The sequence below is a fragment of the Vicia villosa genome, unplaced genomic scaffold (assembly GCF_029867415.1).
Source record: "Vicia villosa cultivar HV-30 ecotype Madison, WI unplaced genomic scaffold, Vvil1.0 ctg.003106F_1_1, whole genome shotgun sequence".
NCBI classification, from domain to species: Eukaryota; Viridiplantae; Streptophyta; class Magnoliopsida; order Fabales; family Fabaceae; genus Vicia; species Vicia villosa.
In genome coordinates, this window is record NW_026706114.1 from 47,829 (window position 1) to 119,917 (window position 72,089).

General features: G+C 36.3%; 1 protein-coding gene and 1 non-coding gene across 2 annotated transcripts; both read left to right on the forward strand.

Moving 5' to 3' along the window:
* Positions 1-26,016: 26,016 nt before the first annotated feature.
* Positions 26,017-26,123, forward strand: LOC131640410 (small nucleolar RNA R71). Its single transcript, XR_009295248.1, has one exon. It is a non-coding gene; the product is annotated as a small nucleolar RNA R71 (small nucleolar RNA).
* Positions 26,124-32,413: 6,290 nt separating this feature from the next.
* LOC131640408 (endoglucanase 8-like) lies at positions 32,414-35,607 on the forward strand. The gene is made up of 7 exons (XM_058910803.1): positions 32,414-32,560; positions 33,446-33,853; positions 34,022-34,114; positions 34,190-34,342; positions 34,782-34,890; positions 35,028-35,191; positions 35,281-35,607. Exons 1-7 carry the CDS (start codon positions 32,414-32,416, stop codon positions 35,605-35,607), a joined length of 1,401 nt encoding a protein of 466 aa, XP_058766786.1.
* The last annotated feature ends 36,482 nt before the right edge of the window (positions 35,608-72,089 follow it).

Consider the following 72,089-nt stretch of genomic DNA (forward strand, 5'->3'; position numbering starts at 1 on the left):
AAGGAAAATTTCGCTTTTATTTTGAAAAAGAAAAGTGAAGTAAATTCATTTAAAACTTATTTTTTCTTTTTTTTGTTTCAAAAGTGAATAACACAATTAAAGCGTCATTTTGAAACTGAAAGAAATTAAAGATTGCAAACAAATGGGCACAAGGCTCAAATTTATTTAATAGGATGGTAATCAGCTAAAGGCGTGATTCCATAGAGTATTTACAAAAGTTGGAAATGGCAATTATGCGGAAAAGGCTACATTGAAAGCAATAACCACTATTCCCTTACAACTTTGAGTTACAACTGTGCTTGTCGCTTCAGATTGGCGATGATTTGATTGAAGATCCTTTGATGAGAAAGACTCCTCAGGTGACGAAGTATGGACTGATGCAGTTACTTTGTCATGAATCCCTAATTTTTGCCTAGATTGCCCTTTCAGGTTTTCAATCTACCAGGATGAATTTTTTATGTTTATTGTCTCTAATTTTTGCCTGGACCGCCCTTTCGGGTTTTCAGTCCACCGAGACGCTCATTTTTGGCTAAGTCGCCCTTTGCGGGTTTTCAACTTACCGAGCTGTTCTTTTGTATTTTTTTAGACAAAGTATTTCTTGACTACATCAGCATTCACAGGATGCGGGAGTTCATCACCATCCATGGTTGCAAGAGTCATGGCGCCGCCGGAAAATGTTCTTTTGACAACATACGGGCCTTCGTAATTAGGAGACCATTTGCCCCTAGAATCTGGTTGAAAAGACAAGATCTTTTTAAGCACGAGGTCGCCTTCTTGAAATTCACGAGGTCGAACCTTTTTGTTGAAGGCTTGTTTCATCCTTGCTTGGTATAACTGTCCATGGCATAGAGCAGTCATACGTTTTTCTTCGATTAAGTTCAACTGATCGTATCTGCTTTGACACCATTCGGCCTCTGATAACTTAGTCTCCATGAGGACTCTCATTGATGGGATTTCAACTTCTACGGGGAGCACAACTTCCATGCCGTATACTAGAGAAAAGGGAGTTGCCCCTGTTGAAGTACGCACTAAAGTACGGTACCCATGTAAAGCAAATGGCAGCATTTCATGCCAGTCTTTGTAAGTGACGACCATTTTCTGGACGATCTTCTTAATGTTCTTGTTAGCAGCTTCAACTGCGCCGTTCATTTTTGGTCTGTAAGGAGAAGAGTTATGATGCTCAATCTTGAATTCCTCACATAATTCTTTCATCATCTTGTTGTTCAAGTTCGAACCATTGTCAGTAATGATCTTGCTGGGAACACCATATCGGCAAATGATGTTATTCTTGATAAACCTCACAACCACTTGTCTTGTAACATTTGCATAAGATGCTGCTTCGACCCATTTGGTGAAGTAATCAATTGCCACTAAGATGAAACGATGACCGTTTGAAGCTTTCGGTTCGATCATTCCAATCATGTCGATACCCCACATGGAAAAAGGCCACGGAGATGAGAGAACGTTGAGTAGAGTCGGTGGCACATGGATCTTATCTGCGTAGATCTGGCACTTGTGACATCTCTTCACGTGTTTACAACAGTCTGATTCCATTGTCAACCAATAGTATCCTGCTCTTAAGATCTTTTTGGACATCGCATGCCCGTTTGAATGAGTTCCAAAGGACCCTTCATGCACTTCATGCATTAACATGTCTGCTTCGTGTCTGTCCACGCATCTGAGCAAAACCATGTCGAAATTTCTTTTGTATAGCACATCTCCGTTCAGGAAGAAACTGCCAGAAAGCCTCCTTAGAGTTTTCTTATCTTTGTTTGATGCCCCAAGTGGGTACTCTTGAGTTTGATGGAAGCGTTTGATGTCGTGAAACCACGGTTTATCATCGATGACTGCTTCGGTTGCAAACACATAAGCGGGCCTTTCAAGGCGCGTGATTCTGACTGTAGGCATATCATTCCAATGATTGACTTTGAACATGGAAGATAGAGTAGCCAAGGCGTCTGCCATTCGATTCTGATCTCGAGGTATATGATGCAATTCAACCTTGTTGAAGAAAGTCAACAGACGTCTTGCATAATCTCTGTAAGGAATCAAGCCAGGGTGGTAAGTTTCCCACTTGTCTTTGATTTGGTTGATCACAAGGGTTGAATCTCTATATATGTCGAGGATCTTGATCCTTAAATCAATGGCTTCTTCGAGACCCATGATACAAGCTTCATATTCTGCGATGTTGTTGGTGCAATCAAATAGCAATCTGGCGGAGAATGGGATATGAGTACCCTTGGGAGTGATGATGATTGCCCCAATTCCATTGCCAAAAGCGTTTACTGCTCCATCAAAAATTAGGCCCCATCTTGATCTAGGCTCAGGACCTTCTTCAGGTAATGGTTCGTCACAATCTTTCATTTTCAAGTACAAGACATCTTCATCAGGAAAGTCAAACTTGAGAGATTGATATTCATTAATTGGTTGATGCGCCAAATGATCGGCGAGAATGCTTCCTTTGACTGCTTTTTGAGCACGGTATTCAATGTCATATTCGGATAACAGCATTTTCCATCGGGCAATCCTTCCTGTTAAGGCAGGCTTTTCAAAGACGTACTTGATCGGATCCATTTTGGAGATTAACCAAGTAGTATTGCTGATCATGTATTGGCGGAGACGTTTTGAAGCCCAAGCCAAAGCACAACATGTTTTTTCGAGCATGGAGTAACGAGACTCACAGTCTGTGAATTTCTTACTCAAGTAATAGATGGCATGCTCCTTCTTACCGGTTTCATCTTGCTGTCCAAGCATACAACCCATGGATTCTTCCAACACAGTAAGGTACATGATTAATGGTCTTCCTTCAACTGGAGGAATCAATATTGGTGGTTCTAACAGGTACTCCTTGATACTGTCAAACGCTTTCTGGCAATCTTCAGTCCATACAACCCCTTGATCTTTGCGGAGAAGCTTGAAAATTGGCCCACAAGTAGCAGTCATTTGAGAGATAAATCTGGAGATATAGTTCAATCGTCCGAGAAATCCTCTTACTTGCTTTTCAGTTTTTGGTGCAGGCATCTCTTGAATAGCTCTGACTTTGTCGGGATCTACTTCAATACCTCTTTGGCTGACAATGAAACCCAAGAGTTTTCCAGATCTAACCCCAAAAGTACATTTGTTAGGATTCAAGCGAAGCTGATATTTCCTTAGTCGTTGAAACAACTTCAAAAGGTATTCAATATGTTCTTCTTCTGTGCTGGACTTGGCTATCATGTCGTCCACATAAACTTCAATTTCTTTATGCATCATGTCATGAAAGAGAGTAGTCATTGCCCTTTGGTAAGTTGCACCTGCATTCTTTAATCCAAACGGCATCACTTTGTAGCAAAAGGTACCCCATGGGGTGATGAAAGATGTCTTCTCCATGTCTTCAGGAGCCATCTTGATCTGATTATAACCAGAGAACCTGTCCATGAAGGAAAGGACGTTGAACTTAGCGGTGTTATCAACCAACATGTCAATATGTGGTAACGGAAAGTCATCTTTTGGACTGGCTTTGTTCAAGTCACGGTAGTCAACACACATTCTGACTTTGCCATCTTTCTTTGGAACTGGCACTATGTTAGCCAACCATTGAGGATATTCTGAGGTGACAAGAAAACCTGCGTCGAGCTGTTTTTGAACTTCTACTTTGATCTTGTTAGCCATATCAGGGTGAGTCCTTGTGCTATAACAAGGACCCTCGATTAGCCTCCTCTTGGGCTTTGTACAAGGACCCACAGGCTTCTTAAAAGCATTTCCAGCTTCCTCTTGAGCTTGTATACAAGGACCCATCAGGTTTCTTATAAACATTGGAACAGGTCTTTAGTCACCTTTTAGCCTACCCTGGTGAGTTTTCTTCCAATTTAAACCAGACTTTAAACAAGCTAAGTTTGTCTCAATTTTGCATTGAGTACACCTTTTGGAATGAGAGACATGGACAGTCTCTGTCACCCTTATCTCTATCAATCTTCCTTAGCAGAGTCTAGGATCCATGTTTACTTCTCCTCAGCATGTGTCAGCCTTCATCTTGGGCTTTAAACAAGAAGTCTCCACTAGATAATCTTTCTGCCAATCATTTTCAATAAAAACCCCTGGAAAGGGTTAGCCTCCAAAACCAATTAACCATTTCAATAAAACCCCTGGAAAGGGTTAGCCTCCAAAATCATTCTTTCATTTTTATAAAACCCCTGGAAAGGGTTAGCCTCCAAAATCATTCTTTCATTTTTATAAAATCCCTGGAAAGGGTTAGCCTCCAAAGTCAATTAATAAATGTCAAAAATAAAGATTCATTTCTCTTAGGAGATAATTTCCCCAAAAAAGTCAAAACCCCTGGAAAGGGTCAGCCTCCAAAAACATGATAAAGTCAGTCTTTTAACAGACAAATTCACCAGCTGAGTCAAAATCCCTGGAAAGGGTTAGCTTCCAAAGAAAAACAGTCTTTTAATAAATAAAATCTCCTCAATAGAGTCAAAACCAACAAAAACAGTTAGCCTCAACCTTGGGCTTCATACAAGGCACCCAAACAATAAAACTCCCCTGTCAAGAGTCAGCCTCAACCTTGGGCATTGTACAAGGCAGATAATAGAGTCTCCCCAGTGAGTTCTTCATCATTCAGTAGCCACAACCTTGGGCTTTGTACAAGGCAGATAAACCATATTTTCATGTGTCAAAGATTCCTAACACCTAGGATCTTTTCCCCATAGAGTCATCCATACTCAGTTTATTTAAGAGTCTGCCACAACCTTGGGCTTTGTACAAGGCAGAAAATAATGTTTTCCCTAGCTAGAGTCAGCCACAACCTTGGGCTTTGTACAAGGCACATAAGATAGTCTCAAAAATTCAATTATCCTCAGCAATCAGCCACAACCTTGGGCTTTGTACAAGGCACACAAATAGAGTCTCCCTAAGTAGAGTCAGCCTCAATTCTGGGCTTTGTACAGAACACCAAAAATACCCTGTAATTAATCCCCAATGGAGTCATCTCCCAGAGTCAATAATAATTAATAAATCAATCAAAAAGCCTCAAGCTTGGGCCTCATACAAGCCAGCTAAAGTCAAATCTTTTATACAGTAGATAGACATAGCTTATCTCTATAGAGAGATATTTTTACTACTCTACCACATTCAAACAAACAAACATTTCAATTTCAATTTTAATCCAGTCTCCCATTTAGGATTTTGAAAGGCATGAGCTGGCAGTAAAACCCAGACATGTGGTAACTTTCCCTAATTTGGATGAGCATCTTTCTTTCATTTAAGAGGCATTTGACTGGTATACTTGCACATACACAAGTAAGGTCCCCCTCTTGAATGAAATGAATCCAGTTATTCTGTCACTCTTTTAAATGTTTGTGGTAGAATAGTACGAATACCTCTCTGTAAAGATGATTTCGTGCCTCTTTACTGTAAACAGAGATTTAATTCCAAGCTTCAACCTTGAGCTTTAAGCAAGGCACCAAAAACAAGTAATTTCCCTAGTTAGTTCCCCGAACTACATTAAGCTCTGACTTCCACTAGGGATATGTAGGCATGAGGTTCACAAGGAATCTCAGCGAGCTAATAAAATACCAAAAATAGTCAGTTTGTCAGTTTGTCTGTCTGTCTTTCTTTATTCAATTCAATTCTCTCTCCTAATACAAAGGAGAAACTTTCCCAATCATTAGCAGCAAACACAATCACAATGACACAGAGAAGGTTCCTGTAGAGTACTACAGATATGTAGGTGTTTAAACACTTCCCTATGTATAACCGACCCCCCGGACTCTAGAATTTCTAGTCTAGGTGAAATCCCCACACTTAGCAAACTCCTAGGGTTTAGTTGAGATCTTTTTTTCCCTTTCCTACTCGTAGGACCAATAAGAAAGTTCGTGTGATATCGTAGGAAGAACTGAAACAAAATTCATCCCACCACAGGCGCATTCTCCTTCCAAATTTCGCGTGAAGGGTTTAGCGTGCCGTCCTCCCAAGTGAAACGGGGAGGTAAAGAAAACGACCACCACACTGGGGATTTTTAGGGTTTCCCAAATGTGATCCCTGATTTCAGTCCCTGATAGTTCAAAACCCTGATCTGAGGATTTGTCTGATCAATCTTTGTGTAGGAGATGTCTTGAGCTAATGGATTAGGTCAAAATGATGTACTTGGGGTCTTGAGGTCTTGTCCCAAGTCATTGGGTCAAATCCTGAGCAAAAGTCAAGAGTATGCTATCTTCAGTCAAAACCCTAATCTGGTTGGTTCAGAGCCTTTGAGCTTGTTGAAATGAATCTCTGAGGACCAAATGTTGATTGTTGATGAAGATGATTCATTTGAGATGAAGGGAGAACAAAACCCTAGTTGATTGTTGCTTGTACTGATGAGTGATTTCTTGATTAAATCCCTGCTGAGTCACAAGTAGCAAACACAAACTATGCAATTTGTTAGAGATGCAAATGATGCATATGCAATGATATGAGGTGGTATCTTAGGTCAAAAATTGGGGTATGACAGATGCCCCTATTTAAGTTTCTTCAACCTGAGACATGAAGATTGAAAATCTTCGTTTTGATAGGGTGGAAGAGACTTAAATATCAGAAGACGCAAATTTTGGACCTAAGATACCAAAATTGCGAATGATACGAGGATATCTTTACTGAGGGAATATCAAAACTGACTCCGCTGGGGAAAAGAGGTTGGGAAGGATGTCTCAATCCATTTTAGGAAGAGAATCCGTTTTTTCCTTTTTTTCGGGAAAGCAAGTGTATGCTTCACCGGGGAATGATAGCTTTGTAAGAAAAGCTTACCTATCGACATTACCGACTATCAGCACAGGGATAGACTTGTTTAATAATGCGAAGGTGAAAGGTATGAAACTGTATTACCGACTATCAGCATGGTGATAGACTTGACAAGGTAAAAGAGTTTCAAAGGTTCGGTTAATATTACCGACTATCAGCATGGTGATAGACATGTTTAATAATATAACCAGAACAAAAAGTTACCGACTACCAGCCTCGTGATAGTGGTTTTGAAGACATGATCAATTATCAGCCAAGTGACAAAATGATCCTGGAGACTTTGCTAGGGGAATTACTGGTTATTCAGCCTTGTGAACAGTAATAAGGCCCTAATTGTCAAATGGTCTTCATGATTGATTTCCTTGAGAGGAAAAAACTTTTGAAAGAGACATAAGCTGCTCAGATGACGAGGCTATTGCTTATTGTCTATTTTTTCACGACTCTGTTTGAGGAATCGGAATTTGAATTTTTGGTAAAGACAAGGCTCTATCCATGAATGAACTTGGAAAGAAACAGTCAAACAAGACTTTGTACCCATGAGGAATGAACTCAAATGGGGATTTTCTCCTTTGTTTTGAGAGGAGAAAACTAAAGCAACCTTCTTCCACGAGGAATGATCTCAGTGGGGAACTGGAGAAAGAAGATGTTCTTTCTACTTATGGGTGACAACCTACTGGAGAGATGACACGCCCATATCTGCTTTTTTTTTTTTTTTCTCTTTTCTTTTTTTTCTACTTTTTTGGGATAGATATATCCTGAAAAATGCAAGAATGCATAAATGATGCAAATATGTATGAATGATGAATGTCATGAATGTAGCATGCATACTGACAGACAATGAAGTATATACTGGAGAAGGACCGACGTCACAATACAACCAGATACTTGGCAAATGTTCTTCAACACGGTGTAGATAACACAGGTGATGAATGGTGTTGCGTGCTTTAAACTTCTCTGGGGAAGATAAGCATTTTTCCTTATTGAGATGGAAGAACCTTTTCACTAGAGATAGAAAATCTTCGTTACTGGGGATAAAAGGCCTTCTTCACTGGGGATAGAAGAGCTTCTTCACTGGGGATAGAAGAGCTTCTTCACTGGGGATAGAAGAGCTTCTTTACCTCGAGGGATAATTGCTTCAAGAATTCTTTTCTGGGACAAGAATACCGTTGTTTCAACAATTTTTCAGGGAGAATCCTTTTGTTCATCCTATGGAGACGACTGCTGATGTTCCTTCCGTTGTTCACAACTCAAAGGAAAATTTCGCTTTTATTTTGAAAAAGAAAAGTGAAGTAAATTCATTTAAAACTTATTTTTTTCTTTTTTTTTGTTTCAAAAGTGAATAACACAATTAAAGCGTCATTTTGAAACTGAAAGAAATTAAAGATTGCAAACAAATGGGCACAAGGCTCAAATTTATTTAATAGGATGGTAATCAGCTAAAGGCGTGATTCCATAGAGTATTTACAAAAGTTGGAAATGGCAATTATGCGGAAAAGGCTACATTGAAAGCAATAACCACTATTCCCTTACAACTTTGAGTTACAACTGTGCTTGTCGCTTCAGATTGGCGATGATTTGATTGAAGATCCTTTGATGAGAAAGACTCCTCAGGTGACGAAGTATGGACTGATGCAGTTACTTTGTCATGAATCCCTAATTTTTGCCTAGATTGCCCTTTCAGGTTTTCAATCTACCAGGATGAATTTTTTCTGTTTATTGTCTCTAATTTTTGCCTGGACCGCCCTTTCGGGTTTTCAGTCCACCGAGACGCTCATTTTTGGCTAAGTCGCCCTTTGCGGGTTTTCAACTTACCGAGCTGTTCTTTTGTATTTTTTTAGACAAAGTATTTCTTGACTGCATCAGCATTCACAGGATGCGGGAGTTCATCACCATCCATGGTTGCAAGAGTCATGGCGCCGCCGGAAAATGTTCTTTTGACAACATACGGGCCTTCGTAATTAGGAGACCATTTGCCCCTAGAATCTGGTTGAAAAGACAAGATCTTTTTAAGCACGAGGTCGCCTTCTTGAAATTCACGAGGTCGAACCTTTTTGTTGAAGGCTTGTTTCATCCTTGCTTGGTATAACTGTCCATGGCATAGAGCAGTCATACGTTTTTCTTCGATTAAGTTCAACTGATCGTATCTGCTTTGACACCATTCGGCCTCTGATAACTTAGTCTCCATGAGGACTCTCATTGATGGGATTTCAACTTCTACGGGGAGCACAGCTTCCATGCCGTATACTAGAGAAAAGGGAGTTGCCCCTGTTGAAGTACGCACTGAAGTACGGTACCCATGTAAAGCAAATGGCAGCATTTCATGCCAGTCTTTGTAAGTGACGACCATTTTCTGGACGATCTTCTTAATGTTCTTGTTAGCAGCTTCAACTGCGCCGTTCATTTTTGGTCTGTAAGGAGAAGAGTTATGATGCTCAATCTTGAATTCCTCACATAATTCTTTCATCATCTTGTTGTTCAAGTTCGAACCATTGTCAGTAATGATCTTGCTGGGAACACCATATCGGCAAATGATGTTATTCTTGATAAACCTCACAACCACTTGTCTTGTAACATTTGCATAAGATGCTGCTTCGACCCATTTGGTGAAGTAATCAATTGCCACTAAGATGAAACGATGACCGTTTGAAGCTTTCGGTTCGATCATTCCAATCATGTCGATACCCCACATGGAAAAAGGCCACGGAGATGAGAGAATGTTGAGTAGAGTCGGTGGCACATGGATCTTATCTGCGTAGATCTGGCACTTGTGACATCTCTTCACGTGTTTACAACAGTCTGATTCCATTGTCAACCAATAGTATCCTGCTCTTAAGATCTTTTTGGACATCGCATGCCCGTTTGAATGAGTTCCAAAGGACCCTTCATGCACTTCATGCATTAACATGTCTGCTTCGTGTCTGTCCACGCATCTGAGCAAAACCATGTCGAAATTTCTTTTGTATAGCACATCTCCGTTCAGGAAGAAACTGCCAGAAAGCCTCCTTAGAGTTTTCTTATCTTTGTTTGATGCCCCAAGTGGGTACTCTTGAGTTTGATGGAAGCGTTTGATGTCGTGAAACCACGGTTTATCATCGATGACTGCTTCGGTTGCAAACACATAAGCGGGCCTTTCAAGGCGCGTGATTCTGACTGTAGGCATATCATTCCAATGATTGACTTTGAACATGGAAGATAGAGTAGCCAAGGCGTCTGCCATTCGATTCTGATCTCGAGGTATATGATGCAATTCAACCTTGTTGAAGAAAGTCAACAGACGTCTTGCATAATCTCTGTAAGGAATCAAGCCAGGGTGGTAAGTTTCCCACTTGTCTTTGATTTGGTTGATCACAAGGGCTGAATCTCCATATATGTCGAGGATCTTGATCCTTAAATCAATGGCTTCTTCGAGACCCATGATACAAGCTTCATATTCTGCGATGTTGTTGGTGCAATCAAATAGCAATCTGGCGGAGAATGGGATATGAGTACCCTTGGGAGTGATGATGATTTCCCCAATTCCATTGCCAAAAGCGTTTACTGCTCCATCAAAAATTAGGCCCCATCTTGATCCAGGCTCAGGACCTTCTTCAGGTAATGGTTCGTCACAATCTTTCATTTTCAAGTACAAGACATCTTCATCAGGAAAGTCAAACTTGAGAGATTGATATTCATTAATTGGTTGATGCGCCAAATGATCGGCGAGAATGCTTCCTTTGACTGCTTTTTGAGCACGGTATTCAATGTCATATTCGGATAACAGCATTTGCCATCGGGCAATCCTTCCTGTTAAGGCAGGCTTTTCAAAGACGTACTTGATCGGATCCATTTTGGAGATTAACCAAGTAGTATTGCTGATCATGTATTGGCGGAGACGTTTTGAAGCCCAAGCCAAAGCACAACATGTTTTTTCGAGCATGGAGTAACGAGACTCACAGTCTGTGAATTTCTTACTCAAGTAATAGATGGCATGCTCCTTCTTACCGGTTTCATCTTGCTGTCCAAGCATACAACCCATGGATTCTTCCAACACAGTAAGGTACATGATTAATGGTCTTCCTTCAACTGGAGGAATCAATATTGGTGGTTCTAATAGGTACTCCTTGATACTGTCAAACGCTTTCTGGCAATCTTCAGTCCATACAACCCCTTGATCTTTGCGGAGAAGCTTGAAAATTGGCCCACAAGTAGCAGTCATTTGAGAGATAAATCTGGAGATATAGTTCAATCGTCCGAGAAATCCTCTTACTTGCTTTTCAGTTTTTGGTGCAGGCATCTCTTGAATAGCTCTGACTTTGTCGGGATCTACTTCAATACCTCTTTGGCTGACAATGAAACCCAAGAGTTTTCCAGATCTAACCCCAAAAGTACATTTGTTAGGATTCAAGCGAAGCTGATATTTCCTTAGTCGTTGAAACAACTTCAAAAGGTATTCAATATGTTCTTCTTCTGTGCTGGACTTGGCTATCATGTCGTCCACATAAACTTCAATTTCTTTATGCATCATGTCATGAAAGAGAGTAGTCATTGCCCTTTGGTAAGTTGCACCTGCATTCTTTAATCCAAACGGCATCACTTTGTAGCAAAAGGTACCCCATGGGGTGATGAAAGATGTCTTCTCCATGTCTTCAGGAGCCATCTTGATCTGATTATAACCAGAGAACCCGTCCATGAAGGAAAAGACGTTGAACTTAGCGGTGTTATCAACCAACATGTCAATATGTGGTAACGGAAAGTCATCTTTTGGACTGGCTTTGTTCAAGTCACGGTAGTCAACACACATTTTGACTTTGCCATCTTTCTTTGGAACTGGCACTATGTTAGCCAACCATTGAGGATATTCTGAGGTGACAAGAAAACCTGCGTCGAGCTGTTTTTGAACTTCTACTTTGATCTTGTTAGCCATATCAGGGTGAGTCCTTCGCAATTTCTGCTTAACTGGCGGACATTCTGGCTTCAATGGCAAGTAATGCTGAACAATATTGGTATCCAACCCAGGCATGTCTTGGTAGGACCAGGCAAACACGTCAACATATTCTTTGAGAAGGTCTGTCAACTTACTCTTGATATCAGCATCAAGCAGCGATCCAATGGTCACTTCTTTTTTGTCTTCTTCAGAACCCAAGTTGATCTTTTCTAATGGCTCTTTGTGAGGCAGAATGGCTCTTTCCTCGTGCTTAAGTAATCGAGAGATCTCGTCCGGAATCTCTTCTTCTTCCTCTTCTTCGGCTTCGAACACAGGAAACTCAAAGTTGGGAGAGGGCATAGGGTTATTGCATTCAATGGGTTTATCAATAGTAAATCTGCACATGTGATTTATATTTATTTCAGAAAATTTATGAATGCAAGAGTGTATGCAGATTTTTTTGAAAAGTTTTTTTTATTATTTTTTTTTATTTTGGTTTTTTAGGATTATCATTTCCAGAAAAAAGCAAAAATAAAACATATAATGTAGGGAATTCAAAATGACACTTTATTTATGATTCATTTTTGAAACAAAGCCCTAAACACAAACTCATTTGTCTTGGGCAGGACAAAGAGGGAAACTTTTAAAACAAAGCCCTATACACAAAGTTATTTGGGCGGAACATTTAAAAGCAAAGCCCTATAAAACATCTCTCTGCTTTGGGCTAGGCAGGAGGTCAAAATAACAGCGAGGTGATTACTTTGAGCGGCGAACAACATTCGGAACGTCGACAGCTTTCCAGTAGCAACGAACTCCTCTGTGTATTATGTATTCAGGAAAAATCTCCTCAGAATTATCTTCAGTTTTGACATTGACCGCTGGTCGGGCAGGATTTGAAGGTCCTGGTTTGTCAACCTTGTTCTTTGTAGAATTGAAACGGTCTTCTTCTACTTCTTGAAGAGCATAAGACGAGTCACAATCTTCAGAATTTTCAGGATGTAATTCCCAGTCCTCAGGATGAAGAGACTCATTGTCAGCGACACTTTCCGAGTCAGTTGCGGGACCATCTTCCCCTTCATCTTCAAAAATGGCATTTATGTGATAATAACCATCTTCAGGATTATGAACCTTGGCAGATGCATTGAAGTTGAAATTTTCAGTAATTTCAGGCTGCTGAGGAAATTGACAAGGCTGATAAGCCTCTTCTGGTTGACTATTATATTCAAAGGAATCTCCCCATCCAGTTGGTTGGATATCTTCCATGGAAATCTTTGAACTTTCAGGTGCAGTGTATTTCACCATATAATCAAATTTTCCACTTGGTTGTCCCAAGGTATCCCATATTTCTGCAGGAATAGGCTCATTTTCTTTAGACTTCTCTGAAGGAGGATGAAATGGTGCATACTGTTCTTCCTGAGATATATATCCTGAGTCATTGAGATAACATTTCCATTCTTCTTCAGAATCAGGTAGACCTTCTTCGATACATTCTTCGATAAGGACATTAACCTCCTGAGGAATTGGGTTAAGGAATCCTCCACTAATGAATGTCTCTTTGATCGGACGAAGGGTTTCATCCTTCTTGGTGCAGTTTGAGAATGTTGGTGAACATCCGAGACCTGCTCTGGTTTCATTCTTGGTAGGGATCACAACTTGCCCCCAGCCAGTGGTAGTTCCATCTTTTACTACTTTCACTGCCTCTTTGTAAGAAGAGATTGATGCTTTCTTTTTGGAAGATTCGTCTTCTAAAGAGAGACATTGGAATTGTGTTCCTTCCATATCATCAGAACTAATGAAAGAGAAATTGGATAAATGGCTCACCATTAAGGCTTGTTCTCCACTTATTGTTACCAATTTTCCATTTGTTACAAATTTTAACTTTTGGTGGAGCGTAGAAGTTACTGCCCCTGCTTCATGGATCCATGGTCGTCCTAACAGACAGCTATAAGCAGCTTGAATGTCCATGACCTGGAAAGTGATTTGATATATTTGTGGACCAATTTTCATGGGAAGGTTGACTTCGCCGATAACAGATTTTCGCGATCCATCAAATGCTTTGACAACTACACCACTGAACTTCATAGGCATTCCTTGGTAAGATAACCTAGCAAGAGTCGTCTTTGGCATCACATTCAAGGAAGATCCGGTGTCTACCAGCACATTGGACAAAGAGTCTGACTGACAGTTCATAGAAATGTGCAAAGCGAGATTGTGATTTCTACCCTCCTCGGAGAGTTCTTCATCACAGAAGCTTAAATTGTTACAAGCTGTTATGTTGGCTATTATCCCATCAAAGTGGTCAACAGTCACATCATGATCTACAAAAGCCTGATCCAAAACTCTCATCAGGGCTTCCCTGTGGGCTTCTGAATTCAACAGCAATGAAAGTATTGAGATTTTTGAAGGAGTCTGCATAAGCTGATCCACAATCTTGTATTCACTTCTTTTGATAAGTTTCAAAATTTCATCAAAGTCAGGATTGACATTGGTTCCACTGGATTGACCAACATCAATGCTTGTATTACTGACAGGAATTTCCACAGGATTCCCCACTGGTGTATTGATAGGATTTTTCTCGGCTGCAGGAGCAACAGGCTGCTTTGGAGGTAGTGGAGTATACACACGTCCACTTCTTGTTACTCGACTCACATCAGCGATGTTCACAACAGATGAAAGAGTAGGTAAAGGAACTTCTTGTCCATCCTTTATCATTGTTGCATTGTAGTTGTATGGAACTGCCTTGTCAGAGTCATAAGGAACAGGTCCAGGTAGACAAATGATCAAAGGAGCAATAGGAACCTTCGGCTTGTTGTAAGTAACTTCCATACGCTCAGGCATGTTGAAATGAGGAACGATGATGTTAACTTTAGGCATTTCCGAGTTGATATCTGAGACTAAAAGCTCATGCGGATAACATCCTATCATGTTAACTTCATTTTCATCCCTATTTCGGTAGATCTGAATAGTACCATTATCCAACAGTACTTGGAGATCTCTTCTCACAATCGAACATCCGTGAGGATCTACACAACATATGCTACATGAACCGTATTGATGCTGGCGAAAACTCGGCCCTCGACAGAGAGTGGCGTGCATTTGTACCAAATCGGCTCTTGAGAAATTGATATTAAAGATTCGGTACGGACCAGGACATCCATACACCATGTTTACAACATGCCCTCCATGATTGGGCAGCGGATTTGCTTGCACATTAGGATTCAAATTTCTGAAAGAGAGGAGATTAGATCTAACCAACCTCTGAACTTCATATTTCAAAGCTATGCAATGCTCAAGATCATGGCCAGGTGCTCCTTGATGATAAGGGCATGAGACCTCAGCTTTCTACCACCATGGGAGTTTCTCAGGTACTGGTGGTGGTGCTTTAGTTTGAACAAGACCTCTTTCAATCAAAGCAGGGTACAATTCTGTGTAGGTCATTGGAATCGGATCAAACTGTGGAGCTCTTTGCACACGATTCTGATTACTGTTAAGCTGCTGTGCCTGTTGTCGAGGCTGTTGTTGCTGAAACTGAGGAGTGAATCCCGGATTTGGTGTTGTGTTAACGACTGGTGTGATAGAAGCAACCTGTCGCTGACGATTGACATTTCCTCTTGGCCTCCCTTGGGATACCATGTCAACACTTTGTTCCTTCTTCTTTGGGAAACCACTTCCGAGCTTTTTGGTTCCACTTGAAGATCCACCTTCTTTAGTCAGACGTCCGGTTCGGACTCCTTCTTCTAGACGCATCCCCATGTTTACCATTTCGGTGAAATCACTTGGAGCAATAGCAATCATGCGTTCATAATAAAACGGACTGAGAGTATTCAAGAAGATCTTTGTCATCTCTTTCTCTTTTAATGGTGGATTAATCTGAGCAGCAGTTTCTCTCAATCGTTGGGCATATTCTTTAAAAGCTTCATGATCTTTCTGAGCCATGGATCGGAGCTGATCTCTGTCCGGAGCCATATCCGAGTTGTATTTGTATTGTCGGACAAAGGCCTCACCTAGGTCGTTGAAAGTCCGAATATTGGTGCTATCCAAACCTGTGTACCACTTCAGTGCGGCACCAGTCAAACTGTCTTGAAAGTAATGGATAAGCAACTGATGATTATCTGTATAAGTAGACATCTTCCTGGCATACATCACAAGATGGCTTTGTGGACAAGAACTACCTTTGTACTTCTCAAAGTCAAGGACCTTGAATTTAGCAGGTATTTGTACACTGGGAACCAAACATAGCTCCTGGGCATTCTTTCCAAACAAATCTTTTCCACGGATAGCTTTAACTTCCAGCTGCATCTTGTTAAACTGCTCTTGGAGATCTCCCACAAGATTACGCTGATTTGTGCTATCACCTTGATCATGATAAATCTCATTGCCATCATAAGGAACAGTGTGAACCGTAGGGGTCGGAACTGTCATAGTGGGTTGAGAAAGTGCCATAGTGACTTGAGAAAAAGTTACCCCCTGATTTGGAGTGAACTGTGAACTTTGTGCAGCAGGCGCTTCAGTTGTGGATGTTTGAACCCCAGAAACATTATGGCGGAATCCTGTACCAAAACTGAAAGGCGGGCCCCAACCTTCTGGCATGGAGAAAGATGGAATGCTGAAAGCGACTGTAGGAACTGGAGTAGTGACCTCAGATGTCACTCTTGCTTGACTGTTGGGTGGCGGCGGTTGATTCTGTGCGGCCATTACGGAGTCAACCAGAGTAGTGAGACTTTCCAATTTTTCCTGAAGAGTGGTCACTGTACCACGAAGCTCAATATTCTCTTGTTCAGAACTTTCCATTATTCTTCTTCTGCTTGAACGAGTATTGTATCTGTGATCTGATTGCGAGCGCGGTCGAGAAACTTTGAGACGCGACAGCTTGACGATCTAATGGAGAAAGATCCAAAAGATAAGACTCTATACAACAGACTCGATATGCAGAATGATGTATGCAAAAAAAAGTTTATGATTTTTTCCAAATATTTTAAAGATTATTTCCTTGCAAACATTGGAACACAAACTATTCTTTTATTGAATAAATGGGAAATGTTACAACATTGGAGCGTAGCTCCTTACAAAAGCAAATGATAAATAAAAAGCTAAACAATCCTAAGCATCTTCATCAGACGAAGAACCAAATGCATTGTGCAGCTTGAGCTTCATGATTTCTTTCCCATAATAAGCTTTCAACTTGGCCTTTTCGGTCCTCAGCTTGTCAATCACATTCTTCCAGTCGTCAGGAGTTGGAGCGTTGCTTGTTGAACCTTCAAGATTTCTCTTGCTTTCTTTGATGTACCTTTTGATTGCAGCGTATTTATGACGAATCTTCTCATCTTTGCTCATGAGCCATCCATCTTGACGGTAAAGAGTTTCTTCGTGATCTTTCACTCGTTTCTTCAACCTTCTGTTTTCCACATCGGTCTTACGAAACTTTTCTTCCCAGGCATCTTTCTCTATCCTCATCTTGGCTAAAGTGTCTTGGTATTCCTCCATAGTGGGAATGTTGGGCAATTGAGATACTGCAGGGAACATGGGTTTTTCATAAACATAAGGCATTTGAAACTCCTTTGCTCTTCTCTTTACCCAGCAGGTATAGGTGTCCACGGCAATGCAATTTCTCGCTTCGCCTTTTTCTTTCCATCGGACGTCGTACCAAGCTCTTACCATTCTTGTTTTCAACCTTTGAGGATCATCCCCTTCTTTGTAAAAGTAGCATTCCACTGCGAGACCAAAGGGTTTAGTTGAATTTGCATACCCGAGTTGTCGTCGGGCTAAAATCGGATTGTAGTTAATTCCTCCTTGTGTACCAATGAGGGGTACGTTGGCGAACTCTCCACAACTTTCAATGGTTTATGTACCACTGTGAGCCAAGGTATACCAACGGATATCATTATTAGTAAGAGACATAAGTCTTCGAGGCCAACGCAAGCCTTCTCGGTTTTCTGTGAAAATAGGAGACTCAGGTAAGTGTGAAACAATCCATTGGAACAACAGAGGTGCACAACAAACAATGATTCCACCGCCTTGGCGATTCCTATGATGAACAGAGAAATACATGTCACCAAGCAAAGTCGGAACAGGATTTCCAATCAGAAAGACCTTTATGGCATTGATATCAACAAAGTCGTTGACGTTGGGAAACAGAACTAACCCATAGATGAGCAGGGCTAGTACAGCTTCAAAAGCTATCATGCTACTAGTTTCGATGAAATCAAAGGCTTTCTTTATTAGGAAGTGTGAAGTTAGACCCGGGAGGTTTCCTTTGGTAGTCCAATTACTCTCTACTTCAGATTTCTTCAAGTGGATACTTGCTGCAACGACGTGTGACTTAGGAATGGCTTCCAAACCATTGTAGGGTATTTTGTCAAACACAGGAATACCCAAAAGATTGGCATATTCTTCCAAGGTCGGTACCAACTGGTAGTCTGGAAAGGTAAAACAACGGTAGACGGGATCATAGAACTGAACCAGAGTTTTGAGAAGTCCTTCATCAACATGAGTATTCAGGATAGGCAAAAGCTTTCCATAACTTTCCCTAAAATCCGAAGGATCTTGTACAAAAGATGATAACTCTATCAGTTTTCCCACATCAGGCGCTTTGAAACCATATTTCTTGGTATGCCTCTTTACCTCTGCCATAACTTAATCCTAATGTTTGCAAAGAAAATTTCTCTAAATCTTTGGAAAAATCATGTTTTTATGGAAAAAAGATGGTTTTTTTTTAATGAATGTATGAATGCGTGGATGCATGAATGCCACATATTCAAACATGGTAAAACAGACATGGTAATACGAACATGGTAACGCAAACATGGTACACAAACATGGTAACACAAACATGGTACACATAGGTTCAAAGGTCCAGCGTCACGAGCATGAGGTCAGAGAACCAAAAATGGGATAGTTCTAGTTAATCACCTGTACAACATGTTCTACTGATACGTTAGAGTCTACATTTTTCTTTCGGATATTACCGGCTTTCCACAATTCATCTCATGAGCCAGTAATATTCTCAAGAAAAACTCGTCTGAGTGTGGTTCTCCGCATGACAGCTATCCAAGTCTTCACCTGGATCGTTTCTGCACCACGTCCTAATAAGGCCAGGATGGGTTGGGGTTCTACGGCCAACTAAGCTTCTACAGTTCAATGCAGCAATAATGTTTTCGCTACGAAACATGCTAAACATATATTACCAACAAGGAACCTCCACTGAGCGGAAGGATTCTCACGTACGCCTGTACATGACTATACCCTCCACCTAATTTCTTATGTGTACTTAATCCGGGTTAGGATTTGTCCATAATGTATCACTTGTAACAGAACCACACAAGTAACAGAACCAAAGAATCACACATGTAACAAAAATTAAAATAAAAACAATAATTAGAAATAACCCTTCCTTTGGAAACAATAAAAAGATGGTCCCCAGTGAAGTCGCCATTTTTCTATCGCGGGCGAAAAATCGTTTATCCTTTTTTTTCGGGATGAGACACCTGATGCCTTCTTTGGGCTCGAGTGCTAAAAAAAAATGATTTTTCTTTTGTTCTGACCAAACTTTTTATTATTTCCAAAGGAGGAAAAGGAAAAAAGCTGCAATAACCTAAAAAGTGGGGGAGAGATCTTGGGTAAGAGGGTTGGTTATACGAAGGGAAGGTATTAGCACCCAACGTATCTATAGTACTCTATAGGATTCTTTATTGTTTTTCATTCTATGTTATGGTGGAGGTTCTGTTGTGAAATAGGTGGGACCTAAGGTGTTTGTTTGATTATGCTCGCAAAGATCATCGCGATCCTCTGCATACATATCCCTTAGAGGGAATCAGAGCATCTGTAGCTCGGGTCTACGGGTGCTAAGGTTTGAATGGTTGGAGAAGTTTTGCTCGCCAAGGATACGACCTTGTGCCTACGTATTCTCAAAGGGATGTTGAGAAAGTCAGAGCAATCGTAGTTCCCACTTATGCTAGTGGAAGCAAAGGAAAAGAGACAAATGTCATCTAAATGTTCGATGTATCTAATCTATATCATCACATACATCTGTTTTTTTTGTTTGAAAATCTTTTCATTATAAGCCCGGGGCCATGCCACTTATGGTGCTTAGAATGATAAAGATGCTTTTTAGCCAGCCTTGTGGCAAAAACTTTCAATGAAGTCAGCCTTGTGACAAAAAGTTTTGATTAATCAGCCAGCCTTGTGGCAAAAGTTTCAATGAAGTCAGCCTTGTGACAAAAACTTTGATTAATCAGCCAGTATGGTGGCAAAAAGGTTTGATTGATTGGCCAGCCTTGTGGCAAAAAAGAGTTTGATTGATTAGCCAGACTTGTGGCAAAAAAGTTAAGTTGATTGATTGATTATTTGATTGTTTGTGATGATATAGAAGAGATATTCCTATCATAGAGATGAAAAATGTCTAATCTCCTAGGGTATTTTGATTTGGATATTGGGGATGCTTATAAGAAGCCCGTGGGTCCTTGTACGAAGCCCAAGAGGAGGCTATCCGAGGGTCCTTGCATTGTAAGCCCAAGAGGAGGCTATGGGAGGGACAATCCAGGGTCCTTGCATTGTAAGCCCAAGAGGAGGCTATGGGAGGGACACTCGTTTGTACAAAGCCCAAGGGGAGGCATGGTATAGTTGGTTTGAGCTCTTAGAGCGATTTCACCGGGAAACCATACTCTATGTCCTAACCTAAACTAGGGAGATTCTTTGCACGAAGCCCAATAGGAGGCTATGGGGAACCTAGTGTTGTACTAATTTGAACAAGCACACATATCACACATATGAACAAACATGAACAAGTATGAACAAACATGAACAGGCATGAACAAGTTATGAATAAGCATATATATGAGAAAGTGTGTGTATATAATGGAGTTTATGAACGAAATATACCTGTAAGCATGGTCCATTTGTATACACAGGGGTTCGGGACTTATACTCGATGAAAGGTCCACTTGAATTTATTCAAAGCTATGTAAACAGGTATTTACAAAGGGGCTTGGGACTTATACCTACATGGAGGCCCATGGTATTTTATGAAACATGGTTGATTGTTTTATTTACAGACGCGTCGTTTGAAAAAACCGTTTGTAAGTTGTTTTGGAAGAAGTTTTCTTTTTTGTACAAAGAAAAAGGGTATGAAAGGGGCTTGGGACTTATACCTACATGGAGGCCCATGGTATATTTGAAAAGTTTTGAATAATTTGAAGTTTTGTTGTTTTGAAAATGATTTGAAAATTGTTTGAAAAGGTTTTGTTTTTGAAGAAGTTTTATTGTTAAAAAAACTGTACAAAAGAAAAAAGAAATGGGACTTACACTCTCTAATATTCGAGAGGCCCCACTTCATTTTGAAAATCGATTGATTAATCAAAAAGGATTTAAAAAAAGAAGTGGTTTATCGTTTTGAAAAAGAATCGCGATCGCTCGTCTCAAAACGATTTGAATTTGAAAGAAAACAACTTAATTAAGTTAAAACAAGTTTTAATACTCAATTAAGACCTAAATGATTAGGGTTTGATCACAAAAAAAATTTACAAGTGATTAGGTTAAAAATTAAATGAAAAACAATATTTAAAGTATTTAAAAACACTTAAAAATGTATCATTTTAAACCTAATTAAAAGCATATTAAATAAATCTTTTTTTGTGATTTTTTTTGATATTGTTAAAATATGTATATTAAATAAAAGGTGTGTAAAAAATGAAGAAAAAATAAGTTGATTTGATTAGTTAAATAATTAGTTAAAGTTGTTAAGAAAATTGAAGAAAAATAGTGTTAAAAAAAAGGTTTTGGTCCCTAAGGGTGTTGAACCCACGACCCTATGCTCACCACTCAAAAGCATAACCAACTGGACCACGCGCGTGGTCTGATTAACAAAGGCAAAAGATTTGATTATATTTCAAACTCAACATTTAAATTTCCTTCGCAAAAAATGGCGCCAAGAACACCATCCCCATTTGAATTTGAAAATCTTCAAAACTGAACCAAATTGATCAAGTGAAGGGTGTATCTCACTCGTTTTTTCCATAAGGAACATGATGGTGCCATTTAATTTCATTTATTTTTGCTCTAAGATGGTTAATTTTCTGATGAACACGAAGAACCCTAATATGAAAAATCATTGTGAAATCGTGTATGTGCAAGTTATGATGCAATTGATTGAGGGTTAATGATCCTCATAGGTGCAGAAACAAGATGGCATGTTCATATTTCATTTATGATGCATGGAGAATAGAGTTTGAAGTTCAAGTAGCTTACCTTCAAAAACGGCCAAACTGGGAATCGAATTCTGAGTTAGAGGTGTTGCAGCTGCTTTGTAATGATCTGGATAGCTTCAATGATGATTATGGAACATGTCTGGATGCTTGGAACCACCTGGATTCATCTGAGCATGACCACGGTACCCGATCTGCAGAAGTTTCAAGAGTGAATCGAATTTGATGATGGAGATGTTACAGGTCATATGTGAGTGTTTGGATCATTCATATGAAGTATATGGAAGGTGTTAGAAGTGATAGTTTGGACAGAAATGATCTGGAATGGAAATTGGCATGATAAGGTTCATTATATGCAAACATGGAGGTTGAAGAGTGATTCTGAGTTTTATGTGTTTTTGGGGTGTGTGAATGATTCAAACATATCCCAAATGATGCTTATGAGATGTTAGAACCATCACTTTGGTCATAACTCAAAGGGTTTGGAGGTTGAGTTTTCTACCTCTTTGAAAACTATGAAACTTGCAATTCAAGAAAGAAGAGAGAAAACCTATAATTGTGAGGTTTTGGTGTGATTTGAAGAGTGGAAATGATCTCTATTTATAGGCCATGGATTCTGAATTCAGAGCTTTGCAACTTGCTTCAAAGTTTGATGATTTGGCTTAAGGGATAGAAAGGAATCTTTTACATTAAATGCATATGGTTAAAGTTACTAAACCATGGTTAAATTCCAAGCTTCCTATCCTCTTCCATTCTGATCTTCAAATCAGAAAATATCATTCAATTATTGCTTCTATGCATCATTACTTGGATTATAGGTCATGTAGTCTTGAAACTTAGTGAAAAATGGTGAAAATTCAAGTGAAAATGATCACTAATGTCAAAATTCAAAACCATGGCTACACTCCATATTTTTTCATGCTCTTGGACATTTTGGAAAGCTCATGTTACACACTTCAAAACCCTAGTTGGAAGTTTCTTCAAGACCTTTAAGGAAATGGGTGAAAAAGATCCATGAACTTTGAAGAAAATGAAGTTTTAAGTGAAATTTTCCAAAGATGCCAACTTTGAAGCACCATATCTCTTAAATGGTTGATCTTATGGAAAAAAATTATATGTGTCAAAGTTGTTTATTGGATCAAAATCTACAACTTTCATGTTGGAAGTTTTTTTCAGTTTGTAGGTGAAAATTTGAGAAATTCCCTTCCAAAGTTTGGAAAAAACCATGCAAAACACTTAGAAAATTTTCTAAGTATGGAAAGTCAAACTTTTGACTTTTTGATTCTTGATTGATTTTCTTGATTTTTCTTGATCAAATGACTTCATATATCATATATTGATGATTTTCAACTTCAAAAGTCATGGTTGACCAAAATTCCCAAAAGTCAAAGGTGTTCTTGTACAGTTGACTTTTTCAGACGAATCGCGTTTCTGGAGATTTCAAATGAAACAGGCTATCCTCACCAAATGAATGGTATGAATGGATCATATTGAGGCATTAGAGGATATTGAATCATAGTTTGAGTTGTGACATCTTGTCCTGATTAAAAAGTCAGTTGTTCAGATGAATTAGGTCAAAAACCCTAATTGTCGACCAGATGAAATTGATGACTGTAGGTCTTGAATTGAGATGTAATTTCCATTGGATGTTGTCATAGGGATTATTTGAAGATGATTGAAACTTTTGATTGACTTCCTGGGGATTTTTAGGGTTTCCCAAATGTGATCCCTGATTTCAGTCCCTGATAGTTCAAAACCCTGATCTGAGGATTTGTCTGATCAATCTTTGTGTAGGAGATGTCTTGAGCTAATGGATTAGGTCAAAATGATGTACTTGGGGTCTTGAGGTCTTGTCCCAAGTCATTGGGTCAAATCCTGAGCAAAAGTCAAGAGTATGCTATCTTCAGTCAAAACCCTAATTTGGTTGGTTCAGAGCCTTTGAGCTTGTTAAAATGAATCTCAGAGGACCAAATGTTGATTGTTAATGAAGATGATTCATTTGAGATGAAGGGAGAACAAAACCCTAGTTGATTGTTGCTTGTACTGATGAGTGATTTCTTGATTAAATCCCTGCTGAGTCACAAGTAGCAAACACAAACTATGCAATTTGTTAGAGATGCAAATGATGCATATGCAATGATATGAGGTGGTATCTTAGGTCAAAAATTGGGGTATGACAGACATCGAGTAATTTTTCGATTTTGGTTCCTTCTAATCCAGCGTTGACGATGACAGGTCGTTTAAGTTCTTCGTCTAGGAATTCATACCTCAGGTCACTTGGTAATGTTTTAAGTTCTACAACAGGTTTTTTGGTTTAGGTATAGGATCAGGGGTTAAATCTAGACATTCACTTAGTTGGTTATCTTGATATTCCCCATGCCAGTTATCATCTTCAAGAATAGGCGGTATAGGAATTCTAAGGATTTCAGTATCCTCTGGTGGATCTGGCTTTATTTCCTTTATGCATTCGTCAGTGATGTCCATGGAACAACAGGTATCGTCTATTGCAGGTGCTTTCAAGAAGTGAGACAGAATAAATTCAATCTTCTCTTCTCTTACTTCGAAGGTTAGTTTTCCACGTTTAACATCAATGATTGCACCAGCGGTTACTAAGAATGGTCTACCTAATATGACTGGGATGTTAGAGTCCTCTTGGATGTCCATGATGATGAAATCAGTCGGGATATAGAATTGTCCTACTCGTACGGGTATATTTTCTAACATACCTACGGGGTACTTGACTGAGCGGTCAACTAATTGAAGAGACATCCTTGTAGGTTTTAGGTCACCTAAGTTAATATTTTTACAGATTGAAAGCGGCATTAGACTAACACTAGGTCCTAAATCACATAAAGCTTTGTCTATAATAGTCTTTCCCATTACACAGGGTATGGAGAAACTCCCAGGATCTTTTAGTTTGGGAGGCATGTTATTTTGGATGATGGCGCTACATTTTGCGGTAAGCATAACGGTTTCATTGTCCTCGAGTTTCTTCTTATTAGAGAGAATTTCTTTTAGGAACTTAACATAAGAAGGCATCTGAGTTATAGCTTCTGTGAAAGGTATAGTTATGTTTAGTTGTTTCAGAAGTTCTACAAATTTCTTAAATTGTGCTTGAGTTTTAAATTTGACTAATATCTGAGGATATGGAATTGGTGGCTTATATGGAGGTGGAGGTACATAAGGTTTCTCTTTTTCAGACTCCACTTCGATTTGGTTTTCACCCGTCTTAGCAGGTTGGTCATCAGTTGGTGTTGTCTTAGGTTCCTTTGGCTCTTGCTGTGACATGGGTGTATTTTGGGTTCTATGATTAGTTGGTCCTTCATAGTTTGTTCCACTTCACAATGTAATAGCGTTCGCATGTCCTTTCGGGTTGGGTTGTGGTTGAGTAGGAAATGTGCCAGCTGGGGAAGCAGTAGGCGCTTGTTGTTGAGCTACTTGAGATATTTGCGTTTTGAGCATTTTGTTATGCGTAGTTAAAGCGTCTACTTTGTTCGCTAATTGTTTTAGTTGCTCACTATTGTGAATGTTTTGATTTAGGAAGTCTTTGTTAGTTTGCTGTTGGGAAGCTATAAAGTTTTCCATCATGATTTCTAGGTTCGACTTCCTAGGGGCATTTGGAGCAGTTACGGGTGCTTTTTGGTATCCAGGTGGAACGACAGGTGCTTGTCCAGGTGCGTACAACGCATTGTTGTTTTTATACGAAAAGTTAGGATGATTTTTTCATCCAGGGTTGTACGTGTTTGAGTAAGGGTTTCCCTGAGCGTAATTCACTTGATCAACTGGAACACCTGTCAGCAGTTGACATTTAGCAATGACATGTCCAGTTAATCCTCATATCTCGCAATTAGGAGTTACAGCATCCGCGGTGGCCGCAGGAGTTATGGTCAGGTTCTCGGTCTTTTAGGTCAAAGCATCCACTTTGGCATTTACGCGGTCTTTACCACTGACTTCGTACATTCCTCCTTTTGTCTGAGATTTTTCTACAGCAGTTCGCTCTCCTCCCCATTGGTAATGGTTTTGCGCCATATTCTCAATAAGGTTGTAGGCTTCATCACGAGGTTTGTCCATTAGAGCTCCGCCAGCAGCGGCATCTATAGTCATTTGGTGTTATATAAAATACCACCATAAAAGGTATGGATGATCAACCATGGCTCAAGTCCATGATGCGGACAAAGTCTAAGCATATCTTTGTATCGCTCCCAGGCTTCGGAAAGAGATTCACTGTCTTTTTGGGTAAATCCGTTGATTTGACCTCTGAGCATCGCAGTCTTACTAGGTGGGAAGTATCTTGCTAAGAAAATTCTTTTCAATTCTTCCCATGTAGTTATCGAGTTAGATGGTAAAGATTGGAGCTACGCTCTGGCTCTATCTCTCAAGGAGAAAGGAAAAAGACGTAATCGAATTGCTTCGGAACTGACATTGTTAGCTTTGACAGTGTCGGCGTATTGCACGAACACGGATAATGGAGATTGGGATCGTCTACAGGGCTTCCAGAGAATTAGTTCTGCTGGACGGCTTGCACCAACGAAGGTTTTAGTTCAAAATTGTTCGCCTCAATCGTAGGTGGTGCGATACTTGAGTACGGTTCAGCTTGTGAAGGAGCGGCATAGTCCCTAAGAGAAAGATTGACATCCATCTCTAACTTCGTGGTTTCTTGATCAGAAAGAATCAATTCCTGGGAAACTGGAATCGGTTCTACTTCAGGAAGATAATGAATTCGACGCCTTACGTTAATAAAACGTTCGATTTCGTTAATTCGTTGTATTAATTCCCCTCCTTGTAAACGAGTATTTGGCATACAATCGTTCAAAGAAAAGGAAAAGAATTACTCTAGTCTCTATGGTGTAACAGTGAGTTACGATATCGACTTAAATAGTCCCCAACAATGGCGCCAAAAACTTGATCGCGACTTTACATGTCTATTAATCTGATGACTGCAAGTGCACGGTCGTGTCGTGTAGTTTTAAAAGATATCGAATCCACGGGGACTATAAATCGACCTACCATTATCTAAGGTTACTATGTAAAGCTAAGACTACGAGTACTTGGTTTGTTTCTTAAAGAAAGCTAAGAATCTTAACTCTGAGAAGTATAATATTAAGCGGATATCAGTATGTATTTCGTCTAACTTAGGTGATCCGAAGTTCCATTAGCTATGGTTCTCATGTAATCAAAAATCTCTATTAACTATGTCAGTTAAAAGTCCTCCTCTCAAACTCTCGCTCTGTTGATTTGGACTACTATCCTAACTTTTAACGTACGCTCTCGCTGTCCTATTAGATTTAGAAAAGCTTTTTGAAAACATCACAGTTGATAAAATGCCCATTTCATGAAGAGGTTATTTACTTAATCTCCTAGTCTCAAACTCTCGCTCTGTTGACTCGAATCATGCTAGTATTCCCTAACGTACGCTCTCGCTGTCCCGTGTCGAGTTTAAAAACACTTTTTGAAAATAAATAAATTCTAATTAGTTTTAATACGCTCTCGCTGTCCTTTAAACTAATGTTCTATGTCTACTATCCAGTTAAAGATCTCAAACTCTCGCTCTGTTGATTTTAACCTTTATCAGTTCTAAAATCTCAAACTCTCGCTCTGTTGATTTTGTAACTTTAGCAAATTAAATTAGACATAAAACCATAAACAAGTGATTTTTAATAAAACATATTTAAGCCAATTTATTTCGGATCCCTACGCTTAAATTACTTTACATACTGATATCTTAAATAAATTAGCCAAACATATTGATACGGTTAAACATGCATAAATAGATTCGGTTCATAATTTTAGGCATATTAATTGGCATACAATATATCATGCAACAAAATAATAATTAAAGCGGTAAATAGAAACCTGAATAATGTAAATCTGAAATAAAAGCTTGAATCTTTGAGTACTTGAACTTCCACCACAGGTCCGTTGGATCGTTCTTCAGAAAATTATTCGGCGAAAAACAAAGAAATTAAAACTAAATCTAACTTAAGGTTAGACCTGTTAAAGGTTCACAACAATTTCGGGTGTAGAAATTGTTGTGAGAAAATAACTAAGCAAATTGAATGCTGAATTAAATTGCGGGAAAGGAAATTAATTGAAAGCTATGAAAACAAGAAAATAATTCTAGTGAAAAAACTCGGACCCTGATAATGAATTATCAATTCCCTTTTATAGAGTAATAGTAACGTTCCTTTTTTTCTCTCACGCTGTGCCTTTTCTTCCAGAAAAATAGTAACCTATTGAGACTGAGTTGGAGACATCGTCTCCACTTTTGAATTTGACTTGGTAAGCACTTGGAGACGTGCGTCTCAAGTGGAGAACTTTTAGGGAAGTTGGAGACGGGTGTCTCCTCTTGCATTCTTGGCATGTTTGGCTTGTGGGCCCTTGGAGACGGGCGTCTCCATGCTGGTAGTGGAAGTTTCAGCTCCCACGTGGGCTGGTCTTCCACTGTGTCTTTTGGGTCTTGTATGTTTGCACCTCCATATTTCCTTAGCACCTCTTTTCACTTCTCTTTAATAAATACGGATCAATTTTTGCTCTGTTTCTTCTTCTTTTCACAAGTATGCTCGCACAGACTCATTACCTGAAACAAAGGAAAATACCCGCATAATAACAGAATAAAATAACATAATTAAATGAAAATGCTAATAATATTTATGAAAATTAAGTTAAATATATCATATAAATTCGTGTTATCAGTGGTTTATTGTGCGGGGTCAGTCACAACAGATCGGTTGTGCAGGGTTCGTCACAGTGGGTAGACTGTGCAAGGTGCCTGAGTCAATGGACGTTATATCTCGTGGAGATCAGTGAACGGGTCATTGTCTAGATGGTTAGTCATAGCAGTTGGCTTTGAAGAATGGTTAGTCACGACAGAGGATCGTGTAGTTGTAATCATGATTTGGTTATAGTGGATTAAGACCTCTGTTGAGAGACAAATCACCTGAAGAAGGTGGACTGGAGGTAGCCTTGGTTAGAAGGTGAACTAGGATAAAAATGAATGCGTCTTTTTTCTTTTTGCACAAGTCATTTTAACTTAGCACACTCACACAAAAGCTCCGCAGAACTGTACTGAGCAAGACATAAGTACGATAATCGATAGAAGTTAAAATGAACATCTTTTTCGTTATGTAGTTCTACATCTTCATGTTTCTGCAACATCAAAACATAATCCAATAGATGACAAAATAAAAGAAAGAAAAGACATTAAAGAAAAGTCAATGGAATTTTAATTGATAAAGAACACAATTCAATCCCCCCTTTCTTGTGTTTTTCTCCACCTTCAGTATTTGAAGTGTGAACTTCTAAATTGGTTTGTTTTTTATAAAGTCACTAGGATTGGGACTGTTAGATATATTTGTTGTGATTTAGGTTGTGGGATGTCTACTTCCCAGGTTTAGATGTCGACTTATAGACAAAAGTAGAACTGGGTAGTGATTAGGCGAGAAGTTGTAAATTGAGACTAGGTGTTGTTTGCACTGAACTGGGTTAACATTTCTATGTGTTCATGATTTAACCTTATGCAATTTTAATTAAGTATCAAATTTAGTATGATGAATTTGGTTTTTTCCATATATCGTAACATTTGTTTGACATCATGTAAAACTGCTGTTTTAGCATGTGTCATGTCTGTACTGGAAATTTCAGTTAGTTTTGCAAAAGAAATGTTAGCTTAAGCTATCTGCAATCTTTTAGTTACAATGCAAGAAAAGAGAGAAAGAAAACGTTTTGGATTTTTTATTATTGTACCTAACAAGATTCGAGGAAGAAATAGACATACGCCCAATTAATCCATCTCTCACCAAAGTTTATTGTAAAAGATGTGAGGCGTAGGGATGTCAACTTGTCTCCGTTAGCGGGGATCCCCGTAGGGATTCCCTGTTTGGGGCCCCAAAGACGGGGAATTCCTCCCGCGGGACGGAGATGGGAAAAAATTCTCTCCGAAGGCACTTCGGGGACGGTGGTGGCGTAAATTACCCTAGCCCCGTGGAGTCGCCGTCCCGCCTAAAATAGCATGATGTCCTTAATTTATATATAATTTTAAATTATTATGTAAGTTTATTTTTCATTTCATATAATTAATCTTAAACACAAATTTAAAATATACATGTATTGTTAGTAAAAGAGTGAGAAGTAAATGATTATTTCAATTTTTTGTTTTGAAATTTTGGTGGTCATGACACTCAATATTATAGATTAAATAGTTAAAAAATATTTATCATAAAATAATTTTTAAATTTCTTATGGTTTATTTTTGAAACTTTTACTATTAATTTGGTTTTAAATAATAAATAAAAAAATCATGTTTATAGATCTCCGCATGAACCTTGAGGATCCGTGGAGACCCGCGGTGATTCGCAAGGACGGGGATGAGGGACAAAATTAATCCTCCGTAGCGGGGATCCAAAACAGGAATGTTGAATAGATTCGAGGTCCGAAATTGTGATGAGAATGTATCCCCCGCTCCCGTCCCGCCCCATTAACATCCCTAATGAGGCGAGTAGAATCATGATTCCTTGACAACTGCCACCATTTAAATATCTTCGACTAAAGTATATGAAGATAGTCATTCTTCATATAGTCGCAATTAAAGATAGTCAAATATTAAATAGTCAATTTTGTCCTTTGATGTAATAATAAATTTAAATAATATTAAACTCTAAAAATAAAATAAGAATCAAGTAAGTAAGGGTAATATATATTTATGAAAACATTTATAAAACTATAAAAATTAAAATTTATGAAATAAAATAAAAATTAATATGGAGAGATACAAAGATGAAAACGAATATTAAAAAAATAAATCTACATATACAAATGGAAAGATGTAAATATGATTGTCTCTAATAAATATAATGAATAAAATATAAAAACTATAAAAGCTCATCAAATTAGACATTATTTGCATAAAAAGTTATTTTAATTTAATTTTCTTTCTTATAGAATGCATTGAATATTTTTCTCCTAAAATACGATTATCTTTAATAAAAGTAAATTATATAAATTTTTTTTAACAATTATACATATTAATTCTATGTATTAAACATAAAGTTTTCCTTTAATGTACTATATACTTTTATAAAAAAATAACTAATCATATTTTAAACTTCAATACAAAAAAGGCTGATATTATCCACGCATTTCGCAGGTGGAAGATTAGTTATCTATAGGATTCTTAATTTGTTGGGAAGATTCAATAATAAAATACTTATTTAATAAAATTATAGATTTGGATATTTTAATTAATATTTTAATTAGTATTTTAAATAGTTCTTCCATCAACTCTATTTTCACTCTTTTCTCTCCGACATTCTAATTACTCCAACCCATTTTCAATTATGTTGCAATTAGATCAGTAACAAAACTCAAAAAAAAAAAATTCCATATTATTTTTAACAAAATTTTCACTTCTTTTATTTTTTTTAGGTTTAGAATAGATCTAGAGATACAAAGATGGAAACAAGTATTAAGAAAATATCTACATATACAAATGGAAACATGTATTACATATTATTCTTCTAAATATGATTGTCTCTAATAAATATAATTTGTAAAATATAAATTATAAAAGCTCCTAAATTAGACACTGTCTGCATAAAAAGTTTATTTAATATATTTTCTTATAGAATGCATTGAATATTTTACTCCTATATATGATTATCTCCAATAAAAGTAATTTATATAAAACAAAAATTTAACAATCATACATATTAATTCTATGTATTAAACATATATTTTTCCTTTAATATATTATATTTCTATAAAAAAAATCATTGTAATCATACTTTAAACTTCAATACAAAAAAAAAAAAAAGTTGATATTATTTAGTAATTATAGATTCATAATTTGTTGGAAAAGATTCAATAAATAAAATGTTTATTTAGTAATTATAGATTTGGATATTTTAATTAGTATTTTCATATATTAATTTAGGTTAACTATTATTATGTTGTAAAAGTTTTTTAAATCTTTGTGATTGTGCAACTTGAATGGTTAAGATGTGTATAGTGAAATATTTCTCTTGAATTAAAAAATATATAAAATCAAATAAATTTATTATATTTCTTATTTGGTCTTTTTATTTCTTTGTATATAAATTTACCGCATTTTCTATGATTTCATTGTTTTTAGTACTAAAGAAAAATTATACTTTAATACTACTCTAACACATCTTAACTATCCTGATAGTACAGTATTCTATACCATAAAAATATTTTACCTAAACTAATATATTTGAATATTAATTAAAACAACCAAATCAATAATTATTAAATAATATTTCTATCATTCTATTATAAGGAATTAACATAAACAAAACAATACCATTTTAATTACATATCATTGATAATTTAATTCTAATTGGTGGTCAATTTTCAGTTATCACAATCACAACTAATAAATGCTCCATTATCTTTAACTATATATATTGTTGATAGGGTGAATGCTCAAAAATACATACTTCTAAATAGAAACATAACAAAGAGTTACATAGAAAAAAAAATGAGAGGAATATCAATATTGTTAAAATTGTCATTGTTAGTAACAACGATAATTGCTACAATGGTAAATTCAGTTCCACTTAACTATGGTGATGCTTTAACAAAAAGTATTTTATTTTTTGAAGGTCAAAGGTCAGGATATTTGCCAGCTTCTCAACGTATGACATGGCGAAAAAACTCTGCACTCAAGGATGGATCTGATATTGGTGTAAGTAAATTGTTTTTGTTTTTGTTTTCTTATGTTTTTTTAAATATATGAATATTCATTCTATTTTGATTCTATTCAATTTCATGGTTTCAAAGTGAATATTAATCTGTTGTTGAATATGTTTTTTAGGTGTGTGAATATATATTAAATATGTGATTCTTTAACATCAATCGTTTACATTGAATTTTTTTATATAAAAAGATTCCACACTTACTTTCAACTTATAAGAAGATAAAATTTAAAAAAAAAATACTAATCTCATTACAACTTAATTGACGGCTAAAATTTTTTTATGTACATTTGAATTGGAAAATTTTCACTTCTCCATATTAAAAAGTCTGAGTATAATTATTTTATCGATCATCGATACATATATAATTGAGTCAAACAACAATTAAAAATATCATTGAATTGTAATAATTATTACAAATATTATTTTTATTTAACTCTACTCACAAAATGTTGGTTTTTTATTAATTTAATGCTAGCTACCATTATATAATTATAATTTCCCTTAATCATTTTTTTTCTATCCGACTTTATAACGGATTAAAGTGTAGAATAATTAATTTTTTTTCTTATTTTTTAAACTATATTAAAATGAAAAAGTGTATTATTAATTAAATCAAGCATATAGGACTCATATTGAAAATTGTGTTTAAACTTTGAGTAAATTAATTTTATAATGTTTCAATAAAAAATTATAGATGTAACATGTTATCAAATTTTAAAATAGATTTAGTGTCAAAATGATTAGTTATAAAGGAATGCAAATTTATTTTAATAGTTTTTTGTTATAATTTTTATTTTATTTAATTTTTAAAAAAATCTGTATAACATTTTTATCAAAATTTTCATGTGTAATCATTTATTTTTTCAACACAGGTGCGTATGGATGGTGGATACTATGATGCTGGTGACAACGTAAAGTTCCATTTTCCTATGGCATTTACAACAACCATGCTAGCTTGGAGTGTTATAGAATTTGGAGATCTCATGGGTCCAGATTTGCAACATGCAATCGAAGCAATTCGATGGGGAACTGATTATTTCCTAAAAGCAACAAAGGATCCGAATGTTGTTATAGCACAAATAGGAGATCCCAATAGCGACCACGGTTGTTGGGAAAGACCAGAAGACATGGATACTTCGAGAAAAACATATGTTGTCACTACGAGTAAACCCGGTTCAGAGGTTTCGGCTGAGATTGCAGCTGCCCTTGCTGCATCATCCATTGCATTAAGAAAAAGTGATGGTAGATACTCTAGAGCTCTTCTTCTCAGGGCCAAACTGGTATCATACATTTATTTTTCATTTTTTAATGTATTATTCAAATGTTTTACTACTAATTAACATATTTATATCTATTGAGATCTTTCTCAACTCGAGGGACTGCAGTTACGTGTTGAGGATATTCAATTTCTCAACAAAAAAATTAATATATTTATACATGATATTTAGGTGTTTGACTTTGCAAATAATCACCGAGGAAGTTATAATGATTCTATAGGTGATGGAGCATGCCCTTTCTATTGTGATTTCAACGGCTACATGGTATGACTTTCATAATTTTATAATTAATTATTTGTGTATAGAAAAATACTATTAAATTTATTACATGTAATTCAGGACGAGCTGGTTTGGGGTGCTGCATGGTTGTACAAGGCTTCTAATGATCAAACTTATTGGAATTTTGTAAAATCAAATATACAATCTTTAGGATCCTTAAGTGAATTTGGATGGGATTCAAAGCATGCTGGCATTAATGTACTTATTTCTGAGGTTAGTGTCACTTCTCATTATTAGTGTAACATTCTTTTACACAATAATTTTCAATTAGTTTTGTACCATTTGATGCATGTAAGAATTAATTGTAATCAGTAACGGATTTTGGTGAAATATTTATTGGGTGCCAAAATTAAAATATAGATCAAAATTATTTTTAAAATTTAACATAAATTGTTAGTTGATGTGGAAATTATTTTATGTTTAAATTTCTCTAAGAACTAAGATATTATAAAAATATATGTATAAATTCAACAGAACTAAGATTCAAGGTCAGTCTGAAGAATTTTTTTTAGCATTTATCACTTAAATATTTGAACTTGAAGGATGATATGGCTCCGTCTCAACCCTATATAAATCTGCCACTGATTCTAATGTACTAACATAAATGTTATGACATTTCTCAAATATGATTTTATTATATAAATTTTTACAGCGGGTGATGAACGATCCATCGAATCAAAATCCTTTCATTCCCAATGCTAATAGTCTTATATGCTCATTGTTGCCTAATTCACCAACCAAAGCAGTCAAATATTCTAAAGGTAAGATCTCATATTCGAATTTGACCATTATCATATGAATTTTACTTATGATTAATTACTTTTTTATTGTTATCATAAAAATATATGTTTAAGTTACATGAATTGATCTTTGGAATTAATCTTTGGATGTTGATTAGGTGGACTTCTATTCAAACCTGGATCAAGTAATTTACAACATGTAACATCATATTCTTTTCTATTAATTGTATATGCACGTTACATGCAAGTTAACCATAAAACAATAAATTGTGGTAGTGTTGTTGCCAAACCAACTGACCTCATCGATCTTGCAAAATCTCAGGTAACTATGAATCAATTGTTTAGATATAACTATATTTCTTATTTTTAACTACTATTCACACATGTTCATCGGTTTCTCTATTTTTTAAGGTGAATTATGTTCTAGGAAACAACCCTTTAGGAATGTCATACATGGTCGGATATGGGCTGAAGTTCCCTCAAAAGATACACCATCGTGCTTCAACAATGCCATCCATAGATGTATACCCTAAACACATAGGGTGTCGTGATGGCGATAAATATTTTGAATTACAATCACCTAATATCAATCAACTAACTGGTGCGATTGTTGGAGGACCAGCAGAGGATGATTCTTTTCAAGATTCGCGTTTTAATGTTTCTCAATCAGAGCCAACTACATATATCAATGCTCCTTTTGTTGGAGTTTTGGCTTACTTCAAACAAAGTAAATCATAAAATAAATTTGAATTAAATTGTTAGTTCATTAGAATTTACATCATAGTTTTTCATTTGAGTTCTTATGTATCCTAATAAAATGAATCTAGTTTTTACATATTTGTTTGTAGTTGCTACTTTGCACTTTATTTCTGTTCAGTTTCTTTGTTTTAGGATATTAATAAATCTAATTTACTTTTGTTTCAATTTTACTCTTATAAACTTTTTCTTATTTTGTTAGGCAAAAAATGGAAATAACTTTAGCCACGACCATAAGTTTATTTAGCCACAATTTTAACCTTTGTTAAACACCACTTTTATAGTGACGCATAACTAAAATATCATGAAGATTATTTGAATGTTAATATTAATATTTACAAATAAATAAATCAAAGGCCAGTTCCTTTCGGCTTTAAAAAATGGATTTTTTTATATTTTTTAAAATATTAAAAGTTTTTATATATTCGTTTTTTTAATGGAAACATTATATTTTATATCCTATAACATAAATAAACATTATTGAAGACCAAAACATAGTCGAAATCTCACCTTTTTTTTCTTTTCAAAAATTGGTATTTTAAAAATGATTTTTATGAAAATCTATTTGAAATAGTTTCAAAATTAAATGAATTTTTGATATCAAAAAATAATTTCAATAAAAAAATGAAATACATAAAATAACATTTTAAGAATAACTATTCAAACAAAATTTTAATTTGAAGCTTTTATGGAAAGTTTCATTGTAATTTTTTTTACACACAATTTTGTAACCCTTATAAAAATCATTTTTAAAAAAAAAATCAAAACAAAGAAGCTCATATCAAATTCAACCTAGAACATAATAAAGTATACTCTATATGGCTACTACTATAGATAAATATTCTGCATAGAACAATTAATATATTTGACCTCAAATATTGATGTTACATTTGTTGTTTAAATTAACTAAGAATCTTGTAATATCTTGAGTTAAAAATATAAGTTTTCTAAGAATCCTGTGTTAGAACAAGAAATGTTCTGATCAATATTATGTGTTTTGATGATAACATTATGTATGAATTTTGTATAAGACAATGTGGTACTCTAATCCTTTGCATTTTCCATTTCAGTAAATACATAAAGAGTATGCACAAATCAGCGCTCAGAAGCAACTGACTCAAAAAGTTCTGGATGGCTTCATCAGAACATGCTCTGGCAAGACATCAGAAGATGGTCATGCAGAATCGGAACATGAACTTGAAAGCATCAGAAGAATGAAAGTCAGAAGAACAAGATCTAAAGTTCTGATGGTATCACGCTCAAAGCTCTTCAGAGTCAGAAGACAGAAGATGCTCTGCACCAAAGCTGATGGCTCTGATATTCAAACGTTGTTATCTACAAAATCTGAGTCTAGAAAGAAATTACAAGATGAAAGGCTGTAACGTCTAATCTCTAACTGACAAAAGGAACGTTAGAAGCTACAAAAGGCAAAGTCAGTAAAAGCAGCAAAAGCAAGGTTCGAGGTAGTTGACAAAAGTGTGAAACATTAAATGCAGCGTTGTACTATTCACGCAAAGCATTAAAGGCATCCCAACAGTCATTTCCTCTCAGCGCTTATAAATAGAAGTTCTTTCCAGAAGCCGAATACTACACTTGCGCAAATATACAGAAACGCTGTCAATTTCAAGTTGTGATATGTAGACTCTAGAAGAGTTAGAGGTTATCTAAGTGGAAAACCATTGTAATCAGTTGGATTAGTTGATTAAATCCTCAGTTGAGGTAAATCACTCTAAGGGGGTGGACTGGAGTAGTTTGGTTAACAACGAACCAGGATAAAAATCAGTGTGTTGATTGTTTTTATCTTCTAAGTTTTTGAGATACACTTATTCAATCTCCCCCTTTATAAGTGTTTTTCTATCCTTCAATTGGCATCAGAGCGCCGGTTCTAGGTGTAAGCACTTAACCGTGTTAGATAAAAGATTCAGGGAGAAAAACACAGAGTCAAAATGGTTGAAACAACTTCATTTACTCCTACTCCTGAACAAAACAACTATGGTAATGGAAGCAATAGTTTTAATGGCTATAATAGACCACTAGTTTTTGATGGTGAAAACTTTGAGTATTGGAAAGATAGACTCGAAAGTTACTTTTTATGTCAAGATGGTGACTTATGGGACCTAGTGCTGGATGGTTACACACATCAGGTAAATCCTCAAGGTGTCAAGATTTCTAGACAAGCCATGAGTGATGCTCAAAAGAAAGACTTCAAGAATCATCACAAGTCTAGAACCATATTGTTAAATGCTATCTCTCATGCTGAGTATAAGAAGATAACAAACAGAGAAACAACTCATGATATCTTTGAATCCTTAAAGATGACTCATGAGGGTAATGCTCAAGTAAAGGAGAAAAAGGCCTTGGCTCTAATCCAGAAGTATGAAGCATTCAAGATGGAGGAATATGAAAACATTGAAGCAATGTTTTCAAGATTCCAAACTCTGACTGCTGGATTGAGAGTGCTAGATAAAGGCTACACCAAAGCTGGTCATGTAAAGAAGATCATCAGAAGCTTACCCAGAAGATGGGAACCCATGGTGACTGCATTCAAGATTGCTAAGAATCTGAATGAAGTTTCTCTTGAGGAGCTGATCAGTGCCCTGAGGAGTCATGAAATAGAGCTGGATGCAAATGAACCTCAGGAGAAAGGTAAGTCTATTGCATTAAAATCTAATAGTAAAAAATGGACTAACGCTTTTCAGGCTGAAGAAGAAGATTCTAAAGAGTCAGAATCAGAAGAAGAAGATGATGAACTGTCTCTAATATCCAGAAGAGTAAATCAACTCTGGAAAAGCAAGCAGAGAAAGTTCAAGAACTTCAAGAACTTCAAAAGGCCCGAAAAAGGAGATTCTTCTGGACACAGAAGATCTGACAAGAAGAAGGTGACGTGCTATGAATGTAAAGAGCCTAGACACTACAAGAATGAATGTCCAAAGCTTCAGAGGGAAAAGCCCAAGAAAAGATTTGAAAAGAAGAAAGGCTTGATGGCTACTTGGGATGACTCAGATTCCTCTAATCAAGAGTCAGACTCTGAAGATGAGTAGGCAAACATAGCACTGATGGACACTGTTGATGATGAGTCAGAATCTACATCAGACTCAGATTCTGAAGAGGTATTTTCTGAACTCTCTAGAGATGAGTTAGTTTCCAGCTTAACTAAACTTTTGGAAATCAAGGCTAAACTTAGTATCAAATACAAAAAGCTGAAAAAGCTCTTTGCATCTAAAACTAAGAAACTTGAATTAGAAAATTCTGAACTTAAAGAAAAAGTTTTAAAACTATCTAAAGATGCTGAGTCATCTTCAAGTTCAGAAAAGTCTATTCCAAGTGTGAACAATATTCTTAAGGAATATGACTTGAGTTTCAGAAAGTTTCTATCTAGAGGTGTTGGCAGAAGTCAGCTAGCCTCTATGATATATGATGTTAGTGGAAACAAGAGAATAGGCATAGGCTATGAGGGTGAAACCCCATATAAACTTGAACCTGTTGATGAGATGATTATCACATACAAGCCTCTGTATGATCAATTCAAGTTTGGCCATTCTCATGATATAAAACACACATCTAACTCTAAGAGTTTCCACATAACACACACCAAGAAATATGTTGCACACACCAGAAAATCTTATGATAAATCCTGTGCTAAACCTCAGTTCAATCAGAACTTGAGGAGAACTAACCCAAAAGGACCCAAAAGAATGTGGGTACCTAAGTAAAAGATTATCCCTGTTGCAGATCTCCTTCAAGGCTCAAAAGACAAAGGCAAACATGTCATGGTACCTGGACTCTGGGTGCTCACGACACATGACGGGAAAAAGGTCTATGTTCCAAGACCTGGAGCTTAAATCTGCTGGAGAAGTTAAGTTTGGAGGGAATTAGAAGGGAAAGATCATTGGCTCTAGAACCATATGCATTGATAACTCTCCCTCTATAACTAATGTTCTTTTAGTATATGGATTAGCTCATAACTTATTGTCCATAAGTCAATTAAGTGACAATGGTTATGACATAGTCTTCAATCAAAAGTCTTGTAAAGCTATCAGTTAGAAGGATGGCTCAATCCTATTTACAGGAAAGAGAAAGAACAACATTTATAAGATTGATCTTTCTGATCTTAAAATCAAAAGGTTACTTGCCTTATGCTGTGGTGGTCGTTTTCTTTACCTCCCCGTTTCACTTGGGAGGACGGCACGCTAAACCCTTCACGCGAAATTTGGAAGGAGAATGCGCCCGTGGTGGGATGAATTTTGTTTCAGTTCTTCCTACGATATCACACGAACTTTCTTATTGGTCCTACGAGTAGGAAAGGGAAAAAAAGATCTCAACTAAACCCTAGGAGTTTGCTAAGTGTGGGGATTTCACCTAGACTAGAAATTCTGGAGTCCGGGAGGTCGGTTATACATAGGGAAGTGTTTAAACACCCTACATATCTGTAGTACTCTACAGGAACCTTCTCTGTATCATTGTGTTTGTGTTTATTGCTATGATTGGGAAAGTTTCTCCTTTGTGTTAGGAGAAGGAATTGAATTGATTTGAAAAGACAAACAGACAGACAGACAGACTGACTATTTTTGGTATTTTATTAGCTCGCTGAGATTCCTTGTGAACCTCATGCCTACATATCCCTAGTGGAAGTCAGAGCTTAATGTAGTTCGGGGAACTAACTAGGGAAATTAATTATTTTTGGTGCCTTGCTTGAAGCTCAAGGTTGAAGCTTGGAATTAAATCTCTGTTTACAGTAAAGAGACATGAAATTATCTTTACAGAGAGGTATTTATACTATTCTACCACAAACATTTAAAGGAGTGACAGAATAACTGAATTCATTTCATTCAAGAGGGGGACCTTACTTGTGTATGTGCAAGTATACCAGTCAAATGCCTCTTAAATGAAAGAAAGATGCTCATCCAAATTAGGGAAAGTTACCACATGTCTGGGTTTTACTGCCAGCTCATGCCTTTCAAAATCCTAAATGGGAGACTTGATTAAAATTGAAATTGAAATGTTTGTTTGTTTGAATGTGGTAGAGTAGTAAAAATATCTCTCTATAGAGATAAGCTATGTCTATCTACTGTATAAAAGATTTGACTTTAGCTGGCTTGTATGAGGCCCAAGCTTGAGGCTTTTTGATTGATTAATTATTATTATTGACTCTGGGAGATGGCTCCACTGGGGGTTAATTACACGGTATTTTTGTGTTCTGTACAAAGCCCAGAATTGAGGCTGACTCTACTTAGGGAGACTCTATTTATGTGCCTTGTACAAAGCCCAAGGTTGTGGCTAACTGTTGAGGATAAATGAATGAATGACTCTATTTTATGTGCCTTGTACAAAGCCCAAGGTTGTGGCTGACTCTAGCTAGGGTAAATATTATTTTCTGCCTTGTACAAAGCCCAAGGTTGTGGCGGACTCTTAAATGAATTAAGTATTGATGACTATATGGGGAAAGATCCTAAGTGTTAGGAATCTTTGACACATGAAAGATATGGTTTATCTGCCTTGTACAAAGCCCAAGGTTGTGGCTACTAAGTGATGAAGGACTCACTGGGGAGACTCTATTATCTGCCTTGTACAATGCCCAAGGTTGAGGCTGACTCTTAATAGGGGAGTTTTATTGTTTGGGTGCCTTGTATGAAGCCCAAGGTTGAGGCTAACTGTTTTTGTTGGTTTTGACTCTACTGAGGAGGTTTTATTTATTAAAAGACTATTTTTCTTTGGAAGCTAACCCTTTCCAGGGATTTTGACTCAGCTGGTGAATTTGTCTGTTAAAAGACTGACTTTATCATGTTTTTTGGAGGCTGACCCTTTCCAGGGGTTTTGACTCTTTTGGGGAAATTATCTCCTAAGAGAATGAAACTATCTTTTTGACATTTAATGATTGACTTTGGAGGCTAACCCTTTCCAGGGGTTTTATATTAAAAATGAAAGAATGTGTGGAAGCTAACCCTTTCCAGGGATTTTATATTAAAAATGAAAGAATGTGTGGAAGCTAACCCTTTCCAGGGATTTTATATTAAAAATGAAAGAATGTGTGGAAGCTAACCCTTTCCAGGGATTTTATTGAAATGATTGGCAGAAAGATTATCTAATGGAGACTTCTTGTTTAAAGCCCAAGATGAAGGCTGACACATGCTGAGGATGATCAAACATGGATCCTAGACTCTGCTAAGGAAGATTGATGAAGATAAGGGTGACAGAGACTGTCCATGTCTCTCATTCCAAAAAGTATACTCAATGCAAAATTGAGACAAACTTAGCTTGTTTAGAGTCTGGTTTAAATTGGAAGAAACTCACCAGGGTAGGCTAAAAGGTGACTAAAGACCTGTTCCTATGTTTATAAGAAACCTGATGGGTCCTTGTATACAAGCTCAAGAGGAAGCTGGAAATGCTTTTAAGAAGCCTGTGGGTCCTTGTACAAAGCCCAAGAGGAGGCTAATCGAGGGTCCTTGTTATAGCACAAGAGAAAGCTATGTAGTTTTGAACTTATTTTGGCTCTAAGCAAATGGGTAAGAGGTTTCACCGGGAATAATCCTCTTTGGGTGGATGTGTCCTATTATTTTGGATTCTAAGGTTTTTGCCAAGATGTTTCACCGGGAATAATTCATCTTGGGGGTTTGAACTACAGATCTCTAATTAGGAAAGAGCCTTCACCGGGAAGACATTCTCAATCCTAGGTCATATTCCTATAATATATATATAGTTTAACTGTCCTAAGGTTTATACTCAAACGCAGTTCTAAACTAATATATGTGCACAGTTTATATTTGACAGTAATTTAAACAAAGACTGTAAATTGAAAGCTTGTAAAGCCTAACCTGGATGGAGTGGAGGCCTTTGAAGAAGTATGTACAGAGCCTCAACAGTATTTTTATTGTTTTTGTTGATAACAGTTGAATGTATGTGATAAACAGTTAATGGTTTTTGAAAACAGAAGAAGTGAAGATGGACAAAGGTCACATAGGTATCTGAAGAGTTTCACCGAGAATAATGCCCTTCAAATACCAGAAGAATGTTTTGAAAACAGAAAGAAGATTTTGAAAATACAGTTTTGAAAACAAGCTAAGAAGAGAAGGTTTTTGGGACTTACACTCTATTAGAGGCCCAGTACTTTGCAGTACTGGTGATAAAAGCAGTTGAAAATGATTTGAAGTGATATAAGGTTTTGTTGTTTGAAAACCTTAATCATCCGTTTAATCGGAGACTGATAACAGCTTTGAATATTGACAAAAGTCAACTTAATTAAAGTAAAAATAAAGATTTTTACTTAATTAAGACCTAAATAATTAGGGTTTTATCATAAAATTATTTACAAAGATGATTAGGTTAAATCAAAGTGAATATATATATTTAAAGTATTTAATAAAACACCTAAAACATACTATTTTAAACCTAATAAAAATACATGAAATAAATAATATTTTTTATGATTTTTTTGACTATTCACAAAATAGGTATATTAAATAATAGGTGTATGAAAAATGAAGTGAAAATGATTTATTTTGATAGGTTAAATAAATATGTGAAATTGTGAAGAGAAATGAAAGAAATTAGTGTTAAAAAATAAGTTTTGGCCCTTGGAGGGTTTGAACCCACGCCCTTGAGGTTACCAGCCCAAAACAACACCACTGAGCCAACGCGCGCTCAGTGTTAGTGACTTGCCTTCACTTGGTTATGTTTCAAAACAAGTTGTAAATCTTTGAAAAATAAAAGAACCAAAAAGTCTGGGGCGAGGGGGATTCGAACCCCAGACCTTTGGCATGAGGAGACTAAGAGCGCATGTGTGGCCACTAGGGCAAGTTATTCAGTCGTTAATAAAACGCACACCATTCAAAATAAAATAAACTCTCCCCTGAGAATTCAAATTTGCGCGCCACCACCATCTTCATCTTCTACCTCAAGCTCTCCATTTTTGAATTTCTGAACTTACTCGTTTCTCAACCATTTGCAACGATGTAAACATGAAACTTGCTCTAAATTCACTCACGATTCTAAATATGTAACTAACATGAACTATTATTAACTACATCTAATTAATTTACCAGAAATCGTGAAGAACCCTAAAATTTCAAAATTAAATTAAATGACTATACTGAAAGATAAATGGATGATGATAGAGGGTTTTTAATCCTCTGATGATGCTGAACAAGATAGAATCGAGCTATTTCACAAAGAGTACTTAAATTAAAGAGAGGGAGTTCAGAAACTTACCTCTGAAAATGAAGGTCGTGAGGATGATTGAGAGCAACTGGGCTTGTATGAATGATCCCAAAAGCTTCCTTGTGGCTCAGTGATGCTAACTGAATGCTTATAATGACCTCAAACCTCCTGAATTGTTCTATGGACCTCCCTCGATTTCAGCTTCAAGTGAACATGGAGGGTGTTGATTCTCGAGTTACAGGTGAGCTGCAGCCATCTGGTTAGCTTCACTATGACCTGAGGAGTGTGTCTGGATGATTGGCTTGCCTTGAAACCTTCTAAATCACTCCATGGACCTCCAACTGCAGATGCTCCAAAGTGAGAGCAACAATGGTGTTCCTCCACTTACAGAAGTGATCCAGGTGCTTGGATCACCTCAAATGACCTCCCTTGAGATGTTAGAATGCTCACTTCCCAAAGATAAGCTCTGGTTTGAAGAAATCGATTCTTCTTGCCAAAGAACTTTGAAAAACAATGAACAAGAGAAGAGAAAGAGAAAGCAAGTAATATGGTTGCTTTGGTGTGTTTTTGAATGAGGAATGCATCTGTATTTATAGGCAAATGGATCAGTATAGCTGCAGAGGAGTGAGCTTCCTTAGTGAAGTTGATTTGGTTTCTTAGCCATGAAGGAAATTTGCAAATATCTCTTATGCAATGATGAGAATTTTGATTCCATTTGATCAATCCCCTAGCCCTCGATTTTGCTTGATCTTAGGGGACAATTCTGAGCCAGAAATGAGCTCTAATTGGTTGGTGAGAAGATTCCTTGGGTGATTCATCAATTTGCCATAAATTCACAAATGTAATCATTACATAATCACATGTTCTTGTTTTTAGAATCTTCTTCAATTCTTATGGCATGGTGAAAATGAATGCATGGCATGTTTGCAGATGTATTATGGGTCATGTAGCATCTGCATTTGAGGTCATGTGCACAAAATTTCAAAGTTCCAAAATGATGCATGACCTATAATTTTACTTCATGAGGCCAACTTTGAACAAGCATAACTCTTAGCTCAAATTGAATTTTGAGAAGGTTGAACACAATTTGGAAAGCCCTAAACATCTACTTTAAATCATTAGTTTATGTCTTCTTCAGAATCCTTTGGGAAATTTGTGAAAAATGAGGCCAAAGTTGGAAGAAAACTAGGTTAAAACACTTAGAAAAATTTCTAAGTGTTTATGACCTAAACTTCAAAATTTCCAAAACTTCATAAATGGTTGATCTTTTGAAAAAAGTTCCCTTGTAAGATGTTGTTTTATTTGGCAAGATCTACAACTTTCATGTTGGAAGTTTTTTGAGTTGTGTAGGTGAAATTTTGAGATCTCACCATGCCTTCAAAAACCCTAATTCCCGACTTTTCGCTCCTTGATGAATTTCTTTGAATTTCTTTGGCCAAATGACTTTGACATCCATATATTGATGATATTGATCTTTGAAAGTCATTTTTTGACCAAAAACCTTAAAAGTCAATGATGATCCTTCACAGTTGACTTTTTCCTGACAAAGTGAATTTTTGGGCTTTTGTGTAGGAATAAGATCTTCTCCCCAAATGGATGATATAAATGGATTATATGGAGGTAGTAGAGATCCTTGAATCATGTCTTGAGTTTTGGATTCATGCCCTGATCAGAAGTCAACTATCTTGGTGAATTAGGTCAAAACCCTAATTTGTCGACCATGTGAAAGTAATGACTGTAGACTTTGAATTGAAGTGTGATGTCCAGTAGACCTTGTAATATGAGTTATTTGAAGATGATTGATGTCTTTGAATGACCCTCTGAGGTTTTTTAGGGTTTCCCAAATGTGATCCCTGATTTCAGTCCTTGATAGGCTCAAAACCCTAGTCTGGTGACCTGAGTAAACCTGTACTCATATGACTGGATGTCTAATCAATCATAGATGAGAAAAGTGAAGTTTTTGAGCCCCATGATTGTATTAGAGATTAGTCTTTGTATTGATTGATCCTTTGCCTGAGCTTTCTTGTCTTTGAGCATCCTCGATTAGGTACCAGATGGAGAAATGACTGCTCTGGGTACTTGTCTTGACCTGATGAAAAATCCTGAAGATATGTCATCTCAGGGGGGTCAAAAATTAGGGTATGACATATGCCTGTTAGTGTAAAGCAGTGGGTCTGGCACAGAAGATTAGGTCATGTTAGTTTGAGAAAGATTTCTCAGATTAACAAACTTAATCTGGTCAGAGGACTCCATAATCTGAAATATAAATCAGATGCTCTTTGCGAAGCATGTCAGAAAGGGAAGTTTTCAAAACCTGCATTCAAATCTAAAAATGTTGTCTCTTCCTCTAGGCCGCTAGAACTTCTGCACATTCATCTTTTTGGCCTAGTCAAAACAACATTAATCAGATGGAAGAAATATGGATTAGTCATCGTAGACGACTATAGCAGATGGACATGGGTAAAGTTATTGAAACACAAGGATGAGTCACATACTGTGTTCTTTGACTTCTGCACTCTGATTCAATCTGAGAAGGAATGCAAAATCATAAAGGTCATAAGTGATCATGGTGGTGAATTTGAGAACAGATTCTTTGAAATTTATTTCAAAGAAAATGGTATTGCCCATGATTTCTCTTATCCTAGAACTCCACAGCAAAATGGAGTTGTGGAACGCAAGAATAGGACTCTACAAGAAATGGCCAGAACCATGATCAATGAAACTAATATGGCTAAGCATTTCTGGGCAGAAGCAATTAATACTGCATGTTATATTTAGAATATAATCTTCATAAGACCTATTCTAAATAAGACTCCTTATGAATTGTGGAAGAACAGAAAGCCCAACATTTCTTATTTCCATCCATTTGGATGTGTATACTATATTCTGAATACTAAAGATCATCTGCATAAGTTTGATTCTAAAGCTCATAAGTGTTTTTTACTTGGATATTCTGAATGCTCAATAGGCTACAGAGTATACAATACTGAAACTCTTGTAGTTGAAGAATCAATCAATATCAAATTTGATGATAAGCTTGGTCTTGAAAATCCAAAGCAGTTTGAGAATTTTGCAGATATAGAAATCTCTAACTCAGATCATGAAGAACCCAGAAGCAAAGTTTCAGAAGATCAAGTTGCTGCCTCTTTAGAGAATCTCAGAATATCTGAAGAATCAACACCCAGAAGATCTTCTAGACTCAACTCTGCTCATCCAGAAGATGTTATCATTGGAAAGAAAGATGATCCTATCAGAACAAGAGCATTCCTTAAGAACAATGCAGAATGTCAATTTGGTTTAGTATCTCTGATTGAGCCAACTTTTGTTGATCAAGCTCTGGAAGATGCTGACTTGATAATTGCCATGCAAGAAGAACTAAATCAGTTTACAAGGAATGATGTTTGGGATCTGGTTCCAAGACCAAAAGGATTTAACATCATTGGAACTAAGTGGGTCTTCAAAAACAAGTTGAGTGAAAAAGGAGAAGTTGTAAGAAACAAAGCCAGACTGGTTGCTCAGGGCTATAGTCAGTAAGAAGGCATTGACTATACAGAAACCTTTGCACCAGTGGCCAGGTTAGAATATATTCGCTTATTAATTTCATTTGCCACTCAGAATAACATCACTCTATATCAGATGGATGTTAAGAGTGCTTTCTTAAATGGTTATATAGATGAAGAAGTATATGTCCACCAACCTCCTGGTTTTGAAGACTCTAAGTCTCCAGAACATGTTTTCAAATTAAAGAGATCATTATATGGCCTAAAGCAAGCTCCCAGAGCTTGGTATGAAAGATTAAGTTCTTTCCTTCTGGATAATGGTTGGATACAACTCTCTTCTGTAAAAACTTTAAAAAGGATATTCTAATTTGTCAAATATATGTTGATGATATTATATTTGGAACATCTAATGCTACACTTGGAAAGGAGTTTGCTAAGTCTATGCAGGCAGAGTTTGAAATGAGCATGATGGGAGAACTCAAGTATTTCCTTGGGATCCAGATCAATCAAACTTCTGAAGGAACTTATGTTCACCAAACAAAGTATGTGAAAGAACTTCTGAAGAAGTTTAATCTTTCTGAAAGAAAAGAAGCAAAGACTCCTATGCACCCAACGTGTGTATTAGGTAAGGATGAGGTAAGTAAGAAGGTAGATCAGAAGCTCTACAGAGGTATGATTGGATCTCTTCTATATCTTACTGCTTCTAGACCTGATATTTTATTCAGTGTATACCTGTGTGCTAGATTCCAATCAGATCCTAGAGAATCTCACTTAACTGCTGTTAAGAGAATTCTGAGGTATATGAAAGGTACTACTAATGTTGGTTTAGTCTACAAAAGATCTGACGAATACAACTTAGTAGGATATTGTGATGCTGATTACGGTGGAGATAGAGTTGAAAGGAAAAGTACTTCTGGAAGCTGTGAGTTTCTGGGAAGTCATCTGATCTCTTGGTACAGCAAGAAACAAGCCACAATTGCCCTCTCTACAACAGAAGCAGAATATGTTGTTGCTGCTGGATGTAATACACAGATGATCTGGATGAAGAGTCAGCTAGAAGATTATCAGATATATGAGAGTAACATTCCTATATTCTGTGATAATACTTCTGCTATTTGTTTATCTAAGAATCCTATCTTACATTCCAAAGCTAAACATATTGAGATTAAACATCACTTCATTAGGGACTATGTTCAGAAGGATGTTCTTTCTTTAAACTTTGTGGATACAGAACATCAGTGGGCTGATATCTTCACAAAACCCCTTGCTGAAGATAGGTTTAAGTTCATTCTGAAGAATATCAGTATGAATTTATGCCCAAAATGAAAGGATGAGAAGATCTGATATATGGATTAGATTTGAAATGTGTATTTATTTTTCTTATCAGATGTTCTGGATATGTTGTTCATTTAGATATTTTGATTCTGTTATTGCTAACGTTTCATATGTCTAAGTTGAATCAGAATCTCTGTTAAAGCAAAATAGCTGTCACCAGCTATTCCAGATGATGAACACGTGTTCATTCTGAAGGGACAAGCATGCGTGCAGTGATGTGACGCCGCCCTAGGTAACTGTGCAAATCATTACAAATCTCACGTTATCTCTCCTAACATCAATCAACATTAAATGCATTTGATTCAAATTCTGTAATCTCTTTCATTCAGAATTTCGTTGCATATTATTTCAAATTCTTACCTATATAAACGCATCTCTCTATCATTTCATTTCTTTCCATTCATCTTCACTGTTCATTGTGTTTGCATTTTTTTTGCCTCGTCTCCCCTCTTTTCATAAACGCTAAAGTTACGAACCTAGTAATCTCAGTTGTGATTCAATGGCTTCTTCATCAAATGTTCAACGCAAGGTTTCATCTTCAAAACAAGAACATCCATTGAAGACATGTTTGATTCCTTACGACGAACTGGAAGTTCTTTGTGAAACTATGGTGGATTTTGAAAATCTTCTAGCACATGATTTCAAAATAAAAACTGGAATGTTGGAACAAGGATGGGCAAACTTCTCTGAACGTTTAATTGGACCAGTTTACCCTATCTTGGTTAAGGAATTCGGGACTCATGCCATTGTTACTCCAACTACTATCATCTCCTTCATGCTAGGTCATGAAGTGGTTATCTCTGAGAAACTGATAAGGAAACTATACAGTCTTGAAGGTATGGGTGGAATCACTGGTGCTCTCCCGGGTAGAACTGATTGGGGTAATGTTGACCCAAAGTTGTTTACTTCTGGAATAGGCTCTCCTCACACTACAGATTTGAAGCCTTCCTACAGAGTTTGGGCAAAGATCATTTTGGGATCTTTCTATCACAGAAAATCAACAAACTCTGCAACCTACATCAGTCAATATCAGAAATTCACTTTGTTTTGCATTGGAAAAGGTATGAGAGTCAATCTACCTCATATTCTGTTTCAACATCTGAAGACTAATGTTGAGGAATCAAGGGAAGCAGAACGTCTGAAGTATCCCAAGCTTAAGAAGAATAATATTCCTATGGGAAGAATGATATCAGACATTCTGACTGAGAGTGGTCTGATAGATACTCTGAGAGCAGTTGGCTCTTCTCAATATCTGACCTCTATTCGTGGAAGTATTCTGACTGCTTAATCTTTAAGAAGAATGCAGTTGATTGAAAAGGTGACCACCCCTCCAAAGGTGTTTCCTGATATTGTGACCAGAAGAACTCCAGTTGCTGGTTTCTCTCAGATGTTCAAAGAAGAACTATCAAAATCAGTTAAATGCTATCTGGAATCATGTGTTAGAGAACAATTTGATGTTGATCCTGCTTGGATTCGTGGAAGAACTCTTCCCTCTTTGGATGAGTTAAAGAAAAAGGATAAGAAGAAGAAACAGAAGAAGCTGAAGAGAAAGGTCACAGAAGAAGGTCCTGATGCTAAGAAAGCCAAGAAGCAGAAGAAACCTTCAGGTATTGTTATCTCTGACTCTGTACCTGTTAATAGTTCTGAACACATATCAACAGAGTCCCTCAAAGTTCCTAGAACTTCTGAAGAGCTTTAGAAGCTCATAGAAGATATTGACAATGTAGACACCTCCAGTTTACATTCTACCTCTGACCTTCCCTCTCAGAAAAGACCACCACCTTATGATCTTCCATCCTCTTCCACCACCACTAAAAGAAGCCGTCCACTTCATTCTGAACCAACTCTTGACCCCCAACCTCTAAATGTTGTCTTTCCACAAATTCCATCTGAAAATATGTTCTCAACCACCTCCATTCCTTCTACAATCTCACCATTAATTGACCCTTCAACCACCTCCACAGCAGATTCATCATCTTCTCTATTCTCTTCTACCACCTCTATTTTGTTCTCTAGAGACCCTGAACCCTATTTTATTCTTAACCCAGACTCTCCTATCACTCGTCTAAGAATCAACCCTCTTGAACCCTCTGTTGATATTCATTTTGAATTATTAAAGTATAAGGTACGGACAGGGTTAGATGCTCTAAAGGTTGCTCATGACTCCAAGATGGATCATGTAGCCGCTGGTAAGCTCTGGAGAGCTTTTAGAAGAGAGATTCAAGCTGACTTTCTAGATCTTCAGAAATAATGCTTAGTTGTTGCTCCTGGTCCTTCTGGATTCCTTCTGTAGTATGATGTTGGCAAGTACTTTCACCCCATCACCAACTGAAAGCCTCTAGAAGAGAAGCAGTTTGTTGATGAGCTTGAAGAAGAAAATCCTCTGGCAATTGTTGTGTGGAAGCCACATCCATACAAAGTTCTGACTGGAGATTTTCAGGCTTTGTTCAACTAGTTCAGGTAGAAACCTTCTGAAAAGGCTCCTGAAATGGTATACCCAGAAGTGGAATCTCCTCCAGAACCTGAGACTCCTACTGCTCCAGAGAATCTGGCTGAAGTTCTTCAAGGCCTAGAACATCCTGCTGAAGATATTCCTGTTGGGGAAAATCATGAAGATGTTCTCATGGTTGAAGCTGATTCAACTCATCCTGTTCTGGATAACAGCTTTGATGCTGCTTCTACTGGTTCCTCTGTTTCTGTTCTGGTGAACACTATGAAGGAGCTCCAACAGAATCAAGCAACCTTGGCTAGTCGTCTGGATAAGCAAGATGACACAAATGCTGAGATCAGATCTTGGATGAAGACTCAAGAAGAAGCTACTAAGAAGCAAGTTGTGGACACTTCTGAGATTAAGAACCTTCTGGCCGCCTTAGCCTCTAGGTTTACCCAGTAGAAGTCTGTCTTTTGTCTTAGTTTGTTTTCTTTGTTTTCTTTGTTTTCTGCATCTGTTTGAATTGCATCTGCATCTGTATTGTTTTATTCTGATGATTCTAATCAATGAAATATTATCTTTTTCTTTCTTCACTCTGTGTGTCTTTTCATCTGAATCTTTTATGCTTTTTGATGTTATGACAAAAAGGGGGAGAAGTGTGATAATTGAATTGATTTATTATATCAGTTGCTGGGCTTAAGTCTCAACATTCCTAACAAATATATTGCAAGTTCTCTGTCCTTGATAGTTTTTGCAGGAATGTGATATTCTGGACAAAGCTCAATATGAGAAGCAAATACATGGGGAAAAGCAATTCTAAAGCTCTTAAAGATTTGAAGCAAGCTGAGTGCTCTAAAGCTTCAAGTCCAGAAGCAAGAAATGCTGTGATCAAACCTAGAAGCTCTAATGCACGAAGTCTCAATGTTCTGGTGAATCAGATATATAGAAGACTGAAGACATAAGAGTTCTGATACAAGTGATCACAAAGAGAAATTCAAAGCTCTGAAGCTGTCCAATGGAAGCTCTGAAGAGAAGCTATGAATGTTCTGAAGTCTTTTATTTATAAATTCTTCTAGCATTAATTTCAGGGGGAGATTGTTAATCTCAAGGGGAGACATTCACACACTCTGATTATATGCTTATGCTATGTCTGTGTAATTGTCTTTGTTCATCTGATATTCTGGATACAAATTCATATCAATTATATATGTTTTTGTCATCATCAAAAAGGGGGAGATTTTTAGAACAAGAAATGTTTTGATCAATACTCTGTGTTTTGATGATAACATTATGTATGAATTTTGTATAAGACAATGTGGTACTCTAATCCTTTGCATTTTCCATTTCAGGAAATATATAAAGAGTATGCACAAATCAGCGCTCAGAAGCAACTGACTCGGAAAGTTCTGGATGGCTTCATCAGAACATGCTCTAGCAAGCCATCAGAAGATGGTCATGCAGAATCAGAATATGAACTGAAAGCATCAGAAGAATGTAAGTCATAAGAACAAGCTCTGAAGTTCTGATGGTATCACGCTCAAAGCTCTTCAAAGTCAGAAGACAGAAGATGCTCTGCACCAAAGCTGATGGCTCTGATATTCAAACCTTGTTATCTACAAAATCTGAGTCCAGAAAGAAAGTACAAGATGAAAAGCTGTATCGTCTAATCTTTGACTGACAAAGGAACGTTAGAAGCTACAAAAGGAAAAGTCAGTAAAAGCAAGGCTCGAGGTAGTTGACAAAAGTGTGAAACATTAAATGCAGCGTTATACTATTCACGCAAAGCATTAAATGCATCCCAACGGTCATTTCCTCTCAGCGCCTATAAATATAAGTTCTGTCCAGAAGCTGAATACTACACTTGCGCAAATATACAAAAACACTGTCAATTGCAAAATTTTACGAACTTCATCTTCAACCTCACAAACTCTTTGTAATATTTAGTGAGTGTAAAGTTTAGAACTTAAGAGAAATATCACAGTTGTGATTACAACTTTATTAGAAGCATTCAAACTCTTGTAAACTTTTTTTTACATTGATTGTAAAAGGATTCCTAGAGTGATCAAGTTGTGATCTGTAGACTCTAGAAGACTTAGAGGTTATCTAAGTGGAAAACCATTATAATTAGTTGGATTAGTGGATTAAATCCTCAGTTGAGGTAAATCACTCTAAGGGGGTGGACTGGAGTAGTTTGGTTAACAACGAACCAGGATAAAAATCATTGTGTTGATTGTTTTTATCTTCTAAGTTTTTGAGATACACTTATTCAATCCCCTCCTTTCTAAGTGTTTTTCTATCCTTCAATTGACATCAGAGCGCCGGTTCTAGGTGCAAGCACTTAACCGTGTTAGACAAAAGATTCAGGGAGAAAAACACAGAGTCAAAATGGTTGAAACAACTTCATCTACTCCTACTCCTGAACAAAACAATAATGGTAATGGAAGCAATAGTTTTAATGGCTATAATAGACCAATCAAACTGAAGATTATGTTCTTATTTAAAAAGTAGGCCAAAATTAATAAAAAATATAATTATAATATTTAAAAATAATACATCAAAAATATAATGATATATTAACAAAAAAAATTAATTATAATATTTTGATTTTGATAAATCTCATTTTTTTTAATGTATTGTATTTTTATCAAGTATTTTTTTAATTATATTTTTTAAATATTTTTTATTTAATATATTTATAAATATTTTTTTTGTTTATTAATATTAATGTAAATTTTTTTTGTATTTTTCAAGATTTGTGGGTCCTCCAAAATTTCAGGCCTTTTATTGTAAAGACACTGCTCTTACATGGAGTCGGGCCTAACTAAGGTCTATCTTAATTCGATAAAATACAAACTTGACCTATTTAATCAATACAATTTATTTCCTTTTAAATATAGATACAATTAACTTTTTATTGAGATTTTTTCTTTCTGAAAACACTCATGATTTTCATTATCAATAATTAAAGTTTCAACTTAATGATTATAATTAATTTTAAATAGAAGACACGTGGATATTAATACCTTGAGGAAAGGCCCCCAGCTGAACAGGAGCCAGTTGAACTCTTTGATCCAAACAGTGACCGAAAAGGAAGTTTGTGATGCAATTAAAGGGATGGGAAACAACAAGGCGCATGGATTGGAATCATATCATTGAAATAACAATGATATGATTAATCTATAATGATTTACTATACCATCAAGATATCTAAATATTAAAAAGATTTACTATGTTGAGATTAATCAATAATGATTTACTATACAGTCAAGATATCCAAAGATTAATGTCAAAATGAACTTTCATATAATGTAAATTTTTCTGTAATTTAATGACATAGTAAATCATTATAGATTAATCTCAAACTTTATAGGTATGATCAATATGATAATATGTTTCATTCCAACGGTTGATTTTAAAAAAAGTTATTCAAAATAAATTTATTGAGCGAGTGTAACTCGTGTTGTAACTCTGCGGGTGTAATTTGATGTAATTTGATGAAGGGATCAAATTACACCCGAGTAGTTACACCATGAGTTACACTTGCTCGCAACCTCATTTCAAATAAATATTTTTCAAAATTAACTATTGGATTGAAACATAATATCATATAGATCATACCTATAAAGTTTGAAATTAATTTATAATGATTTACTATACCATCAAGATATCCAAAGATTAACATAAAAATTAACTTTCTTATAACGTTAATTTTGATTTAATTCAATGACATAGTAAATCATTATAGATTAATCTCAAGCTTTATATGTATGATCTATATGTTATTTTTGTTTCAATCCAACGGTTGATTTTAAAAAATATTTATTCGAAATATATATATATATATATATATATATATATATATATATATATATATATATATATATATCAAGTTATTCAAAATGAAGTTACACTCATTCAATAACTTTACATCGGATAATTATATTTTAACCTCAACCGTTGGAAATCAAGATACATAAAGATTAACATCAAAACGAACTTTCATATAACGTTAATTTTGATATAATTTGATGACATAGTAAATTATTATAGATTAATCTGAAACTTTATACGTATAATCTATATATGATAATATGTTTTAATCCAACAGTTAATTTTAAAAAATTATTTTCTGATGTGAAGTTATTGAGTGAGTGTAACTCATGGTGTAACTATTCGCTCGCTCAATAACTTCACATCGGATAATTTTTTTTTATAAAATTAACCGTTGGATTAAATATACAAAACCCCCTGTAAAGTTAAAGAATTTTTATTTTAGTCCCTGTAAAAAAAATTAGATTCCCCCTTGTAATGTTAAGATTCCATGTCTTTAGCCCTTCAATTGCCAAGATGCATGAAATCTTCAATTTTTCTTACGTTGAAGATATACTAGTTGGGATTTTCCGTTGTTAAGGATTCATGGTGTGATAGTATTCTTGTTGATGATACTAGCTAGGATTTTTTGTTGTCCCATGATATTGATCCTTTCGCCTTTGTTTTGAATTCATTCAACAAGAGCAGTGGGTGCTGCCTAGTATGTGGTCCCTGTGGTTTCCTAATCTTTTGCACAAGTTACCTTTGCTTCCTTTGCAGCCCGAGTTGGATTTTGGTACTGGTCTAGCACAGATTGGGGTTGTCTTAGCTCCAATGAGGCTTATCTTTTCAAAGTCTCTTGGACCCCAAAGATGGATTAGACGAATAATGTTTGGCACCCCAAAATTCCCTATTCGAGATCTCTTCTGGTTTGGAAGTTTATGCATGATAAAGTTCCAACAGATGAAAAGGTTTGTGGTAGAGTCTACTGCTCACTTATTTTTTAGGTGCATCTTTGTTAAAAAGCTTTGGCTTTGGCTGGTGTGTATTTTGAGTTTAAATTGTTGCCCGAGTTTCTTATTGCTTCATGGCAGAAGTGCAATTTTGGAAGTTCTATGCAATCTTACTTGGTGCTTTCCGCCGCGGTTGTCTACTTGCTTAATCAGATTTGGTTCATGCGGAACAATTCCATACATCACAACATTAAGCCGTGTTTGCGTTTGGCCATCAACAACATTTTATTCCAATGAAGCTTTCGTCAAATAACTCTTTGACCACATCCTTGGGCTCGATGCATGACTTTATTTTATTGAAAGCTTTGGGTGCATCCATCCGCCCCCTAAAGCTTCCTTCATTAAAGAGGTGATCTGGAGTCTTCTTTGTCAAGGTTGGATTAAGTGTAACTGCAATTACGCTTTTTTGTCTTCTTCTTCTACCTCGGGCTATGGTGCTATTTTTCGTGATCACGAGGGTAATTTTCTCTTGGCTTTTGCCGAGCGCGTCAATTTTTGCTCCTCTACTTATGCTGAGTTTTTTGTGGTCTTAAAGGCGCTTGAGGTTATTAAAAGCAAGGGTTGGAGCAAGCTCTGGATTGAGTCGGATTTTCTCTTATTGGTCAAAGCTTTCTCCAACCATTCCTTGGTGCCTTGGAGGTTTAGAGCCCATTGGGCTCTGTACACGAATCCTTCTAACATTTCTACCCTTTCCATCACTCATATTTACATAAAGGGTAATAGTTGTGCATACTTTTTTGCAAATATCAGTCTGTCTGGTCATCCCATTAAATTTTTTAATTCCATACCATAGTGTAGCGGTGAAATTGATGAGACTAAAGTCATGGGAGGACTTAGCTCATTTTAAACAAAGTCGCCACCGCGCTTTATTGTTTCCAAAAAGGAATGGGTGAAAGAGTGAATAAAACCCACAGAAGTTTTTAAAATCAAAACTAATAAACTTATCAGAGTTTTGGCTACGGGGGGTTTGTTATACAAGGGGAAGGTTTTAAGTACCCCTCATATCCATGGTACTCCATGGGAACCTCTTTGTTTTATGTTATTGTCTTTTGTTTATACATACCCTTTTTGAAAATCCTATGTGAAAAACTTGTTTGAAATAGAGGGTGGGGATGGGAAGAGAAGTTTTTGAAAGTGAGCTCGATAAGACATCGCATCTTAGGCCTATATACCCCTTTAACAATAGGGAAGTCGGAGCTTTGTAGTTCCTCTTAAAAAGGAAAATAAAAGGGGGCCAAAGTGGCCAAAATCTTTTTGGGTGTGAGCTTTTAAATACTCACAAGTTTTTAAAAGAGGGTTAAGCTTTAAAATACTTAACAAGTTTAAAAAAGGGATTAGGCTTTAAAATACCTAATAAGTTTAAAAGGTTAAGCTTTAAAATACTTAACAATTTTAAAATAAAAATGGACCAAGCTTTAAAATACAAGGTCAATGGGTTAGGAGAAGTTTCACCGAGAATAATTCTTCTCTTAACACCAATGTTTAAAAACAAAAGACCTAGCTTTAACAATACAAAGGTCAATGAACTAAGAATAGTTTCACCGGGAATAATTCTATTATTGGTACCAAGGTTTGAAAAAAAAGGGTTTGGTTAAGCTTTAACAATACTAAACCATAAAACAAGTGAAAAGCTTTAAAATACTTAACACAAAAATAAAAGAGATTGGAAAAGAGTTTGAGTACCTTTGACAATTTAGTCAATATCATTCTCATCCTTTTGGACAAATCAACAAACTTAAGTAATTAACAATAAACACCTCAAGTGTGTGTGTGATATCATGTGGCACAAGAACAAACAAGTGAGTATGATAATCAACAAATAAGAAAGGTGGATGTATCTAAGCCATTGGATTCAAACTCATGTATGAATGATGAATGGTTGATATGATGAAATAAATATGGGGTTAGATAAACAATAAGAGAAATTAGCAATATAATGGTTAAAATAACAATTAAGTACAAAATAAGGATTAAATCAACAAGTATGTACAATATAACAAACTAAATTAATCATGGATAAACAAAGATCAACATGTTTTTGGGTTAGGGTTTTAACCCTGGGTTTTTTGAATTAGGGTTTTAAATTAGGGTTTAAACATAACTCCTAAACCTAATTAATTTTAATTGTTTAAATACCAATTTCTTTAAGAGAAATGGTCTAAGGGTACATAAAGAGGTCAAGGACATCCTATTCTAACCCTAAACAAATATTTACAAAACATTCATAAAGTTATATGAAAGAAACAATCAAAACAAAATGACTTTTAGTTGATTTTTAAACATAAAAAGACATGTTTTTGGATAAATTTTTAAATATATAAATAATAAATATTTTTGGGATTTTTTAACATGGTATTAAAATACACAAAGTAAATAAATCACACAAAAAAGGGGTTAAAAATATTAAATCTGCTATTTTTAATGATTTTTTGAAGTTGAATAAAAAACCTAAATAAAATGGTGATAAAAAAAACAAAGGGGTGTGGCCACTAGGGCTTGAACTCACGCCCTCCCACTCAATGCACAAAACACACACCAACCAGCCAAAGCGCGCGTAGTGATATGGAAATGCATTCAATTAATAAAATATAACACTTAGTGAAGAATGGAAAAAATGCAAAATAAATCAAAAAGTCTGAGGCGAGGGGGATTAGAAACTGCTAAATCTTCAATCTTCTGATCTGATTCTTCCTGAATCTTCAATCTTCTAGTCTGATTCTTCAATTATTCTTTTGACTTGTAAATATGCGCCATATAGGATTACATAATATTCACATAGAATATTCTGTATCTGTTAAGTACAAACTGAATCTTCCTTCCAATTCTGCAGGCGCGATGTCATGAGTTGATGTCATGACATTCCATCTAACATCTTGCCTATACTTGTTTTGTTCTTTTTAAACTTGCAAGATTCACATTTTGACCATTTGATGCTATTATATGTTTTAGCCAAACACTAGACAATAATACAGAACAGACACAGCATCAACAATCTCCCCTTTTGGCTTATTTTGGCTAAAGCTATTCTTGTAACAGTCAGCAGCAACTTCAACTTTCTAGACAACAAGGACTTGGTCATGTTTTCTTTCAGTAGCAAAATCAGCATCAGTACCTCTCCCCCTTTTTAGCCATAATATGACAAAGATCGACACTATGTCATACATTGCAATTGAATCTAACGGTTAATCCTGGGAGATACTTGTTGTCTGTGTCAAGAAATCCACTCCTAGCTCGAGTTCTCAAGGGAACCAAGACTGGATTCTTACCGTTATTCCTTGTAACTCAGCACACAAATCACAATTTGTGTTCATAACTCAGATCACAAATCACAACGAAAATGATTCCTATACTGAAGGTTGTATATAGTGGAACATCTTTGTTGTTATTGCAGAAAAACTCATGGTAGAGATCATAAACATCCCCAGCCCATGTTTTTCTTTTTCTGAAGTGGTTTTGGTATAGCAACCCATCACAATACCAAACCCAGACTCGACTCACAAGAACGCACATGAACAAAATGTTGAGAGAGTTTGATTTCTGTAATTCATGGAGATGCTGTTATATAGCAAATGGAGATTATAGGAAATAACGATGGTCTTTGGTCTTGTTCAATGGTCAAACGGTTAATTAGGAAACAGTTCCAAAAGCTATTACTCTTTCCAAAGCAGTTTTTGACTATTTTTCTAATAGGAGTTATCTTGAATTACCAGTGCATGCATATTCATTGATTGTACTTTACACCAACCACTGTTGTGTAGATAAACTTCAATTTAGATTTCCTTGTTTGACTTTGAAGATTCAATGTCTTTAAACATGTCATGACATTATGTCAGACATTGTCACTTTTCTTTCCTTCAAGCACATAGCCCAAGATTCCGTAAAAAATTAAGACAGAGCATCATTTGGACCAATTAACGGACTCCCTACTTACTCACTAGTCATAGATAGAGACTTTTGTTGTTCTGGACACCTTGAGACTGTTAGACACACAGCTACCTCATCAGTGTAGAGAAGGAATAGTGTTTACCAGTTGCACATGGTTAGCTTGAACCATTCAAATAACTGACAAAAGTATCACATTTTCTTCATGATGTAAAAGTATTTTTAACCAAGAAACTTTTCTTGACAAAAGAAGTTACTCCCCCTATCTGAGATAGTCTGAGCTTCCCCAATGGAATAAGCTTGAAATGATAAATGGAAAATATAAGACTCAACTTCATATCTTCAAGAGCCGCACCCTCTATTCAACAATCCTGCTGAACACACTCACTATAGCAAATTTGTTCCTTACACTAAATACTTACACCAGAAGTAGAATGTCATAACATTGTGTCTGACATTTGTGCTACTAGTATTCTCCACAAGTTTCATCTCTTTTTTTTTTTTCAACAGACCCTTGCCTAAGACCTTATCTCCTTCAGAAACGATCAACAGATGACCTCTTGATACTAGAAGCACACACAGAGAGGTTGCCACAATATCAACAAATATAACTGCCACTCCTTGAATTTTGTTGAGCATAACCCTACCATGTTTGAATCAGATCATGGTCTGCTTAAGACACTTCGAAATCCTTCTTGATAAGGTGTTTTCAATCTCACACATTGATTAACATACTCCTTGAACAGAAGAGATTCTCCTTTATCCTTAGCTGTGTTGATCCGATCATAGAACTTTTGTCTTTATAGTCATCTTCACTAAGTGAAGTCTTCATCATGAAATTAATTTTGTATTGCCAGAACACATTACTAACATCCAGATCAGAACCTTCCCATTCTAATCCACATTATGCCTGAACTGTCACTTTAGACAATAATGTTGCTTTTTCAAACTTCTAATGTATATTCCCAGTCCTTCTTCCAGGAAATACGTACCTTGTGATGTTAGTACCACTTAAGACATAAGTTCATCTGAACTCAAACAAACTCTGACTATCCATAGAGATAACACATTCTCTATAGAGGACTTGGAACACAAGAAAAGATTTGTGTTCACGACTCGAAACAAGACTCTTTATTCTTCACCCTTAAATCATATGATTGACTTAAATAGACAATCATAACCTAGACTCTAGACAATTCTCATATCCAAAAGAAGAACATGAGGGACTCAAACAAGACTCAACCAAAACAAAAAGACTCGATAAACCTGAGCAATTTAAACAACATACCTGGACTTTAACCAAAGTCTTCATCAAGAAATGTTATTCGAGAATGAACTGCACCAGGCGGACTTGTGCATAGGTTGGAACATGCACTTAGATCAGAACAAGTGATACAGACCATCAATTCATGTCGTTAGATGATAATGCAAAGAATATTCTTTGCTAGTCTTTGAGAATAAACATGATTTGAGTTATGTTCTAAGGTTTTTGTGTGACTTTGTTTTTCTTTCTTCAAGATTAGTCTTTGAAAAGACTTTGCAAATGGATAGAAATGAAAAACATTGTCTTTGATGATCTTCATACTCTTTTACTTACCCTGAGATATACAACTTTTAGGACATCTTTGATGTTCGTCCTTGAAGTTCCCTTCATTTGGAATTGCCACAGTTTCCAAGATTAGAAACCTCAGTTTGCTTGCTACACAAGATCAAGATTGCCACACTCTGTAACTTGAAATAGAAGAAACTATGATTGTGTAACCATAAATTGATCTTCAATATACACGTCTGAGTTGTTTTATAGAGACCTTGTAAATATCCAGCTCCCATCAAGATATTTAACAGAATCAGTATGCCACATCAGAGACTCTCGCCCTCTTCTTTGATGTGTGAAGATAATTGTGAACTCATTGTTAGAAGAACTTCTTCTCAACATCCAGGTTCTAAACCTAATAAGTACTAAGTCTCCCGTCAAAGTACTTACCAGCTTTTCAGTTAGAATTTACTACTCACACTAGGTCATTCTGACTGATTACCTCTTCACATTTATACTTTCTGTTCTTGGCAAATAAATAAAATAACTGAAGATCTTGAGATGTTGTAACATCAGATATGACATCATCCTTCATGGTTCTTAGTTAACATATTTAATGTCAAATTGACAACACTCAGGTTAGTAACAGAATAATCCAATAATCAACAATATCCGGACACATCAAGGGATAAAGTAGTCAGCATCTCAATAACCTTTTCTTCAGACTTTCATTCTGATTTTGAGATGAAGGATGCCATGGTCTGTACCTATAGGGGAGATTCCCTCAGCTAGGTTTCAGGAACAGACTTAGTCATAGCATTACACTGAATTAGTCAGATCCATCTGACTTCCTTGATTTCAAACCATACTACCCTTTCTGGATAACAACTAAGGCAGTACATATTCTTAACCATATTTCACTATGATAGAGACACAATATTCAGCTCCAACAACTGCTCTATGGTTATGAATACTTATCTGGTTTCGTTGATCAGAGGAAACTCACAGATATAGGCTCTTTATAAGTACAACACAAAGGATTAGAAAGGAATACCTTCATGAGTTTTTCTTAGTGGAACTGAGCACATGTTAATCGTGTCCTGATTAACTTAGCCAGATGTCTTCTCTTCCAGACCAGGAGTAGGTTCCAAACCAATGTTCTCACACTACATTAGTTTAGCACCAGAACATCTGTTCTTCAGTTGGTAGCTGCATACCAGTTTTTAATGTCCTAACGTCTAGTAGAACATTTGTTCCTCCTTCTAGGAACACTTCAACCTTGAAGATTTCAAGGTACACATATGCAGATAATTATGAATATCATTGATCAGTTGACATTCATCAGCTCTAATAAACCATGTCATTATGAGTGGACTTGAGAGATTACTCAAGTATCTTTGACACTTTAATTATAGCTGTCAATTTTTGCCATACATTCTGTTGAACCTTCATAACCCTAGGGTTTCTCTTAGACTATGCAGCGGAAAATAGTCATACCTCAACAGAATTCACACAATGCTTACTTTAAGTGTTAGTAGTAAGCATGACAACTACAGATTGATTGCTGCTCAACCTTGAACAATGCTTGCTTTTGCACCAAGCAACTGACTAGACCTAACCAAAATCCTGACCTGACAAACTCATAAAAATACAGAGATTACCTTATCAATATCTTCACTCCCACATGAAGGTTTTGAAACGATTCTCCTCTGTCCATAGATACCGGTCGAATTAGTTCTGAAATTCAAGTTTTTCACTCCCGCATGAAGTCTTTGGATTTAGCACTCCTTGTTCCAGCATCGCAGCTCTTAGGTCAGGTAGGTCTAATCATATAAGTCCATCCTCCACTTCAAGGGACCATACAATATGAACATTATTTGTTCAAACACTCTTCTTTTTTTACCACAACCAGAATTTATCCCTTATGGATCTCATCCAGAAACAGACAGGATGCCTGCTCTGATACCAATTGAAAATTTTGGTATGAAAGACTCGGATGTCAATCCCGATGTCAAGACATCTGATCTGTTATTAATGTAGCACAAGTAGAATAGAAGGATCCCCCATTATTTAATTACCCCTGGAAAAGAGTCAATGAGACCTGGGATCACACACGTTCAGTAGACATAACCAGATTATAATTTTTACATGGTTCTGTTTAGGAACAGCTAACACTTCTGAACCTGATGTTATAAACAAAGTCATAGCATTCATAACTGAACAAACAATATAGAAGATAAATAACACAGTTAATTACAAACCCAGTTCGGTCTAACTACCTACTCTGGGGGCTACCAAGCCAGGAAGAAGATTCCACTATCAGCAGTACTATTTTATGTAAACAACCTCTGGTTTACAGATAAACAACCTCTGGTTTACCTAGTCACTACCCAATGCAACCTTTATCTCAGAACTCCATCCAAGACAAGAGAACCTCTTCTCACTCCCTAGTGATACCTAACTGTTACAACCCTGCAACAACTATTTACACAATTAACAATGAACACATACTTGATCTTGCTTCACAGCTTCAATCAAGTTTACAATACTCAACTCTTACCTATAGGTTTCGAGTGAGGACAACCACTTCTCTAACCTACAGGTTTCAAGAGGGACATGGCAGCCATCCCACAACCTGGGTGGTCTACCTATAGAAACCCTAATGACTACATAGTTTAAAACAAGGTTTTCTATTACAAACTAGGTTACAAAGTTTCCTATTTATAACCTGATCCCAATTGGATTTGGGCTTACAAATCACATCACTCCTTGCTGTTACAAATCAGCAGATTTCTTCTGCTACAAATAAGGTCTTTTAATCATGAGTTTCCTAAATTAGAAACTGCTGAATCTTCAATCTTCTGATCTGATTCTTCTTGAATCTTCAATCTTCTGATTTGATTCTTCAATTATTCTATTGACCTTTAAATATGCACCACATAGGATTACATAATGTTCACATAGAATATTCTGTATCTGTTAAGTACAAACTGAATCTTCCTTGCAGTTTTGCAGGCGCGATGTCATGAGTTGATGTCATGACATTCCATCTAACATCTTGCTTATACCTGTTTTGTTCTTTTTAAACTTGCAAGATTCACATTTTGACCATTTGATGCTATTATATGTTTTAGCCAAACATTAGACAATAATACAAAACAGACAGAGCATCAACATTTACAAAATCATAACTCTTGGATGGAGCCATGGATTTTCATGTTACTTATCTCTTTGGAAAGCCCTTGCTACATACTTCAATTCACTTGTTGAAAGTTTCCTCAAACTCTTTTTGGATCCTGGAGAAAAAAAGCCATAAAGTTAAGAAAAAATTAGGTGAAAACACTTAGAAATTTTCCAAGTTTTTTGAACATAAACCTTCTTAATCCAAAATCTCTCAAAATAATCACTTTTAGCCAAAAGTTGCATCGTGATAATTTGTTTGTTTTTCCAAGATCTACAACTTTAATGTTTGGAGATTTTTGAGTTTGTAGTCAAAATTTGAAGTTCTAAAATTAGGTCAAAATTCACTTAAAACCCTAATTTTGACTTTTGTTGACTTTTTGATTCTTGATGAATTCTTTGAATTTTCTTTGATCAAATTTCTTAAATATCCATATGATGATGATTTGGATCCTTAAAAGTCCATGATTGACCATTTTTCTCAAAAGTCAAATGTTGATTTGTACAGTTGACTTTTTTCGAATGAACTGCAGTTTTGTGATTCCACATGAATCAAGTTCTCCTCTTCAAATGAATGATATGAATGGGCTATAATGTTGATTTGGATGTCTTTGAATCATAGTTTGAGTCTTAAAACCATGTCCTAATTAAAAGTCAACCCTCTAGTGAAATTTGGTCAAAAACCCTAATTGGAGCTTTTGATGAACTTGAAGGTGGTTGATCTTGCATTGACCCATCCCTGGACCTTGATATTGATTAGAGAATCCTTTGAATCATAGAAAAATTTTGAATTCCCTTGTGGACCTCAAAACCCTAATTTGCCCAGCTCTTCCTGATTAGTCTCCTGTCTTAGGACATAAGCAACAAACAACAAATTTTTGTATTTTGAGTTAACAAATAATAAATGCATGATGATTATAATGATAATGATGATCCTAATGTTTAAGACATGGTGGGATCTTAGTGGTCAAAAATTGGGGTGCAACACATACGGGATTAGGAAAGATTTTGTAAATAACGGGTTAGATATACCTTTCTCTAGGTTCTTTTTTTTACGGGGTTTTGGCCCCTTCCCTTTTGTAATGTTCTTTTTTTTGCAATATATGAGCCTTATGAAAAAAAGTTAGGATATGAATATAAAAAATAATTCAAATGTATTTAGTATTTTTATTTGAAATTAAAATTATTTGAATATAAATATTTTTCAAGAGTATAAAATTTTCCAAAATAAAACATCTATAAAATAATATTAATTTTAAAAATAATCAAAGATATTAATTATTTACCCACCCTTCTGGAATTAAAATTATTTTGAATTAAATTTATATCATATAAATTCTTTTAAGATTCTTAAAAATTTAATTTATAAAAATTATTTTAACATTGTATCTTGCAGTTTTATTGAATTATTATTATTGACAATTAATTTTAGTAAATAAATTGTTCTAAACTTATTTTAAAACCAAAGAAGATGCCTGATTGAGAATAAACACCATACTAGTTTATTACAGTCAAAATTAGTCATAATTGGGGGCTGCGATGACCTAGATTTTTGATTGCCATGGAGGACATTTTCCCTGAAATAGGACTTACTTCTTACAATCAAGCTTCAGTTTTGGATATCATTAGGTAAGTGGGGTTTGACCTCTTTGGGTAAAGGTTATTATGAATTTTCCTTTTCCTATTTGGAGGATGTTTGCAGAGTTAGGTCCATTTCTTCGTGTAACCTTAATCCTGGTATTCTAAAGCTTTTCACTTGGAGTAAAGACTTTAATACAACCATGCTTAGGCAGTCTCCATTTCTACGTCTCAAGATGGTCTTGGAAATTATTGCTCATTTAGAGGATAACAAGGATGCAGAGCCATTCTTTGATTGTCCTGATCATATGGCGGCGGTTGCAGAGGCAGATCACAGTATTATTTTAGCATAGAGAAGGAATAATGACAATGTGAAGGATAGAAAAACACTTAGAAAGGGGGGGTTTGAATAAGTGTAGTCTTAAAAACTTGAACGATAAAAATAAATTGCACAGTTATTTTTATCCTGGTTCGTTGTTAACTAAACTACTCCGGTCCACCCCCACGGAGTGATTTACCTCACCTGAGGATTTAATCCACTAATCGCAACAGATTACAATGGTTTTCCACTTAGTCCGCGACTAAGTCTTCCAGAGTATCCTGATCACAACCTGGTCACTCCAGGAACAAATGCTTAGACACAAGCTAAGACTTTCTTAGAGTATCCTGACCACCACGTGATCACTCTAATTACAATTGCTTAGACACAAGCTAAGACTTCCTAGAGTATCCTGATCAACACTTGATCACTCTAGTTACTTACAAATTAATGTAATCAATTCTAAGAGTATTACAAATGCTTCTTACAAGCTATAATCACAACAGTGATATTTCTCTTAACGTTTAAGCTTAATCTCACTAATATATTACAACAGCAATGTAGTGAGCTTTGATGAAGATGAAGTTTCTGAGCTTTGAATTGAACAGCGTTTCAGCAAGTTAATATTCACAGAATTTGGTTCAGAGTTGTTAGCGAATCGTCAACCTTGCTTCTCATCAGAACTTCATATTTATAGGCGTTTGAGAAGATGACCGTTGAGCGCATTTAATGCTTTGCGTGTTCCGTACAGCTTTGCATTTAATGTTTCACGCTTTTGTCAACTACCTCGAGCCTCGTTCACGCTGTGTCTACTGACGTTGCCTTTAATAGCTTCCAACGTTCCTTTTGTCAGTCAGCGTAGCCTGCCACCTGTACTTTCTTCTGATCTGATGTTTGAATATAATATTTGAATATCATCATAGTCAAACAGCTTGGTGCATAGCATCTTCTTGTCTTCTGACCTTGAAGTGCTTCTGAGCGTGATACCATGAGAACTTCAGTGCTTCTGCTTCTGATCTCAAGTTCTTCTGATGCTTCCATAGACCCATGTTCTGATTCTGCCTTGACCATCTTCTGATGTCTTGCCAGACCATGTTCTGATGTTGCATGCTGAACCTTCTGAGACAAAGCTTCTGAGCGCTGATTTGTGCATACTCTTTATATATTTCCTGAAATGGAAATTGCAATGTATTAGAGTACCACATTATCTCACACAAAATTCATATCCTTGTTATCATCAAAACTAAGAATATTGATCAGAACAAATCTTGTTCTAACACAATGAACCTTAGGTGAATTTTGTAGAGGTATGTGACGACAAAAATTATGAAGAGGTTTCTAGTTATATTGATACTTAAGACAACTTTGAGGAAGTTGTCCCTGCTACCAATATCAAGCAGGTTGCTAAAGATTTAGAGTTATTGAATTTGTCTTGGGCCAATATGGTGGAAATTAAGCAGTGACAGGAGCAAGGAATTCTTTTGGAGGGTAATCATTAAATCCTGGATGCAGATAGTTTTCAGAAAGTCAAATCTAGATCAAGGAAATATTTACATCACAAGTATACAACTAGGAGTAATTACATAACAAGGCCTAGGTTTGGAAGTGCACATACTTCTCCATGAAATGCTTATATTGGAATGTGAGAGGCATAACCAACTATCCTACAAAATTGTCTTTAAAAAGGTTAAATCAGTCTAATCATCCACAATTTTTTTTATTGCTGAGCCTTGGATGGAGGAATATTCTTTTCCTTATTCTTGGCTTCAATGACTCAATCTTAAATGTTTTGCTATTAATAGAAGAGCTCCAAATTCCCCTAACTTGTGGTGTTTATGTGTTAATAGTATTAGTCCTGACTATGGGTGGCAAAACGGGTCCGGCCCGCGGGGAAAGCCCGTTTTACCCGCACTTTTTTGCGGGGCGGGGCACGGTTTTAGGCACGCTCTCTTTAATGTGTCCTCCCCGCCCCGCCCCGTTTTTTTGTGGGCTTTTGCGGGCATTTGTTTTTTATAGATTTTTACTATTTTTAGGCCTAAAAAGCCGAATGTCCGCGGGCTTTCCCCGCCCCGCCCTCATTTTTTTGCGGGGCGGGGCAAGGTTTTATACCCGCACTCTTAAAAAATCCCGCCCGCTCCGCCCCGTTTTTTCGCGGGCTTTTGCGGGGCGGGCCTAAACGGGGCGGGCATGCCCATTTGCCACCCCTAGTCCTGACATTGTAGATATTGGTGATCAACATATTTCCTTTTCTTTTAAGATTCACGACAAGACTTTGGGAATTTCAGTAGCTTATGCCTCTACCTTATTTGACAAGGAGAAACTTGTGGAGTAGGTTGTAAACTGGTTTTAATCAGGTTAGTCTTCCTTGTGCGTTATTGGAGACTTCAACTCTATCATTGGAGCTCATGAGTATTGTGGTTCTTCAACCCTTGCTAGAGGCCACGTGGAAGAGTTTTCTAACTGGTCCAATAGTAATCACTTAGTTCACATCCTTACAAGTGGTGCTAGATTTACTTGGTCTAATGATAGAAGCGGTGCCTGCTTCCATTTAGGACAGCTTCAGAACTTGAATTTCTTTGATCTTTAGAACATTCACAGCTTCTGATTCCTGCTTCCATTTAGGACAGCTTCAGAACTTGAATTTCTTTGATCTTCAGAACATTCACAGCTTCTGATTCATGCTTCCATTTAGGACAGCTTCAGAACTTGAGTTTCTTTGGATCTTTAGAACATTCACAGCTTATGATTTCTGCTTCCCTCGGATAGCTTCAGAGCTTTGAATTTCTTCTTACATCACTTCATGCTAGATTGTATCAGAACATTGTTGAATGTACCAGAGCATCATCAGAGCATCTCTACATCCTGAAATGTTACAGAACAAAAACTAAACGACAAAAGTCAGCATGAATGAGTTAGAACATAAAATGTGTATCAGAACACAAAATATGTATCAGAGCCATATAAGCCATATAGAATATATCAGATCCAATAGACAATGTATCAGAGCAATTAGACAATGATTTGGATCATATTCTATTATCAGAATTTCTGATCATTCTTCCTTCTTGCTTCTGATTTTGAAGCTTCATAGCACTTAGCTTGCTTCAAGAATCCAAGAGATATTTCTGATCATTCTTCCTTCTTGCTTCAAGAATCCAAGAGCTTGATTCATTTTGTTGCTTCTTATGTTGATCTTGAATCTTTGATCCCTGCAACAACACAACTTAAAAACATATGAAGCTTGCAGCTTCTGTTAGTAAATGTGGAGCCTTTTTACTCGATAACTGATAATATTAATCAGATCATTTATCATATATTTTCTCCCCCTTTTTGTCATAACATCAAAAAGCATAAAAAGATTCAGATGTAAAGCAAGAGACAAAAGGAAAGAAACATAAATAACTTTTCATTGATTTCAACAAGAAGGATTACAAAAGAGGAATGCAGGAAAATAGATGCAACAAGGAAAGAAAACTACAAAGACTTAAAGCCTAAGACTCTATCCTACGCAAAGACTGCGCAAACAACTCAAGAACCCTCTGGTCTTCAGTTTGTTCAGCCATGGAAGCTTGAAAGCTCTTCATGCCTGTCCAGAATAGAACCTCCACTGTAGGAGAGATCCAAGAGACCAAAGAGGAAGTGAGGGACAGTTCATAGACAGAGAGCTAATGTTGCAAACGGGCTCCAGTGACTCAAGAAGGTCTTCTTCCTTTGGATAAATGTTGATAACAGCATTGAAGAAGAGATCTGTCTTGAAAGAGACTTGGAGAGCCATCCCAAGATATGCTTCACATCCTGTAACTGATTAACCCTTCCATCCGTTCTCATTGAGTTGAAAGGATTCATGATGAACGCTAGGTTGAAGATGAATGAACTAGGGTTTATGCCAAAGAAAAGCTTTGTTGGACAAGAGAGAAAAAGAAAGAGAAAGAGAACCAAGACTTATTGAAAAAATGCAACGAAATGAAGGAATAAATAGAGGGAAAAAGAAGAGGGAAACGTTCGAGGAATATATAAAAAAGAGAAGAACAATAAAAGAAATGATGAATGGCATTTAATGTTATTTGACGTGAGGAGAGATAATAATGACAAAAGACGAGATTTGCACAGTTACCTAAGTAGACGTCCCCTCAACTGTACGCACGCTTGTCCAGAAATAGTGAAAACGTGTTTACCATCTGGATAGCCAGTTATAGCTGTTTTGCTTTTAAAGAGATTCTGAATAAACTTAGACAATGAAACGTTAGTAATAACTGATTCACAATTTCTAATTGATTTCAATCAGAACTTCTTAAAAAAAAATCCAATTTCATTTCAGAAGATACTCATACATAAGATCTTCTCATCTTCTCATTCTGGGCATAAATCCATACTGATATTCTTCAGAATGAACTTAAACCTATCTTCAGCAAGGGGTTTTGTAAAGATATCAGCCCATTGATGGTCTGTATCCACAAAGTTTAAAGATATAACACCCTTCTGAACATAGTTCCTTATGAAATGATGTTTAATCTCAATATGTTTAGCTTTTGAATGTAAAATAGGATTCTTAGATAAACATATAGCAGAAGTATTATCATAGAAAATAGGAATGTTACTCTCATATATCTGATAATCTTCCAGCTGACTTCTCATCCAGAGCATTTGTGTGCTACAACCAGCAGCAGCAACATATTCTGCTTCTGTTGTTGAGAGGGCAATAGTAGCTTGCTTCTTGCTGTACCATGAGATCAGATGACTTCCAAGAAATTGACAACTTCCAGAAGTGCTCTTTCTTTCTATTTTATCTCCAGCATAGTCAGCATCACAGAATCCTACTAAGTTGTAATCTTTAGATCTTCTGTAAACTAAACCAACATTAGTAGTACCTTTCAAATACCTTAGAATTCTTTTAACCGCAGTTAAATGAGATTCTTTTGGATCTGATTGGAATCGAGCACACAAATAAACACTAAAGAGAATGTCAGGTCTAGAAGCAGTTAGATATAGAAGAGATCCAATCATGCCTCTGTACAACTTCTGATCTACCTTCTTACTTACCTCATCCTTACCCAGTACACATGTTGGATGCATAGGAGTTTTGGCTTCTTTGCTTTCAGAAAGATTAAACTTCTTCAGAAGTTCTTTCACATACTTCGTTTGATGAACATAGGTTCTATCGGAAGTTTGGTCGATTTGAATCCCAAGGAAGTACTTGAGTTCTCCCATCATGCTCATTTCAAATTCAGCCTGCATAGACTCAGCAAACTCCTTTCCAAGTGTAGCATTAGATGTTCCAAAGATAATATCATCAACATATATTTGACAAATTAAAATATCCTTTTTAAATGTTTTACAAAAGAGAGTAGTGTCCACTTTTCCTCTAGTGAAACCATTATCCAGAAGGAAAGAACTCAAACGTTCATACCAAGCTCTGGGAGCTTGTTTCAATCCGTATAATGATTTCTTTAATTTAAAAACATGATTTGGAGACATGGAGTCTTCAAAACCAGGAGGTTGATGGACATAAACTTCTTCATCTATGTAACCATTTAAGAAGGCACTCATAACATCCATCTGATAAAGAGTGATGTTGTGTTGAGTGGCAAAAGAAATTAATAGACGAATAGATTCTAACCTGGCCACTGGTGCAAAGGTTTCTGTGTAATCAATCCCTTCTTGCTGACTATAACCCTGAGCAACCAGTCTGGCTTTGTTTCTTACCACTTCACCTTTCTCACTTAGCTTG

Coding starts and splice junctions, on each gene's coding strand:
- LOC131640408 (XM_058910803.1), top strand. CDS start 32,414: ATGGTAAATTCAGTTCCACTTAACTATGGTGATGCTTTAACAAAAAGT. Junction 34,891..35,027: donor AGCAGTCAAATATTCTAAAG/GTAAGATCTCAT, acceptor GATGTTGATTAG/GTGGACTTCTATTCAAACCT. Junction 35,192..35,280: donor TCGATCTTGCAAAATCTCAG/GTAACTATGAAT, acceptor CTATTTTTTAAG/GTGAATTATGTTCTAGGAAA.